The sequence below is a fragment of the Pinus tabuliformis genome, chromosome 7, assembly GCF_031772625.1.
Source record: "Pinus tabuliformis cultivar Carrire ecotype Pingquan chromosome 7, CPIR1, whole genome shotgun sequence".
Classification (NCBI taxonomy): Eukaryota; Viridiplantae; Streptophyta; class Pinopsida; order Pinales; family Pinaceae; genus Pinus; species Pinus tabuliformis.
The window spans coordinates 476,949,896-477,021,984 of record NC_142293.1 but is presented as its reverse complement, the minus strand read 5'-3'; the positions used below and the strand labels follow the sequence as shown (position 1 = coordinate 477,021,984).

Genomic DNA, 72,089 nt, shown 5'->3' with positions numbered 1-72,089 from the left:
GCTAGATGGAAATGGGTAGACCTTCGGCGAAAGGAGATCTTCACATTACTCTGTCAGAAAAATGGAATAATTAAATTGAGAGAGGCAGACCGTAGTCTTGAAAATTAATATTACTCTAACAGCGGGAAGCTATATAGAAATTGGGGGAGACCTTCCATGAAATTGGTGGAGACCTTGGGCGAAGGAAAACCTATACTTTATAGAGGGATGCTAGATGGAAATTGGTAGACCTTCGGCGAAACGAGATCTTCACATTACTGTGTCAGAAAAATGGAATAATTAAATTGAGAGAGGTAGACCGTAGTCTTGAAAATTAATTTTACTCTAACAGAGGGAAGCTAAATAGAAATTGGGGGAGACCTTCCATGAAATTGGTGGAGACCTTGGGCGAAGGAAAACCTATACTTTATCAGGGATGCTAGATGGAAACTGGTAGACCTTCGGCTAAAGGAGATTTTCACATTTTTCAGAATGAAAAAGCTTGAGGCGGAGTTGTTTATAATGTGATTTTTTAGAGATTCCGGTGATGGAATCCAGCGGAAAAAATTGAGGTTAAATCTTGATTTGTATTATTTAAAATGATTTTTTAACTGCATATTTGGATTCAACACACTGAAAAACCTTTGGGACGCTTTGATTGTGCAGAAACTAGCTATCAAACTTGCGATTCCAATAAATTGCTCCCGATTCCGGAAAAACCCACCAGAAAAGCTTCAAAAAGTCGCATTATAGACAACTGCTATTGAGACCATATAATAGAACAGATAGTACAAGTGCTTTTTTTGAAAAGCAGGAGGACAAACCTGGACACCCTGTGCATTAGGGGGAGAACACAAAGAGCAACTGACACACATATAACCAGATACAGTATATACATAAAGAAAAGCCTAAGATATACAACAGATTCCCAGAGAAAGACACCGGAAATATACAGCCAAGCCTGTACCTGAACATATGACAAAAGGATCATAAAAAAGACCAGTGCACCTTCAAAAAACAGAGCATCAAAAACCAGGGAAGGAGAAGTCCTAGATGGGGACAGATTCCCCATCACATATTACCTTCACCGACCATATTCCTGTTTGAGAAAGCAAACCTATCCTTTGAAAAGCAGTCAGCTTGCTGATTTTTTGACCTGTAGATGTGATGAATAGAGCACCCTTTATTCTCTCCATTTTTTTCCCAAAGAAACATAACTTTGTTCATCTAGCCTGAAAGATGAAGGTAGCGAATGCGGCACTTTTCCAAAACATGGTCAATCACTGTCTTTGAATCCCCATAGATTGAGACCAGGTGAATGTCCAGAAAGATAAAAAAGAGAGAAACCCCGCTAAAGCCATCGCCTCTACCATGCAATTTGATCCCTTACCACCGTTCCATGAAATGACATAATGAAAACCCTCATCCATGATAATATGGACCCCACAACCACAGGAGTTTACCTGAGCGGCACCATCAAAAAAAAGGCTATGCGGCACCATCAAAAAAGGCTATGGGATTCCGCAGGGACAAAGCTCCTTGTTCAATCCGCACGTCGTTTCTTTTTGAATTCTAGCAGGCAGGGAATCATAGAGAGAGGCAACATTTAAAGGAGATCTTCACATTACTGTGTCAGAAAAATGGAATAATTAAATTGAGAGAGGCAGACCGTAGTCTTGAAAATTAATTTTACTCTAACAGCGGGAAGCTAAATAGAAATTGGGGGAGACCTTCCATGAAATTGGTGGAGACCTTGGGCGAAGGAAAACCTATACTTTATCAGCGGGATTCTAGATGGAAATTGGTAGACCTTCGGCGAAAGGAGATCTTCACATTACTCTGTCAGAAAAATGGAATAATTAAATTGAGAGAGGCAGACCGTAGTCTTGAAAATTAATTTTACTCTAACAGCGGGAAGCTAAATAGAAATTGGGGGAGACTTTCCATGAAATTGGTGGAGACCTTGGGCGAAGGAAAACCACATGCTGTACTCTATCAGCGGGATGCTAGATTGAAATTGGTAGACCTTCGGCGAAAGATCTTCACATTACTCTGTCAGAAAAATGGAATAATTAAATTGAGAGAGGCATACCGTAGTCTTGAAAATTAATTTTACTCAGACAACGGGAAGCTAAATAGAAATTGGGGGATATTATTAGGTAAAATATTATACTTACTGGATATTGCAGCAGAGGTAAAATATTATACTTACTGGATATCCTACATGACACATACCTGTAACCATGAATATATGTATGGCTTTTATACTTGAATTGATTCCTATAGGTATATAATTTCTGGTGTCTACTTGCCCCACCTGTGCGAGGCTCACAGAACCGGAGACCGTGGGATGATAAGCGAGGTCACATCATTTGTTGCAGTGTACAGTCAAAATCATCTTGCAGAACTGATATCTTATTTATGCTATTATTGAATGAAGGGTCCAATCTGATTCATTGGAGATTCTTTTCCCAATATTAAACTTTACTGTAACTTTATTTGGAACAAGGGATTTAATTCGCAGCAGTAAGCGTTTTTCGCATCACTTTATAGTTTTATGGTATACTTTGGCACTTTGTGGAATTATGGATTTAATTCGCAGCGGTAAGTTTTTTTCGCATCACTTTATAGTTTTATGGTATACTTTGGCACTTTGTGGAATTATGAATATAAAGTTTTATGGTATACTTCGGCACTTTGTGGAAGTGTGAATATAACACATACATTTTGTGTATGATATTTTACTTTTATGAATTCTTCGTTCAAGCAGAGTTATTTCAAATTATTAATCATCTCTATATAGTAAAACTTACATGAAAGGGTTTTTTATTATATTCGTTCCATTGTCTACTTTAAAGTTTGTCTAATTATATCAATTATTTATTATATGATATAATTATATATTATATGATATTAATAAGCTACATTTATTTAGATCACCAAAATTGAAATGAAAATTATGAAAAAACTAATCATACACTATATTAATGAATTATATAATTTCATTTTTAAAAAGCTTAGAGCGTTTTTAATATCAGAAAAAAAAAAAAAAACAAAACAAAAAACAAAACAAAATTATAAAATAGTAAAAAATATAAAACCAAAAAATGAAAAAATAAAATAAATTTAAGAAATGAGCAAAGAAATTATATATATATATATATATATATATATATATATATATATATATATATAAATTTATCAAAATAATGAAATTATTTTTAAAAATTAAATAAATAAAAATCCATCCAAATAATTAATTCTTGTTATACTTGAAAAAAAGTATTCCCATCATTTAATTTTTAATTTACATAAACTTACAAGTATTAATAGTGTGCATGCATTACTATATCAAGAATAGCAAAATATATGTGATGAAACAATTAATGAATATATTGTAACATTAAAAAATTAGAAAAATACAAATTAATCCCATCGTCAAATTATATTATGTAGTGTGTTTTGCTGAGAGAGAACATCTAAAGAAATTTGATCCCTTAAATAATTGATAGATTCAATTTTAAGATGGATCGACACTAGTTAATAATAATATAAGTTTATATCATGCAAAATTTCATTCACCTTTACAATAGAATTTGGTATGAACAAACCAATGAATATAATACTACATTAAAATTTTTAAAAAATACAAGTCAATTACATCTTAGATGGCACTAAATTAAATTAAAAAAATAAATAAATCACATGCATAAATAGATATGTATGTGACAACATCTAAAAAATATTAAACCAATATTCATACATCTTAAACCTAGATATATCAAGCATTTAGAGGTATAGAGTTTGTTAGTGTGTAAATTTTATTAATATAAAGGAATTAATACATAACATGGAATTAAACGATAAAAAAAATTACATTTTAAAAAATTGATCTCTTTAGGTGCTCGATAGATTCAAGTTTGAGATGAATATGAGCTAGTTAATAACAATATAATTTCATATTATGCAAAACATTTCATACATTTACAATGTAGTATGAATAGAAGTTGTGAAGAAAAAACCAATGAACATATTATTGCATTAAAAAAAAATACAACTCAGCTCAATCTTAAACAATATTAAATTAAATTAAATTAAATTAAATAAATCAATAACTACATACAAACATATGTATGTGACAACATTTAAAAAAAAAATCATCTAAGATCCATCTTAAAACCAAATCTTTCAAGCATTTAGAGGTATAAAAGTTGTTAGTGTGTAAATATTTTAATATCAAGGAATTGATCCATAACATGGAAGTAAATGATAAAAAACTTACACATATAGATATTTTATCCTTTTCAATTTTTAATATTCAAATTTAATATGGATTTAAGCTAGCTAATAACAATGCATATGTCTTTTTAGTACACAAATTCATATCATGCAAAAACTCCCTCACCTTTACATGTATGCAAAGAAAATATCTATCATGAAGATTATTTTCCTCTCTTAGGAACACTCAATGTCCCTAAGCCCATCTTTTTTATGCAAAACCACCTAATAGTACCTAGAATACCATTTGGGGATCAAAGACCCCAAAGAAAGTGTTGGGTCCCTATAATACTAGTGATTACCCCATTACTATTGTAGTTGTATCCCTTATTAATATTGTTGTGCCCCTATTGTCCCCATATTGTTATTACTGTGCCCCATAGAATCCCTCTATTGTTATTTTTGTGGCTTTATATTATTATTGTTAGGTCGGCTGGGTTATATTGTGACTCCTTAGACTCCTATATATAGAAAGGAGGTTTTGTCATTTGAATCATCGAATAATTGTTCATTTATGTAATGTAAAGGAGGTTGCCCCCTCGAAGAGGTTGAATTCTAAGGCGTCGATCTATCTTTTCTATCTTTTTCTTGAGTTGGTTTCATAACATTTGGTATCAGAGCTTTGGATTCTAGGGTTTCGCTGCTCCAAACAGATCATCATGGCATTTTCACTATAACTTTTTTTTCTGCAACGTTTCAGAAGCTAAAAAAAAAACCCATTTGAGAAGAAATCATGCTGAATCTCGGGTCTGAATTTTAGAGTTTTTTGCGCTATATTTGTGGAGATATGATCTGAGGAAGTTGGTCATTTTGCTGACTCCTGAATTACATTCCAAACAGGTGACCTGGGGAAAATCGTCATAACTTTCTCTCTGAGCATCGGATTGAAATTTTGTAAGAAGGTCACTGTGGGAGATTTCCCATAACTCTTCCTTGGAGAATGCAATTTGGATCACACTGGTGGCATTGGAAAGAGGACACAAAGGGCTACTGCAGGTCGCAATTCCAGAACTAGATGATCCGAAAGTATAGAGATACATCAAAGGCAATATCGAGCTCCTACAAAGTGAAAAAAGGTGTGTAGATTTTTTAAAATTTTTGCTTAAGCTTGGTTTGAAAATTTATTTTGAAGGAATTCAAAGGCATAGTAGAGCATTATTATTGGTAACTGATGCCCCAAGGAAAGAAAATGCAAACACCTAGTAAGCAACCTGAAAGCTCTAGCATGACTCATGAAGAAAAGGAAGAAATGCTACATGATATATCAAAATTACAAGACCAAGTGCAACAAATGTCACTCTCACAAAAGCTAATAGAAGCTAAGATAAAGGGCATGGAAACTAAGATGGATGATTTGAAGATAGATTTGAAGACAGATTTGAAGAGAGACATGGCAGATTTGAAGACAGATTTGACAAATTTTCTACAAGAAATACTTACTAATGGTGAAAAGGTAGTAAAGGAAACTCATGATGCGAACAAAAGAAATGTTAATCATGATTTCATAGACTCTAATGTGGGATTGAAGACCCACCATATTCCAAAAATCGATATGAGGAAGTTTGATGGAAAGGATCCCACAACATGGATATTACAGATGGAGCAATTTTTCGATCTCAATAATGTGCAAAACATACAAAAGGTACGTATTGCAACTTTATATTTGGAACCAAATCAGTTTGTATGGTATCAATGGCTTTGCTCTCATAAACAAATTATCACTTGGGAAATTTTTACGGAAGAATTGACAGCACATTATGAGGATACAAAAAGCAACACTTTTTTTAGCCAATTGATAAGTCTCAAACAAAAGGGTTCAATAATGGAGCACATTGAGGAGTTCCAAAAATTGAACATAAGGGTAAAAAATATTCCATATGAGCATAGGATTGATGTGTTCATAGGGACTTTAAAGGATAATATCCAACATGATGTTCGCCTTTGGGAACCTGATTCATTAGAGAAGGCATTCAGGTTAGCAAGAAAAATGGAAAGCAAAATTATGGCAACCAGGAAGCATACCACTCACAACTATAAAGATGGAAGTGTTGTTGCCCCTAGTTTTCCACAACCTATAAGGTTGACGCCACAACAATTGGAAGAAAAAAGAGCAAAAGGGCTTTGTTACAGTTGTGATAGCAAATACACTAAAGGTCATAAGTGTGCTGAGAAGAAATTATTCTAAATAGATTGTGAAGAGGAAGAAGAAAAGGAGCAAGAAAGGTCAAAAGAAGAGGATATACTCCAGGAATAAAGCCTAGATAAAGAAGAAATGAATCCGACCATATCTTGTAATGCATTGGCGGGAATTACCACTCCTCAAACCATCAAGATAGAAGGACAAATCAAGAAGAAAAAGGTAATAGTGTTGATTGATTTAGGAAGTACCCACAATTTTATTCATTGTAAGGTAGCAAAAGAATTGAATTGCTTCTTATATCCAGCACCAGAGTGTCAAGTGATGGTTGCAAATGGAGGAACATTAAATTGCTCTGGAAAGTGCCATAATATTAAGCTATCCATGGGAGAATATGTATTGACTAGCCCAATGCTTTCCATTCCAATGGGAGGTGCTAATGTTGTACTAGGAGTCCAATGGCTACAATCCTTGGGTACAATAGCTTTTAATTTTCAAGAACTTTTCATGAAATTTTCTGTGGAAGGAAAGGAAGTTGAATTAAGGGGTATTGTAGGGAAACCGGGAAAGATAATCAGCTCTAACGGTATGACAAAGCTTCTAAAAAAGGAACAAAGAGGTGTAATTGCACAATTATGTTCTCTAGATGTTTCCACATTGGAATCACCTATTTCTCCAGATCTCCAAAAAGTCTTGGACAATCATTCCAAGGTATTTGAGACTCCCAAAGGTCTCCCACCTATTCGTGATCATGATCATGCTATTCATCTGATTCCAGGAAGTGTTCCTCCAAACATCAGGCCGTACAGATATCCCTATGCCCAAAAGAGTGAAATTGAACGTATGGTTGCAAAAATTCTAGAGGTTGGTATAATTCAATCGAGTCAAAGTTCTTTCTCTGCTCCAGTAGTATTGGTGCACAAGAAGGATGGATCATGGTGCATGTGTCCGGATTATAGGGAGCTCAACAAGCTCACTATTAAAGATAAGTTTCCCATTCCTGTCATTGATGAATTACTGGATGAATTGCATGGATCAATTTACTTCACCAAGTTGGATCTTCGTTCAGGATATCATCAAATCAGAATGAAGACTGAAGACATTCCGAAAACAACATTTAGAACTCATGAGGGTCATTATGAATCTTTGGTCATGCCTTTTGGCCTTACCAATGCACCTTCAACATTTCAAGGTTTGATGAATTCCATTTTCAAACCATTCCTTAGAAAATTTGTTTTAGTATTTTTTGATGATATACTAATCTACAGCAAGTCTTGGAAGGATCATGTTGAACATGTTGACAGGGTGCTACAACTATTCGAGGAGAAACAATTATATGCAAAAAGATCCAAATGTTTCTTTGGAGTACAAGAGGTGGAATATCTGGGTCATATTGTATCTCATGAAGGAGTTAAGGTAGACCCTAGCAAAATTAAAGCCATTAAGGAATGGAAAATCCCCACATCCATAAAGAATTTCCGAGGATTTCTCGGGTAGACAGGGTATTATCGCAAGTTTGTTAAGAATTATGGGAGAATAGCAGCACCTCTAACAACATTATTGAAAAAAGATGCATTTTCATGGACTCCAGAAGCAACAAAGGCCTTCGAACATCTTAAAGAGGCAATGTGCCAAGCACCGGTCTTAGCTACACTGGACTTCACAAAAACCTTTATTGTGGAATGTGATGCTTTAGGAAATGGAATTGGTGTTGTGTTAATGCAAGGTGAAAGACCCATTGCTTTTGAAAGTCGTCCAATCAAGGGAAATTTTTTACACAAAGCTATTTATGAGAAGGAAATGTTGGCAATACTCCATGCACTTAAGAAATGGTGACCCTACCTAATGGGAAGACACTTCAAGGTAAAAACGGATCATGATAGCCTTAAATACTTTCTAGAACAAATATTATCCTCTTAAGAGCAACAAAAGTGGGTCACAAAGATGTTGGGTTATGACTTTGAAATCATCTACAAGAAAGGGAAGCAAAATGTGGTGGCAGATGCACTCTCAAGAATGGATGAGGATGTGGAAGCATTGGTGTGCGCCATTTCTATTATCCAACTAAATTGGATAAACGAAGAAAGGGAGGAATGGAAGAATGACGAAGAAGTGTGGGCACTTATTCGAAAGTTACAACAAGATTCCAGTACGTCTGATACATTTAGCTGGCAAAATGATTCATTATGGTACAAAGATCGCTTATACCTCTGTAAGAATTCTCAGCTAAAACAAAAGATTCTTATGGAATTGCACACTTCTCCCTTAGGAGGGCACTCAGGATTTTTAAAAACTTACCACAGGGTTAAGAAGGAATTTTTTTGGGATGGCCTTAAATCATATATTCAAAAGTTTGTGGCGGAATGTTTGGTTTGTCAACAAAATAAAGTTGAAACAATTAAGACACCGGGTCTATTACAACCTTTATCCATTCCAAGCCAACGTTGGGAGGAGGTTTCAATGGATTTTATCACAGGTTTACCCAAGTCTGAGGGAAAGAGTGTCATCATGGTGGTAGTTGACAAGCTTACCAAGTATGCACACTTTTGTGCATTATCACCTCCATTTAAAGCCAGTACAATTTCTATTGCATTTATGGAAACAATTCAAAAGCTACATGGAAACTCAAAGATTATTGTAAGTGACAGAGATCCCATTTTCACTGGAAATTTTTGGATAGGATTATTTTCTTGTCTTGGTACTCAGTTAACTCATAGCTCATCTTATCATCCTCAATCTAATGGGAAAACTGAGATAGTAAACAAATGTTTGGAAGGATATCTTCGTTGCTTTGTATATGATAAACAGACACAATGGGTCAAATTGTTGCCTCTGGCTGAATGGTGGTATAACACTTCCTTCCATACAGCAACAAAAATGACCCCATTTATGGCACTTTATGGATATCAGCCACCATCCATTACATCATATTTAAGAGAAAATTCTAAGGTTCAAGCAGTGGAACATCACATTGAACATCAACAACAAGTCCTCCAACTCTTAAAGGACAACCTCGTGTTGGCACATAATAGAATGAAACAACAGGCGGATCAACATCACAGTGAAAGAAGTTTTGATGTAGGTGATTGGGTATTCCTATGGCTACAACCATATAAGCAAATGTCCCTCAAGCAAGCTAAGAAGGATAATAAATTATCACCAAAGTATTATGGTCTGTACAAGGTGTTGCAAAAGATTGGTACTATGGCATACAAATTGGAGCTTCCTGCAGCTTCTTGATTGCACCCAATTTTCCATGTTTCATGTTTAAAGAAGGTTATAGGCGACAAGCTCCCAGTTCAAACAATATTGCCAGAAATTGACAAGGAAGGAAAAATTATATTGGAACAGGAAGCAGTCACAGAAACAAGAACTTGACAGCTACGAAATCGATCAGTTTTGGAGTATCTTATCAAGTGGAAGAGCTTATCCGCTAAAGATTCCACATGGGAGGATAAGAATTTTATACAGAAGCATCCAGGACTACTCAAACGTTGAGGACAACACTTTTTTGAAGGAGAGGAGCATGTTGAGTCCCTATAATACTAGTGATTACCCCATTACTATTGTAGTTGTATCCCTTATTAATATTGCTATCGTCCTATTGTCCCCATATTGTTATTACTGTGCCCCATAGAATCCCTCTATTGTTATTTTTGTGGCTTTATATTATTATTGTTAGGTCGGCTGGGTTATATTGTGACTCCTTAGACTCCTATATATAGAAAGGAGGTTTTTCATTTGAATCATCAAAGAATTGTTCATTTATGTAATGTAAAGGAGGTTGCCCCCTCAAAGAGGCCGAATTCTAAGGCGTTGATATATCTTTTCTATCTTTTTCTTGAGTTGGTTTCATAACAAAAAAGGTATTATTCATGGTGGGATGCCTTATTCACAATGCTTAGGACCTAGAGGGTTCATTTTCGTATGTATGGCCCTTGTTTCTCTTTTTTACAATGGTTTACGCCCTAGAGTGATCTTTATTTCCAAAATCCAATTAATAGCAACCATATCCCATTCAAGGTTGAAAATCATGTAGAGAGGTCCTATGTGGTGTTTCAATGTATCTTCCTCCATGTTTGAGCCTAACAATATTCTTAAAATTCGAAAGGCCTTATTATACTTGTTGATGTAACATACTCAATAGGTTGTCATTTATTGAGGCTACTAGGTTCTTCTCGAAACCACAAAAATTATACTATTTTTTGCTTTGATACCGCTCTCTTATATATCCAACCACCCCAATGGCATGTTTTAGGTGGTGGGGTGCTCCAAGTTCCTCTCACAAACTTATAACTATTCTCTAATACCACTTTTTAATGTATCTAGTATACATACTACACCCACTACACTTTGATTTTAATTTTGATACAAATATGGTATGTACATAAACATGTACTTAGACTAATAGTTATGTTTGTACTAGAATTCAATTGTGCACAGAACAGACATTTCCTTCCAATATTTATTGAGGGATAATTTACTCTCTGTGATGTTCCCTGGTAATTGTAAATATTTAATTACTGCATTAAACAAATTAAACGTTACTATCTAACTTTATAAATTTATTACTTTGATTAAAGTTTTACATGAGGTAAATATCTTGACAATGACAATCATATGATCCTCACATGTGAGGTAGTTAGGATAGGTAGTTACCTATCCCTAACTACTTCCTTGAAGATTTGTTCTCAAGTAAAAAAAAATCAAGAGGGTATTGGTACCTGAGATGAAAGGAGGAAAAGAAAGAGCAAGGTTTCTGTGTTGAAGAGTCAGGCAGATTCCCAGAAAGCTAAGTCTGGTTAGGATCATATAGCTATGACAAATAAGACTAATAGTCTTGCAGGAAACATCCTGTGTGTGAGTAACAACTCGGGGGGAGACTTCGGCCTGAAGGCAAGTCTCAAGGTTGGGAGGAAAAATCTGATAACTCAGTTGTTTTGACTTCAAAAAATCGACTGTGGCTACATCTGGAGCTAGATAAGTATTCTAACTTTCTGTAATTATTTATGCTGTAATATTAGGGTTGCAAATAAAGTTGAGAAATGTTATTGCTTAGAGCAGTTAAATAGGATGACCTGTAGCAGCAATTTGTAACTGTGTTCTAGTACATACTGCAATTAAAATAAAAACTCTGCAAATTTGCAGCAAGAGTAGCAAAATTCTTAGAAGAATAAATCTTAAGCGATTACCATGCAAATTCCTTTGAGGGGAAATATAGAGATCAAAGAAGGAAATTTCCAGATAAAACTTAAACCTGTGAATGGTAGCATTACAATTCTGCAAAGAATTATCTTAATATGACTGAATATTCAAAATAATTTCTCTTCATTCTAGTATAATGTTGTAAATAATAAGAAACTGATATTTAAGGCCAAACCATTCTTATGCCCAATCCACATATTTGCTAAGGAAATTACCCTAAACAAAAGGAAAACGAGAAAATAATATATTACAATAACCAAATGTTAACAGGATGATGGCAGTCCACTGAGGAGAGAAATTTCAAATAAAATAAGAAACCCCGAATTAGTTATAGGTCTAGAGGACAAGGACCCTCCACTGGTTATAGCAAGTAAATACTATGATGCACAATAATGTTAGGATTCGGGTCGAAAACCCCTGTTAATTTCAAAAGTAACTACAAATAATATAGAACAAAATCAACAAGATATCAAACCATTTCTAGAAAAACGCCAAAACTGATATATTCATTACAATAAAAAAACAGTGAAGAACCATTGATAAACTAGAATTTGAAAAGAGAGAAAAACATAGTTCAATCCAAGGTATAAGACCCTCTTCATTTCTTTTACCATCCAGTAGCAGTATATTCAAACAAAATTACACAGTAAACTCATAAACCCTCTTAATAGGGACTCTCAGGATAAAACATTATATTAAGAATTGCCTCTTGCAGAGGGGCAGGACTAGCCGCATACCCGGAAAGCCAAATAAGAAGAAATGGCTTCGAGATTTAAAATTATAGACATTACAGCTTAAAGGCTTATGCACAAACTCTTATGGAAAGTAAATAAGAGAACCAGAGCGATAAACCCAGCTGGTTCATAACCTAAACTTCCAAAACCGTCGTCTGGTAGCATTTCAGAATAAGACCTTTCACATACCCGGAAAACCCAATAGGGTAAAACGATAAACCTTGACAAGATTCCAGAAGGTGTGCCTCGCATAACCCTCTTTGAGTATTGAGGACTCCAGAGAAACTTGTCATGCAAGAAAATAAACCATTGCATATATCCAACAAGTCTAAGAAATGATTAATGGTGTTTCAAATTAAACCTCAGGAAGACTACTGTACGTATCAGGGTCGAGAGTTTGAGACATTTCATCATATCAATGGAACGCTAGATGAATCGACCAACCACACCACCTGAGCAAGCATGTATCAGTCGAGGAGGGACGACTGTAACATCACAAGGGGGTAAGCAAACCATAAGTTTGGGCCGGACCATCAACTCTGCAAAGCTGATGAACCAAAACACCATACCATTCTACCTCATAGTCTAATCGACGAAAGAGATAAGGGTTTACACGTTGCCATTGGATGAACCAAGTCGCGGAGGACCATTGATGAGGGGAGGCTTTTGAGGAAGGATCGAGAGCTGGAGAATAGGCTGAAGACTCTAGAGATCTGCTCCCGTCGTCACTCAGAAGGCCAGATGCATTGTATTAGTGATTAACATTTCCATATGTAATATCACATAAATTAATCAATGAGTACAATGATAATGAATTCCGTCATTAATGAATATACTATAGAATATCACATATCCTCGGTAAAAGATTGATTAGTTCAATGCTTTAACTATACTGTTTTCATTATAGTTTATCGTTGAAATTTGGAGTTAATAAATTTTTATTATTATGTGAATTTATGGAGACATGACAAGTGGTATCAGAGCCTCAAGTTGAAAAATTGGGACGTCTAGAACAAATTATTAACAGTGTTGTGATGTGCACGGAGAAAGAGAAAGAAGTAAAGTACAACCAACATGAGGCGAACTAGACTTACTCCACATAGACCCATAACAGGAACATGACCAACATCCCTTCTAGAAGTCAATCCTGAGGTATGGGTGCAACTAGGAGAAGAGCCACGCAATACCAATGCTACTATTTTTGAAACAATACAAGAATTAGAGGACAAAATGGCTAGGCCGCAGGCAGATAATGAAAGACTAATGCAAGAACATGAGAAGATTATGAAGTGTTTGTCTGATAGATAGAATCAGCGGAAAACGATTCCCAGTCCCGAACATGGAAACATGACCAGAGAGCAGGAATTCAGAAATGGGAACTCAGAAAAGGAAGAAGGCGAATAGAATCGAGAGGAGGGAGCTGATAATGTATCAGATCACAGAAAGCAAAAATGATAGAAAATTGAGTTGCAGGGTGAGTTTTGAAAGATCAAACCTCCCCTCTTCGATGTTGAACAGGAAGAAGCTGTTGAAGCCTGGCTTATCAACATGAATAAGTACTTCTAGCTATATGAATATGACCATAATATGAAGGCCCACTTGTCCATTTATCAGTTGCAGGGAAATTCCACCTTGTGGTGGGAGGAGGTGAAGATGGTACGTGGGGTTAATGAGCAGAACGTGACCTGGGAAAATTTTCAAAGGTACTTCAAGGAAAAATACTTAACTGAAAGATTTTATGATGAGAAGGCGAAAGAGTTCCATGACCTGTGCTTGGGACAATTGTCCGTAGATGAATCTATAACAAAATTCACATCCTTGTTGCGATGTGTTCCCTACATACGGGAAGAGAAAGAAAAAGTGCAAAGGTTTATCAACAATTTGTCATTATTCATGAAGGAATATATCGAATTTGAAAACCAAAAGACCATGGATGAGGTTATACAAAAGGCTCGTATATACTATCAGCAAAACGGACCAAGGGGTGATGGAGGAAAGAGGTAGTGTGATAAAAAGGGAACAAGGTTTGTCTCTAGCAACAAGGGAAATAAGACTGATGTCAACAAAGGACCCCATAAAGGTCAGCCAAACAAGATTGTTAATAAAAATCAACCCAAATTCATAATCCTGGGTGAATGCAAAACAAATGAGCAATCTAGGAGAACAGAAGTGGAGGTAGAAGATAGACCGCCAGTACAGTGTTGGGGATGTGGAGGGCCACATTATGTCAAGAATTGTCCATACCATAAGGGAACAGATCAAGTGGCACAACTTTAGGAAGCATCAACTGTGGGTGAAGTAGCAAGGAGTATTCCTAAGATCAATGCAGCCCTTGAAGATCATCAGGCGAAATACCAACCAACAATGGTGGAATTCGAAGGTAAGATCTTCGACCAAACTGTGTCTATTTTAATTGATCCAGGAGCTACTTTGAGTTACATAAGTCCAAAAATGGTTGAGTAATGCCATTTGCAAACTATTAAATTTAAGAACCCTTGGCTAGTGAAACTTGCCACAGGGGAAAAATGAAGGGTGCTAGCAAAAGTCAGCAATTGCCCTCTGAAGCTAGCAGGTCAGCCTATTACGACAGATCTGAATGTCTTACCATAAGGGTCTTATGATGTCCTAATAGGCATGGACTAGTTAGAAAAACGTTGGTCTCTTATTAATTGTAAAGACAAAACTATTAGTTACATGGATGAAGAGAATTTGAAACAAGAAATTAAGGGTATACGAAGACCACTGAAAATAAGACCTGTAACAGCTTCTCAATTAGCAAAATGTGTTCGAAAAGGATGTTAGATTTATGCCATACAAGTGGGGTATATCAACTCAAGTGAAAAATCTGGAAGTTTAGAAAATATACCTGTAGTAAATAATTTTCCAAATGTATTTCCCGAGGAAATTCTGGGACTGCCTCCAAAGAGAAATATAGATTTTACTATTGAGCTGATCCTTGGAGCTACCTCGGTATCTCGAGCCCCTTATTTTTTTGGTATATTTTCTAATCAATTTTTCTTAAGTATTTGGTAGGGATTTATTAGTATAGAAACAAAAATAATTCCTCAAGTAAGAGATCTAAATCTAGAGGAAGATATAATCTCTAGGAAAATTTGTAAAGGTATGTTGGAGATGCAAAAAAGAAGACATAAAGAAAATGGTTTTATGATACTGATTATATAGAAGAAAAAACCTTTAGATGAAGTAGGGGATGTGTACTTGCCCTTTTCATGCACACATGTAGATCTTGAGGCATGGTTGGTTAACTCAATTGAATCTTCTCATATGACTCGTCGCAAGGAGTGATTTGTGCATATGAAAGGTACGATGGAAATGGAATTTTCCTAGGAAATTTATCGACAACCAAAAACATAAGACGAGGAAAATTCACATTGAATCTCATGGATGGAAGGATTAAAACACTCTTTTGTGTTCTACACATCACAGTATTGACCATATATTTGATTTCAATAATCAAGATGAGTGATGCAGGTGTAAAAACAATGTTTGAAAATAAAATGTATAGAATAGTTCAAGGAGCAATGGTATTACCAAGAGGAGTTAAGGTTTGAACTCTATATAAAATATTGAGAAGGACTATTAGTGATGGGTGAAAAAACCCCTTTGTTCCTCATAATGGAACTGAAGAAGGAAAAAACCCTATAGTATTTAGAAATAAGACTATGCTATGGAATAAAAAACTGGGACATACCAGAAAGAAGGGCCTTCAAGCACTACATGGGAAAGGTATGGTAGAATGTATGTATAATTACTCTCTATATTTTGATTTATATGAGCATTTCCTATACAAGAAACATAATTAGGTAATATTATCCTCTAGTAGTATGGCGAAAAAATAAATATTGTAGTGGATGCATAATGATGTGTTCGGAAATGTGTTGGTTCAATCACTAGGAAACTATAAGCATTGTGTCTCATTTATAGATGAATTCTCAAGAAATACGTAAATTTATTTTGTCAGGAATAAATCTGAAGTGTTTGAAAATTTAAAACTTTAAGGCTCTTGTGGATAATTAGACAAAGAGGAAACTAAAGGCAATGAGGATGGATAACAATGGAGAATTATTTGGGAATGAATTTGAGGAGTTCTAAAAGAAGTGTGATATAACAACACATAAGACTACTCCATATACACCTTAGAACAAGAATAAAATCTGTTTTGGGCCACAAATCGAATAAGCAGACTTCAGTGAATATTAAAGGATCTGTGGTTGATCTCTAGTCACTATTGAGGGTCGTGTTTGATCTGTGGAGGAGGCACAAACTTGAGGAACAAGTTTGGGTCTATTTGTGTATAGATTTGGTGGCATTTCCTATTTTGAGGGGTTGAGATACTCTATGTGCAATCCAAGGTAATTTTTGGCAGATTGGTATGATATTTGTGTGTGGGCATATCTCTAAAAGGAGTCACAGTCTTGTACAATAGTTAGATAGGAGGGTCATAGCCTTGTACCTCAGTTAGAAGGTGGTCTAAAGGCCTAAGCAATGGATGGAAAGACCTTAGATAGAAAAATATGGCAGCAATAGCACAAGGGAGAAATTTCACAGTATTTAGGAGGTTGTTAGAGCATTTTGGAGAGGGATAATAGGTTTTTGGAAGCCCTAAATAGGAGCAGAGGCTATAGAAAAGAGACACCAAACCTAAGGTATGTATTGATGATGTGTTTAAGGATGATTTGTTACTAGATTACTGAGTCTAGATTGGACATTTGTATTGGATGCTCATAGATTATTGGAGGGCAGTGTGAGAGTGGACCAAGTGTGGCCTAGAGTAACACCTTGATCAACTAAGGTGGCTACTAGAAGAAGCAGAATTGGAGTAGCATAAAAATCAACTTATGGAGGGTTGTAGAAGGTTGCTTCAATCCCTAATGAACAAGTCTCTTGAAGGACTAAGATATTATTAGAAGTGGCAGAAGAAGAGATCACAAATTTGATCAGCAAGGCGCAGTTTGTAGCCTTAGATTTGTCTTGTGGAGAAGGACATCTACAACAGAAGTTGGTTAGCTCTCCATGCCCTAAGTTCATTTCTAGAGAAGGAAATTTGATAGTGATAGAGGGAAGTCCCCCAGCCCTAAGTGTGTCTTCATCGGGAAACACAAAAAGGCACTAGTGGTGAGAAATTCCCAAAATAACTTAGGAGCAGCAGTGAGAAGTTGAGAGTTGTGAACAAATGGAGTTGTGAACAACTTGAGAGGAGTATCAATGTGTTGATGCATTGAAGGATTAAAAATCAAGTAGAGAGCATTTGGAGCTGAGTTCATTAACCTAATGGAGTTGGTTCATTGATAGAGGCAGATTAGAGTTGTTGCAGATCGAGATTTAAAGGACTAAGCAGATGTGTACAAGGTATGACTAAGGGAGTTGTGAGGAGTTGTACATCAGCTAGACTGTTAGAGTACTTTGTAAGGGTAGATTGGTTGTCAAAGGACTGACACCAAGCCCTAGTTGTTGTTTTCTTATATCAGTGGATGTATGAGGGCAATTATCATTGGCACATGAACCATAGACTATTGTATTATTAGTTTATTAATATAACAAAGTTGGATTGTAAAAAATTGTAAAAAGTTGTCTATATTTGTCCATGTGTTGATTTACTGTTGTATATTATTATACTATGCAAAGTAGCCTTGTTGTGATACTTGGATTGGTAACATCAATGATTTAAGATTCTATCCTGGACTCTAGTATCACGTAAAAACAACATAGTATCAGAGAGACTTTGAAGGGTCGGTGAATTAGAGTGTGCATTGTGAAGCAGCTCAAAGGGAGCTAGTTTATCTAAAGCATGGAGAAAAGGGTTCAAGTGAAGTCATGGAGATGTGGTCTTGAATAGCATGGAAGTGAGATTGACTGGGAGTTTTGGTGGATTAGTGGAGAACTTGGTGAAAAACAATTTTTTGTAGGGTAGGTGGTTGATCATGAACTTCCTATGACTTTACATGGATTTTTGGGAAAGCTCGAGGATTTATTTGACATGCATGATATTGGTTTGATTGAGATTGCTTCATGTGATGGAATGGAGATTGGCAGACTAGTTTCTTCATTAGATCGTGATGTTGCATATCTGAGAGTGGAGGGTGTGCACAGGTGGTGTTTGATCCAGGAGGATGAGTGCTAGTAGGATTAAGTTGGGTTGATGATGGAACATGTTCCACCGCAACTTAGACTAGCCTTGTAGGACAAGAGGTCAGTAGTAGATTAAGTCATTAGAGACCGTGTAAACTCAAAGGGAGTCTCGCTTTAGAGGGAGTAGCCCTATGGAAGTGTTTAGGTCTTTAGGTTAAGATGAGATGATGCAAAGGAACTATCGATATTACAAGGTTAATTCTACAAAGTATACTGCAGTGATGGATGCCATATGGGCTAGTGTCGTCGGTGATGAAGTTTATGGAGACTTCCTAGTGTTCGAGGTACCTCCCTTGCTAAGAGGAAGTGTTGATATTTGTAGCTTGAGAGGTACTCCAAACCCCAGGATAGTGGGTTTTGGAAGAACTGGCACACAGAAGTGACTTGTGGATAAAGAACCCAAGTCTGTGGGCTTTGTACCCAAGCTTATGGGTGTGAAACCACCAAGAGAAACCATGGTTTGACACAGGGAGGTGAAGGGGCAGCCATAGAGGAGATAGGGGCCACTTCAATCACTTAAAAAGGACGTATCCAAATGGGGTTGTGAATTTTTGTATGTGGTTGTGGGTTAATTTTTCAAGGAGAGCAGGTCGGCTAGGGCTAGATTAGCCCTCTTGATAGTTCATTGGGAACCACATGTTCACGGCGCTCCTAACGAAACTGTAAAGCTTTGAAATATTAGTATATACAAAGCCCTCATTAAAGAGAAGCAACAGTCATATATTAATAAGAGACAAGAGCATCTTATTCACCTTTCTAAAGTTGCACCCAAAAAAATGTGGCGGATGGTGCTTGTTTGTAAATCTAACGATAATCATTCGATCCCCTTAGAAAAGTGGGACATATTTCTTAAGACATTGTATGACTCCCCGGACACCATGGGGAACATCGTTAGCCCTCCTATTAAGGAAGATATCTTTTCTCTTGAGGACTCAAGAAAAGTGGGACATCTATCTTAAGACGTTGTATGACTCTCCGGACACCATGGGAAACATCGTTATCACTCCTTTTAAGGAAGATATCTTTCCTCTTGAGGACGTTGAGTCTGGGATTAATAATCTCGCTAGGGGGAAGCTAAAGACATTTAAGGATACCAAGGTGAGATCTTAAAGTTTGTAAGATCTATCCTCATTCCTCATCTCCACAAGCTTCTCAATTTGGTTGTAAAGCATGGCTTCCCTAAAACTTGGACATAAAGCCTTATTGTGCCTATGTTTAAAAATGGGGACAAAACCTTTCCCGCTAATTACATGACCATTATGATTAGCCACATCTTAGCTTAGATTTATGGTCTCATTTTGGAAAAGAAAATTAGCCATTGGCTTGAAAGGAACAATAAAAGAGCTAAAGGGAAAGTTGGGTTTAGGAGATACCACTCGACTATAGACCACCTCGTCACTCAGGATCATTGCTGAGGAATGTTGCAATAGTAAAGTTGATATATTTTGTTACTTTGTGGACTTTAGAAAATCCTTCGACACTGTTCCCCAATATAAGATTTGGAAAATACTTAATGAGATCATAATTATTCCTCCTAAGTTGAAGATTGTTATTATTCGCCTCTACGAGACAGTTGTTGCCAATATTAAAATCACCGAACTGTGGTATAAAGATATTAAATGAAATATCAGGGTTAAGCAAGGGTGCCCCCTTTCCCTACCTGTTTTTTTTATTTACGTCAATAGGTTAGAGGAGAGTTTGGAAATCAAGGGGTGCAAAGGAACTGAGCTTGCTAGTATTACCATCACTCTTCTCCTCTATGCCGATGATATCGTTCTTCTTGCTAGAAGCTATTAGGAACTAAACAAGAAACTTAAGACTCTTCATTACTATTTCTCTAAGATGGCTATGACGGTTAATACTGACTCTATTATATTACAATCATATGCAACGTTTAAAAGAAGTTGGTTTTATACGACCCAGAAAAATTGAGGAATAGTTGAATTCATCCAAGTGTAGAGCTAACCAAATCCCAAATGAAGATTGTGTGCCTGATGAAAAGAGTAACAAAAATTATTGGGTTCGTAGCCAAAATAAGAATACTCATGATATTTGGTACAATGTCATATATAAAGATTCCAATTTACACTTCTGTAATTGCAAGTGGGCCCTAAATGGAAATGTTTGTAAACATGTATTGAAAGTTGAGATGCTAGCAAGTAACATTAGTTTGGGTGAAAATGTATTGCCTAATGTCACTAAACCTACTACAGAAATTCCTAGAATTTTATTTGATTTGAATGAATCACCTATATTGGGCCCAAAAATCCAAACAAAGCTTCTACCATGCTTTGATTCTCCTCCCAATCTAAATTATCATAATGAAATAAGAATTGATGATTTAGATAATTTCTCATATAATGTTGAATCAACCAATGTACAAATAGATAGTGCATTATTTGAAGATGATGAGATGAAACGTGTTAATTCATCAACTCATGAGAAATTGAGATCCATAATACCTACAAATTTGGAACATGCATATGCATTAAACAACTTGGTAGCAAAGCATGTCAAGAATACAACAGAAGTTTTTTCAATACTATAACTCCATCCAAGATCACTACCAAGAAAAAACATACTTTCTTGAGCCCAGTCAATAAGAAAAGGCGTTGTGATCGCAAGTCAAAAGCAGGGAAAGCTAAACTACAATTTGAAAGGGTTGGACGAGTTCATGCAAAAGAAAAGAGCATGAATGAACAACTGGAGTTATCTTCTCAACAACAAATAAATGTGGACCACATGCCTGAGTTAGTACAACATTCTATTATACACAAAAATGGTATGGAAATATGATGTTATGAATTTTTTCATGTGAAATATGATATACTATCATTTGCAATGCCTAGGCATAACTATATGAACTTTTTTTGTTGTTATAGTTGGCGGGACAACTTGTCGACTCCAATTATTTAATGAGCATGTCGGTGAAAGAAACTATATCATTGGGAACACTTCTCCAATCAATACCATCCAAATCTCCTCCACGGGGGTGCTTCCCCATATTGTACAACCAATGGGGATGTATTGTTGGCCACACCCACCACCTTTTTCCTTCATAAATTCTCCCATGCCTATAACCGCCTCCCCAAAACCTTCCAATTCTCATCCCTACCCTTTAACCATCCACCCTTCTCATTGTTCCAATCATCCACCCTTAACATTCAAATTTCCCCGCCTAGGGTGATCCCTCGCCCTAGGGTTATTCCCACTATCGTACAACTGATGGGGATGTATCATCGCCCAAACCCACTAACTTTTTCCAATTTTTCTTCCACCATGCCTTTATCAATCACCCCTGAACCATGCCTATATCCATCACCAAGTGCTCCACCATCTACCTAGGAAGGGCAGTCTTCTCCATTGCCTTAGATCTTCATGGGGAGAATGAGTAGTTGATCAAAACTTATCATTAATTAGCGAAATTTGCTATATGCATTTTGGATTTTACAACTAATTGGTTATTGAATTTTTGCAGCAATACCAATTTGGAAATGCACTTGGGAGTGCCAAGAGTGGCGATGGTGACTTATACACCCAATTTCTAGATCAGTCATGAGGCCGCTTTTCCATAATGTCATTCATGGGCATGAACTTCCATTATCTATGTCGAGAATGAAGTTCCATTTTGTAGAAAAGAAAAATGTATAGCTAGACAAATTTGGAATACAAATACATGAATTTGAACTTGTGTGTATAACAATGTCTTCATTGACATGATGTGGATTTGATGTTATATTCTATCAATGTTACATTAGTTTTGATGAATGTAGTTAGAATGGATTTATTTGTTTCATTTACAAGTTATCAAGTTTGCAAGTTAAGTTACTTTTATATTTATATCTTACTCAATGTTGCATGCATGAACAAACATATCATTACCAAGGAACTTTGCTTAGTTATAATAATAGATGTATCATGTACATGAGGAGAGCATATATATATGGATTTAGATTTATTTTAATTTTTAATTTATGAAAAAGAAAACTAAAGTTGAACTTTTGAAAAAGAAAAGTACAGTATACATGCCTTTTAAGAAAATCTGCAAAAATAGATAAATATTTGAGCCTTTACCACTTCAATACTAACATTTAAAGATGAAAACTTTATTGATAAGTGATGTAGATTTGAGCCCCGGGACCTGATGGCTTCAATACATAATTCTTTCGAGTGGCCTGGCCTATTTTGGGTAAGGATATCTTGGAAGTGGTTGAAGAATCTCGACTATCTCATAAGGTACATCCCTCTCTAAACTCTACTTTTATAGCCCTGATTCCAAAAACAACTCATTTTGAAGACCCTCAGGGATTCATACCTATTTCTATATGTAATATCATATATAAAATTATCTCCACCATTATGGTCAATCGTCTTAAACCCTTTCTTCCTGCCCTGATTTCTCCTGAGCAAACCGGTTTTGTCCAAGGCCGCCAAATTATGGATGGCATTGTCACTACCCAGGAGGAAATTCACTCTCTCAAGAGCCTTAAATCAAAGGGTATGATGATAAAATTAGATTTATCCAAAGCCTATGATCACCTGAGTTGGTCCTTTTTTATGAACATAGTGAAAGCCTTTAGATTTGACCAACGATGGATCCAATGGATTTCTTCTCTCATTTCCTCCCTAGTATTATCGATCCTCATTGATGGCTCTCCCTCCCACACCTTCAATGCATCCAGAGGCCTCCATTAAGGTGACCCTATTTCACCCTTCCTCTTCATTTTGGGTGCGGAAGGGCCGGGAAGATATATAAAATTAGTTATTCAAGTTGGCCATTTAAAAGGAATTCATCTATGGGGCAATGATCTTCCCTTATCCCACCAACAATTTATGGATGATATAACGTTATTATGTCAAGTCTCCCTTTAGGAATCCAAGGCTCTAAAAACCATACTGCAAGACTTTATGCAAGATTCTAGTACTCAGATCGGTAATGAGAAATCCAATATCTTTTTCTTCAACACCCTGATTCCTTCCCAATATTTCATGGTTAGGATTCTGGGATTTCGCATTGGCTCCCTTCTGTCCAAATAACTCGGAATTCCCTTAGTGACTAACTTTCTTAGGACTTCCTGTTGGAAAACCATCATTGAGCGAATCCATTCTCGACTTCAAAACTGGTCTTTCTGATCCCTAAACATTGTTGGGAGGGTGGTTTTACTGAAGGTTGTGCTACAATCGATCCCAATATATCAACTCTCAGGTCTAGCTAATCCTAAAACTGCTTGCTCTGATATGAAAACTATCTTCAAAAACTTCCTATGGCAGGGGACTTAGGAAGCTAAAAATGGGCACTCCTTTCATGCAATCAGTTGACTAAACCTAAAATGGCAAGGGGGTTAGGTCTTCAAGATCCCTTTCTACTAAACCAAGTGATGGGAGTGGGGGGGGAACTCTCATGGCGATGGATTCAAGGTGTAACTGATCTTTGGAAGGTCATCTGGGGCCAGAAATATAACATGACTTCAACTATAGAGCAAAGACTGAGAATGCAGGGAGCTCCAAGAGGATCATCAATTTGGAACTTAGCTTCTGATAATAAAGAGTTAATTTGCAACCATACATTCTGGAAAATCAGAGATGGGAGGAGTGCTATATTCTGGCCAGATTCGTGGCAGCAATGGGAAAAATTATTGAGTTGCCAAGATTTTGCGAAGATCTTCCTTTTCACTAATAAACCCCACAATTTGATGGTTAATCAGTTTTGGGACCCGACCCCCAAGAATCAATGGAGAAAGTGGAAAATGAAACAAGACTGGAACAACCCTCTTGACTCAAATCAATGGGATGTGTTTGATTCTGAGTTTCACAATAGAAGAATTGCATCGTTAGAAGGACAAGACATTCTCAGGTGGGGCTATAAAACTAAAGGTATGTTCACCATAAAAGAAGCTTACCAACTGGCATCAAAGGAGCACCCAGATCAGTACAATCCGCTCTGGAGGAAAATATGGATGGGACAATTTTGGCCAAAAGTAATGTATTTACTGTGGCTAGTGTGCAGTGGCAAGATTCTCACCTAGGACAAATTACAGAAGAGAGAAATCCATGGGCCCTCTTTTTGCAATATGTGTGCCTCTCAGACTGAAACCATAGAGCATCTCCTGAATATATGCCCCTTTGTAGCCCAACTTTGGCAGAATATAAATACTCATTTTGGTCATCTAGACCGGGATAATACCAGTATCCAATCCACCATTGGGAGTTGGAGGAAAAAAATCTCTTCCAATCTGATGGTAAATCGAGCCTGGTGTCTATCTCTCGGCTTTCTTTTATGGGCAGTATGGAAGGAAATGAACATAAGGATTTTCAAGGACCAGAAACTGTCACACTTGGAAATCTGGAAAGGAATACTCCAAAATGTAAGGGAATCTATACTAGTAGAGAAATGGCATTCTGATGATTGGAAGGTCAACCCCCAAGAAGCACGAATATTGTCTACTCTCAACTTATCCCAGTAAATGCTTGCACCTTCATATTGGAACTTAAATTTGCCTCTCAGCCAATCTCCTTCTCGCTTGTCATGACCCATGAGGGTTTTCTCAAGATAAACTTTGATGGGGCATCCAAAGGTAACCCTAGGGATGCGGGTTTTGGAGGGGTTATCAGGGATTCGCGAGGCTAGGATGTTCAAATATAGGCTTCGGATTGTGGCATGGCAAGTAACAAAGAAGATGAATTCGATGTTGTTAAACATGGTTTCATAATAGCCAAAAGGGAAGGGTTGAGAAAAATGGTGGTGGAAGGTGACTCTTCTCTGGTCATTAGTACTATTAAAAAAATTAACCAGGTGTCCCAGTGGGAAAATATTAGTAAAAGTTGGAGGACCGCTCGCTTGATCCAGGATATCAGTGAACTTATTCAATATTTCGAATATATCATCCCCTCGCATGTCTCTCGCAATGGCAACAAAGCTACATATTTCTTAGCAAACTAGGGCTATCTTCAGTCGAGAGTGAATATAGATAAGCCTTGGATAAGGGAGATTTGGGGAAGAAGGAATGGAACAATTGACTCTGATTTCTAACCAGGACCTGGCTCTTAATCAGAACCCCTGATCGGGGTGTGAGACAGCTGAAGGCCTGCTTGGTCTTGATTGATATGATAGAGCTTTTATTGTTTTGGTATGGTGGGTAGTATCCCTCACACCCTCACACGCATATTCACTGTGATACTATGAAGCGTCGCAGATCTTGGCAAATCCACGACATGAAGGTTGGTAATCCTTGGCACTTATAGGTAGTGGGAGAAAAGGTTACGTTAAGACCATATATCTTGCGTATAAACCCAGGTCCTCAGTTTCTTAAGGAGCCTAAGTTTGTTGGTTACAGGTTCGCGACAATGGGAACACGAGAGGAGTACCCACCTGCTACATGTCTTTGCTTGAGGTTGGCATATAAAGTCTGGTTTGCCTATGTTGTCTTTACTCTTGGTCTCTGTACAGTGGCTTGGGTCATGAGCGCGGGAAAGTGGGAGAAGGGTGAAGAAAGGGGGCCCGACCTTGGTAGATATGGTGAAGTCTCAACCTCGCAATGGAGCCTCGGGTCAAGGTGGAAGAGGTAAAAGACACTAGGAAGATAAAGGAAAAGATGTAGATCCATCTTCCAATCAAACTGAGCGGTAGACGACTGCGCGACAAAGAACTGAACAACAGGAGACTGCACGACAGGTGACTGCATGGTAGATGACTGCATGGTAAGGGATTGCATGACAGGGGACTGCGCGACGGGGGATAGCGTGGCATGGGACTGCGTGGAAGATGGGTTGAAAAAAAATTATGAGAATCTTCAGGCCACGGTCAAGGCTTACTGCGAAAGGACCGCGACACAGGTGAAACAATTGATTGCGAACTGTGAGACAGAGTTCAATTTGCAAGCTAAGCTAAAAATTCCAGGCGAAGACTTGGGGGAAGTAATCACGGACCCTAGGTACACAAGTGACCATCTCACCTTGTTCATACAATCCATTCATCTTTACTAGTTAATGAAGTGCATAGTGGCCAAAGCAATGGCCGCGACCACCAACGGAGTGGTGCACAATGACGTCGAGTCGGGTCTACAAGACATTCAAAATGAGCTCAAGCTTATTCAACGTCAGTCGCAGAACTAGAACAACGCTCTGGACTGCATCAAGCGACATATCCCATGTTTGCCACAAACTGAATTACCAGGATCAAGTGCTAACGATCCTGGTCAGGTCGAATAGTTGGATGATTAGTGGATCGAAGTTATGACTGTTAATTTTAGATTTTTTTGGATGTTTATGTTGGGTAACATTTATGTTTTCAGTCTGATGTTTATTAGTTGGTTTCTAGATTATCGACCTTATAAGGCTTGGCTAAAAAGGCTCAAACTATTTATGTTTTGGATGGCTTATAATGCAATTCGGTGGCCAACAAATCTAGTTTCCCACTGGGTAGGTTGAGGTGACCGAACAACTCATATATTTGTAACCTACCTATTTATAGATGAATGAATGAAAGGTAATGCTAAACTTACAAAAAAAATACTAAAATATAAAATCAATTAATTTATATCAATATAAAAATATATTATATAATAACAATTTATTGTTTAATTTTTTTTAAAAATAGTAATATTCATGTTAAGAAAATGTATATAGCAATTATTTAGTTTAGTTCATTCAATTTTTATTTTTATTTTTTTTAATGCTATAAATTATTTTTTATATAAGAGGCATGTACTAAACAACAATGTTGCATATTATACTTGTTTATATTTTTATTGATAAAATTTACCAAATATTGCAACATTTTTTGTCCAATCATCCTATTGTAAATGGATGCCCATACAGTAGAAGATAATTCATAATTTTGAAAACTGATATTCATGTGACAAGATTGTGCATATTTTTTAATAACTTCTTTTACTTATTAGGTGTAAAATAGATTTTTACTTTTATTTATTATTATATAAATATAAATTTATTATTTACCTCATATATAAATATTATACTATTTCATATAAATTATGAAAAACTTAAAATATTTATTTCAAATTTATAAAATATTATCTAAATATACATATTTCATGTTACACAATTTTTAAAATTTTATTATTAGAAGATAATTCATAATTTTGGAAGTTTTAATTAATATTGATTATAAAAATAATTAATATAAATATTAAACATATATACAAACCCTTAAAAAAATGTTTCTTAAAAGTGACTTTTAAGATAAAATGTTTCTTTTGTCTTAAAAAAATGTCTTAAAAGTGCCCTTGGTGTAGTAGTGTCTTCACCTCCCATCTATATCTATATCTCCCTCTGCCTCTCCTTTGTCTCTTGATATGACCACCAAAGCATACACACTCTTTCTTCATATCTATTTATCTCTCCCTCCCTCTTCCTCTCTGTCTCCCTCTCTCCCCCTTCTATTTATCTTCCCTCCTGCTCTCCTCTCTCCCTCTCTCTCTCTGCCTTATCACTCCCTCTCTCTCTCTCCACCTTTCTCTGTATATGTCTTTCTTCTTACCCACCTCTCTCTCCCTTCCTCTCTCATGTCCTCTCTCTCTTCCTTTTTGTCCCTTTCTCTCCCACCTCACTCTATCTCCCCCCCCTTCTCTTTGCTCTCCAACTTTGTCACCATTTCCCTCTCTCTCCTCTCTCCTTCTCTTCGCCCTTACTTCCATATCTCCTTCTTTGTATCTCTAAGTCACCCAAAATATACACACTCTCTCTCCCTCTCTCCCTTGTCACTCCTCTCTCTCTCTCTCCACTTTTCTCTCTCAATGTATTTCTTCTTCATTCCCTCTCTCCCCCTCCAACTCGATCTCTTTGTCCTTCCCTCTCCCTTCCTCTCTCTCAAGTCCTCTCTCTGGTCCTTCCCCTATCTTCATTTCTCTCTTACCTCCCTCTCTCTCTCTCTCTCTCTCTCTCTCTCTCTCTCTCTCTCGGCCCTCCAACCTTGTCACTATCTCTCTCCCCCATTCATATTTGTGTCTCCCACACTCTCTCTCTTACCCTTTTCTCCATCTCTCACTCCTCCCATTCTCTCTCTCTTCAGTCCTCCTCTTCCCTCCCCTTCATTGTATCTCCTCCTCTTTCTTGTCACTCCCCCTATCTCTCATATATATATTATAATATAACAAATTAAATATTATATTAAATTTAATATTGCATTAATCGAAAGTTATTAAATTTAATAATATTAATATTAATATTATAATATCAATATTAGATTTAATGATGTTTTTTACATGGTATGATAGCAAAATTTATAATAAAAATACATCAAATTAGTATTTTCAAATATTACAACTTTGATGTGGAAATATTTATGTCTTAAACATTTTCATATATCCCTAGGATATGGATTTTCATTTTAAAGATTCATTTTACAAATGTTTAGTTAAAAGAAATATTAAAAGATTTTGGAGCAAGATTTTATATTCTTTGTGTTGAATTTACATTTTTCCTTTGATTTAAGAAATGGTATTGGTTTTAGTAAAGAGTAAAAATGTTTAAAATTTTCCGTGATTTGGAATTTTAATTTAGTAAAAAAAACTGTTAAAGGTAAATTTATGGTCCATTCAAATTCATGTATATGATAAAGGAACTATTAAACACATGAGGTAATTTACTATCCATTCAAATACATAGTTATATTTTAACAATTAATCTTAGTGTATTAATAAGATTAAAAAGATACATATAATTTAAGATTAACCGATATTAGCGAAAATTATTTTTATTATTTTCTTAGGATGTGACATACTTACACATAGAGTTGGAATTTGGATTCCTTTGTACCCATCACACAAATTTTTTTTAACTGTTTGTCAAGTTATGTTTAAAATTTTGTGTTTCTAGAGTGATGTTTTGATAAACCCTTCACCAATAAAGGTTTGAACAAAATATTACTCTTTAATAACACTATGATGTTAATTTTTTAAAAATATTTATCATAATAACAAAATGACCATAACACACAAATGACATATTGAATCATGAATTTTGGTTTGAAATTACATGGAACACTCACAATAAAATCTCCATAACCCCAAATTGGTTGTATGTGTTTGTTAGTACAACAACAATATTAGTATTACTCTCATGCATATATTTATCTTTTTGTAGGCATTTTCTTTTTTCAATGGTTATTTACCGAGAATTTGACCAAAACAAAAATCAATAGACCTCCCAATCATATTTTATTTTCAAACCAACTCTATGCATCACTATTGGGAAATATCAATCCATAAAAGGAAGATCCTCATTATTATAATTAATGGAGAAAGTTAGCCTTTTCCGCGTTTGGTTGTTTGTTGTTGTAGGATAGGATTGAGACCCTATGATTAGGTCTAAGATCCTAGCATTTAGGGAATGGTTCAAACCACCTTGTTTATGTGCTAGTTTATATGTAATAGGCCTTTGTGAGAAAGAATGTAGAGCATTCTACTAGTGGCAGTCTGTAGGTGCAGTCTCTCACCTAAGAGTTTCCCAATTTGATTAATAAAGTTGATTCTTTATTTTTTATCATGGTATCAGAGCTTAGGTTGGAACTCAAGGTCAAGGTCGAGTTTGTTGAATGATTTAGTGATCAAGCGTTGTGGGTGATCAAATGTGTTGATCATAGTTGGGATTGTTGGAGTTGCATCCCGCTATCTGATTCATTGTTTGGTGCCCATTGTGATTACCATGATTGATTTTAATTATCAGGGTGAGTGTTGTGATTACCCACTGATTCGCATTGACTAGTTGTGGAGTCTATCCTGCTACGGAAATTGTGGAATAGCTCGGTGATTTATTGATTCCCCGTATCAAAGTTAATGCAGCCGGAGACCAAGCAGTGAAGGTCGAGATTGCAGTTGGTGCATCCAAAGATCAAGTAGTGAAGGCCGAGATTGCATTTGGTGTATCTAGGGATCAAGCAATTTCCAGGATGGTCGAGCCTGTTTGCTCAGGGTACAAAAGATCATGGCTTAACAACATCCACGGGATCATCTTCCGATCCCAGAATCTCTGTGTGATCAGATCACAAGGCATTAGGGCGGGTTGAGCTGGTAGAGAAGAGGGAAGAGGAGAGAAATCCTCGTAGCAGAGCCTGCTATTTTGACCTTTGTTCCTCCATTTCCCCCAAGAAACCGGAACAACAAAATAAACATCCAGTGGTGGTGTTGACGTTGGTGTGGCATGGATGAGAGAATCGTGCTGCAGTGAGTGTGAGTGTGAAGGTTGAATTGTGGAGCTTTCCTAGTTCCGGTGAATTGTGGGCAAGGTCCGTTGACCTGAAAGCAACAGTGGCAGCGGAATAGATACTCGGAAGTGGTGGCATCTCTACTCTCAATAGATGCTCGAATAGATCTGTTTCACAGGGCTTTTAGAAACAACCATTGTTGACGACAAGGAGGAACCCACTAGAGAGGAGGCCGAAGTCATGAACGTGTGAGGGCGTTGCTTTGTGTGGAGAAGCCTGTGTTTAAGTAGGCTATACAGAAAGCAAGGTATTCAAAGGCCAGAGTGGCATTGCCAAGGTTGAAGGTCGGAGGGTGTTGCTGCTCCGTCGTACTCACTGTCTTGCAGCAAGGCCGAAGGTACGTAGCTCGATCTTGCATGGAGGTTGGGTTTGCATTGCTGGGAGCTTTCCTCACAAGCTTTTCCATGAATCCGGTTTGGTGGCACTGTGTTCGTGGAGACGAGATCCACTTGTCGTGGTCAAGGAGTTTGAACGATTGCCTGGTGGTCAGATCTACAACGACTGAGTTGAAGGTCGCGTGGTGGCAGCGTGAATCGGAGGTCGCGTGGAGCAAGATTTTGCGGATAAAGCATTGTTTTGGTTCCTCTGTCCAGCTAGGAACCTTCTCTTGTGGATTGATTGCATGGAGCATGTGAACACTACGTTTAACTGGTGTTGCTATTGGTTTGTGTAAATGTTAACATTGTTTATGAATTGGGAATTTCAATTTGACCTGTGCATGGGACAAAGTGTTGTTTGGATCCCTCATTGTTCGATCAACCAGGTGGCCCATCCTTATGTGGTTGGAGCGTGAGCGCTGTTGGAGCGAGTACTATTGGAAAGTGTATAGTAACATCTAGAGCTGGTCTGTAGTAGTGCAATGGGAAAAAAAGTGTTTCTGATCAAAGTGTTCTTGCACACTAGATGTTGGGGAGAAAATAGAAGGAGAAATGGGTCAACAGAGGACACTGAAAGAGTCTCGAAGAAAACTAAAGAGAAAGCATCAAGGGACAAATGCTATATATTGTTTTGTTGAATTTGTTGAAGAGTTTCCAGTCAACGTTGATGGACTTATAGCTAATCAAGTTAAGGATCATGATGTAGATCTAGAATTTAATGAAATCGTTAAGAGGTTAATGCCGGATCTACCCTCTTTTTTAGGTATGAATTATGAAAGCTGGGTAACTGAAATTAAAACAACATTATGGAAGGTAAATTTATTGAATTATGTTGAAGATGCTATCAATTTAAACTATGATGCGGAGATGCATCAACATTACGTCTTATAACATCCAGATTAGATGAAAACATCATGTTCAACATACTACCTGAATATGATAAGATTCAAAATGCAAAAGTTTTGTGGGATATTTTAGAAATGAAGTACAATTTGAATGAGTGCAAATATGATGAAGGTATTGCTCTTGAAAATGTTGATTGTGTTTTCAACCCCATAATTGATAGTGAAACTGAACATGTCAACACTGAAAATGCAATGATGGGTGATGAATGTGTGCCTATAATTGACATTAAAACATGTGATGATGAAGAAACAATCATTGTTGTAGAATCTATTTTTTTTTTTTAATGAAGAAAGCTTCCCTGATGTAGAGACCTATGAAGTCAAATTTGATGAGATTTATGTATCTCATGACGAGTGGATTAATCTGATGCATGAAAAGAATCTTATTGATGGGTTGTTGTTGAGTGAGAAGAAAAATCTATCTCCATATGTAAATCAAATGCAGGACAACATGTTTACAACAACATAATTGAGTAAAGAGGGTGAAGGCATGAATCAACAAACTATGTCAGCAGAGAGAGATGGAGAAATGAAAAATCTCTTGAAGGAGAAGGAAGACAAGATCTAATATGGCCCTCTTTATGAATCTAACATTGTTTTTAAGTGTGTAGATATTGGAATTCAAGAAGAAACAATTGAAAAGTCCTAAGAACCTGCAACATTGGATGTTAGCCTACAATCGAGATCAAGAAAGAGGAGGATAAGAGTTCAAGCATTTCGCCTTTGGGGTAGAAAATGTAAAAAGGAGGAGAAGCTCCATTACTACCTTATGGCAAGAAAAGTGAATATGAAACTTCATTGATGAATGAACAAGCATGGACTCTCAAACAAGAAGACAAAAATGAAAGCTCAGTTACCAAGTTTTTTATGTACTACTGTAAGCCTAGCTAAGACTAGACCAGTAGGCATATGCTATTTTTCCAAGCACCCTTTCTCCATTAAGGGGGAGTGTTAGAATTAATGGAGAAAGTTAGTCTCTTCCACATTTGGTTGTTTGTTGTTGTAGGATAGGATTGAGACCCTATGATTAGGTCTAAGATCCTATTATTTAGGGAGTGGTTCAAACCACCATGTTTATGTGCTAGTTTATATGTAATAAGCCTTTGTGAAAAAGAATGTAGAGAATTCTGTTAGTGGCAGTCTCCAGGTGTAGTCTCTCACCTGAGGGCTTCCCAGCTTGATTAATAAAGTTGATTCTTTATTTTTTATCACTCATCATCTCAATGAAATGTAATGTCTTTTTGAGGTTCATGTCAGGGAATGGCCTCTACAAAGGACACTCAAGGCCCTTCAAAATAAACACTCACTCTCAGACATCAGCGGGGCTACATACACGATGCTAAATACATCACTGTAAAGAAACCATATAGGTGTTTGTCCATTCCGTGCATCCTTTATTGGCCAAAATTACGAATATTAATGTGGGGCCATATATCAATGTGCTATCAATCCATGTGGGGCCGTATATCAATGTGCTATTAGTTATTAATTAAGGCTATGAATGTGCTATCAATCCATTAATGTGGGGCCGTATATGTTAACTTATGTGCTATTCATCCATGAATGAGTGAGACGCAAAATTACTCAGCGAATAACTCGTCGAGTCGTCACTACGGTCATTCACGGGCATCTTGGTTGCGGGGGCCACTACAGTTGCTGACGACAACTGTATGTCCCCACATCTATTTTCCATGTTTCATTCGATTGAATTCATACCACCCTCGCCATTGGGTATGATAGGTGACGCGCTCTAAGTGACATAAGATACGATTTAGAGATGGCGTCATTTGTCTTACATCATCGACATTTATGGACATGGCTTACCTATCACCATATCCAATTGGACAAACGAAGAATCTACGGAAAACACAACCCGCCACTTTCGGGGAGTATAATTGCCCTAATTATGAAGTAGAAGGAAAACAGTGGTGCTATAATATAATATGGGAAGGTGGTAGAATGGCATAACTTTTAAATAGAATCATTTACTACTGACCAGTGCCTTGGTAGGCAAGGAAACTTATTTGTTTGCTCAGCAGTCTATAAATGCCAATTACTCTTTGTAGCACGGAAGGGCAAGGCAAGCCGCTCAAGGATTGCGAGTGCATGTATACGTGGATTAGGCATTACCGTTGGATAGAGAAATGAAAACTTTCGAAATTTTTGGGAGGTGCAAGAAGGGAGTTACCAAGATCGAAGGGAGGGTTGTCCTTCGGAAAGCGTCTCTTCTGGATGTCAAGGATTTATCTGCCAGTGTTGGAGATCGTTTATTCGAATTGGTGGGACAGAAGGTGAATTTTCAGCTCGTCAGTTGCGACCATATAGATCAAGGTGAAATAATGAATTTGCATGATTATAGATTAATGTCGTCATGAATTCCTTGGCTTTGTTCTACAATCCATGTCAGTTATTCCTTGGCTTTGTTCTTATTATTATTAATACTGATGACCATACGAACTTCTTTATGTGATTACAGAGCTTTCCACCGTCAGGCCACCTGAACACACAAATCTATGGTTCCCAACAAAGTGCAATCACCGTTGAACATATTCTTAAAAGCCTAGATGGCATCTCGGTGGAGGAGGTATTTAGTTCCTTCAGTTAAATTTTTAATTGTTAAGCTCCATTAATTTTTTGCACAATTGCTGCCTACAATTATGGAATTTAAACTGCAGTCTTTCCTTAACTTATGGAAACCAACTGCATTAGTTTCCTTAAGTTAAGGAAATCAACTGCAGTTAATAAATTTATTGTTGGGAGCTACTGAAGTGGTCCATTACTCCCATCTGGAGTTCTCTGCCTTGATCTGTGGGACATCTGAAACATAGCTATCAGAAGCTTGATGGAAGCTTGGTTATAAATTCATCTGTTTGGTCCCCAAGCTTGCATCTCAATTTCCCTTCAATTTTTACACCATCTAGCTGAGAGAGCAGAGCTTGGAAGTGCCTTTAGATTTTCTGTATTCTTTTCTTTTGCTTGGATTGAAGCTGGAGCGTGGTTTTTCAGAAAGAAGTTGCATCAAGAGTTTCACCAATGGCTGGAGGTAATTCATATCCCTGGGCATTAAGTTTCAACGATTCTTTTTGTTATTCCGCATATAGAATCGCTGTTATAAAATTCTAGCATTTGGTATCGGAGCCTAGGTCATATCTCCATAGATAGAATTAAAAGATTGGTAAATGAAGGAATACTTAATACTCTAGATTTTACTGATTTTGAGACTTGTGTGGACTGCATAAAGGGAAAGCAGACCAACAAGTCAAAGAAAGGTGCCAATAGGAGTTCGGACATATTAGAGATCATACATACTGATATATGTAGTCCAGACATGGACTCACATGGTCAGAGATACTTCATCTCCTTTATAGATGATTATTCACGATATATGTATCTCTACATGCTTCATAAAAAGAGCGAAGCATTAGATGCCTTTAAGATCTTTAAGGCTGAAGTAGAGAAACGATGCGGCAAGCAAATTAAGATTGTGAGATCAGATGGAGGTGGAGAATATTATGGTAGATACACAGAAGATGGACAAGCACCTGAGCCATTTGCTAAATTTCTTCAAGAGCATGGGATCGTTGCCCAATACACCATGCCTGGTTCACCCGACCAGAATGGTGTAGCAGAAAGAAGAAATCGAACATTATTGGACATGGTGGGGAGTATGCTTAGCAGCTCCAATCTTCCTAAATCCTTGTGGACTGAAGCACTTAAGACGGTAGTGTATATATTAAACCGAGTTCCAACCAAGGCGGTTCCTAAAACGCCATTTGAATTATGAAAAGGTTGGAAACCGAGTTTGCGACATATGTGCGTTTGGGGATGCCCATCTGAAGTGAGAATTTATAATCCACAAGAGAAGAAGCTGGACCCAAGGACCATTAGTGGGTATTTCATTGGATATGCTGAAAGGTCTAAAGGTTACAGATTTTATTGTCCATCTCACAGCACTAGGATTGTGGAATCAAGAAATGCAAAGTTTCTTGAAAATGACTTGATCAGTGGGAGCGATCAAACCAGAAACATAGTTTCTGAGAAGGATCATTCAGAATCTCAACCTTCCACTTCAAGTGGTAGATTGGTTATTATTCATAGCACCCCTCAAGTACAAACTGGTGTTGAACAATCAAAGTCTGAAGTTTTTTTTTTAAGGTCGAAGCGTGAAACAACATTTTTTAAAATTCAAAAGGTCAAAGTGTGAATCAAGGCTATTAAAATATTAAAGTTGATAACGGGTTTGTAATTAAAGTTTTTTGTGGGGGAATTTTAAAGTGATTTTTTTTTTTGGGAATTTAAAAATGAAAATGTTTTTATTGGAAAGTGAATTAGAGTTTTAGGATTTATGCATGTGAAATTTGAATGCATTCAGTAAAATAAAAAATACCAAAACAGGCTCATGGTTTCAAATATGAATGCATTCGGCGCATATTCATAAAATTCCCCCTGTGAGCCCATTTGTAGTTGAATTACTGTTTTTTAATAAATGTGGCAATTCGGAGGATTTAATACGATGCGTTAGGGTTGAATTAACGTTTTTTTTTTTTTAATAAATGTGGCAATTCGTTTTGTTTGGCGCACATAACCGTTTGAGTGTTTAATTAATTTTTGGTGGATTTAATGCAATACGTTATGGTTGAATTAATGTTTGGTTGCACCGTATGTCATTTGAAATTCTGCTTGTTTCATTTTTACTGATGATAACAGAATGTGCATCTAACAGTGTAGATGTTGACATTATCGACCGATGTCAAAATACTCGTATTTTTGTATACCTGATTTGGATATATTTATTATGCTTTCTTATCACTTTGGAGATCATCAGCAATACGAATAAAATATGTGAAATTTTGATAAATAAAGAATTGAATTCCGAATCCGGATTAAGTTAACTGGTTTCGGGATTTGAATTTAATTTTAATTTTAATTTTATTTATCTTGTGAGCAAAATAGCTTGTTTGCTGGTCTACTTTTGTTTGTTTTATAAACTTAAGGACGGAGCCCGAAGTCCAGCCAGCTAGCCTTCGAACTGCATTTGCTATGCAAGTGCAAAGTATATCAACACTGCTTCAGTCAATCTCCAGGTTTTGTTTATAAAGTGAACAATCAATTAGCAGTGATTTACGGTAATGCTGACTGCTTTAACCTTAATTTTGATTTTGTGAAGAATTATTATAGTTATATGGAGTTTATTAAAATGTTATTTTGACTTACTCTTTTCAGTAAACATTATTTTTCCTCTCTGGTTAAGTTTTGTTTATGCAACAAAAATAATGTCTAGTAATCCATATAATTTTAATTAATTAGAGAATAGCCACAACATCTTTAATTAAATAAAATTATATATTTTGATTGGTTAGATCACATAAAGATTATTTAGACATTAAATTGCAATTAATTAGACTGAATATAATAAATTTTATCCCACAGGGATTTTTATTATATTTATGAAATTAATTAGGATAAAATTTCATAACCTACCCACAGGAGTTATGAGTTAATAAATTTATCATAAAGTTTTATTGAATCTGTTTGAATTGAAAATTTATCCCACAGGCAATTTTTTATGTCATTAGATTCAATTTTTGAGCATGATTTACATTGGTAAAACATGAAAGTTTATTAAGCCTCAATTTTAACATAAGCATGTGATTTTTTTTTTTTTAATGCAGTAGTACAACCTGCAAATTTCTCTGAAATTCGTTGTGACATTCCCGAACTTAAGGGAGATAACTATAAGGTTTGGAAGGAGAGGATTCTCCTTCATTTGGGGTGGATGGACATAGATAATGCTATTAGGAAAGATGAACCACCGACACTCACTAATACCAGCACTGCAGCGGACATCACGCTTTATGAACGATGGGAGCGATCCAATCGTCTAAGCATGATGTTCATTAAGACTAAAATTTCAGCTGGTATTCGTGGTTCCGTTGATCAGCATGAAAAGGTCCGAGACTTGTTGAAGGCCATTGATGATCAATTCGTCACTTCAGACAAGGCACTAGCAAGCACCCTAATCATGAAGTTTTCATCCCTAAGGCTCACCAGTGTGAAAGGTGTGCGCGAGCACATCATGCAGATGAGGGACACTGTGGCTCAATTGAAGAAACTCAAGGTTGATATATCGGAGTCCTTCCTAGTGCACTACATCTTGAACACCCTTCCGCACCAATATGGACCTTTCAAAATCTCATACAACACACATAAAGATAAATGGTCAATTAATGAACTCATGACCATGTGTGTTCAAGAGGAAGAGAGACTGGTGATGGAACTGGGAGAGAGTGCAATGCTGGCAACGCGTGGAAAGGGCAAATCTCAAGCCAATCGGAAAGGGAAAGGTAAAGTACCTCCCCAAGCCGATATCAAGAAGGTTTCCAAGTGTTTTTTCTGTAAAAAGAAGGGACACATGAAGAAGGAATGCGCCAAATTTCAGAAATGGCTTGCGGACAAAGGTAATTTAATCTCGTTTGTTTGTTATGAATCTAATATGGTTAACGTTAATATTAACACATGGTGGACTGATTCTGGATCAACAATTCACATTTCGAATTCCTTGCAGGGTTTGCAAAACCTAAGGAAGCCAGTGGGAAGTGAGCAAAGCATCTTATCAGGAAACAAGATGGGCTCGCATGTGGAAGCTATAGGAACATGTTATTTAACTTTAAGTAGTGGCTTTGTTTTAGAATTAGAAAAGACCTTTTATGTTCCAAGTTATTCTAGAAACTTGATTTCAGTTTCAAGGCTTGTACCTTTTGGATATTCCTTAAACTTTTCAGAAAAATCTTTCAGTCTATTCTATAAATCTGATTATGTTGGGAATGGTATTTTGTCTAACGGTCTTTACTGCATTAATTTACAAAACAATGTCACTTATGATTCAATGCATGTTCACACTGGCACTAAAAGATGTGTTATTAATGAAGATTCCTCTAAATTATGGCACCAGAGACTAGGTCATATCTCCATAGATAGAATTAAAAGATTGGTAAATGAAGGAATACTTAATACTCTAGATTTTACTGATTTTGAGACTTGTGTGGACTGCATAAAGGGAAAGCAGACCAACAAGTCAAAGAAAGGTGCCAATAGGAGTTCAAACATATTAGAGATCATATATACTGATATATGTATTCCAGACATGGACTCACATGGTCAGAGATACTTCATCTCCTTTATAGATGATTATTCACGATATATGTATCTCTACATGCTTCATAAAAAGAGCGAAGCATTAGATGCCTTTAAGATCTTTAAGGCTGAAGTAGAGAAACAATGCGGCAAGCAAATTAAGATCGTGAGATCAGATAGAGGTGGAGAATATTATGGTAGATACACAGAAGATGGACAAGCACCTGAGCCATTTGCTAAATTTCTTCAAGAGCATGGGATCGTTGCCCAATACACCATGCCTGGTTCACCCGACCAGAATGGTGTAGCAGAAAGAAGAAATCGAACATTATTGGACATGGTGCGGAGTATGCTTAGCAGCTCCAATCTTCCTAAATCCTTGTGGACTGAAGCACTTAAGATGGCAGTGTATATATTAAACCGAGTTCTAACCAAGGCGGTTCCTAAAATTCCATTTGAATTATGAAAAGGTTGGAAACCGAGTTTGCGACATATGTGCGTTTGGGGATGCCCGTCTGAAGTGAGAATTTATAATCCACAAGAGAAGAAGCTGGACCCAAGGACCATTAGTGGGTATTTCATTGGATATGCTGAAAGGTCTAAAGGTTACAAATTTTATTGTCCATCTCACAACACTAGGATTGTGGAATCAAGAAATGCAAAGTTTCTTGAAAATGACTTGATCAGTGGGAGCGATCAAACCAGAAACATAGTTTCTGAGAAGGATCATTCAGAATCTCAACCTTCCACTTCAAGTGATAGATTGGTTATTATTCATAGCACCCCTCAAGTACAAACTGGTGTTGAACAACCAATTGTTGAAGTTCCACAAGCTGCTGACAATATTCCAGTAGATCAAGGAGTTCAAGAGTTGCCAAGAACTTTTGAACAACAAGTTGAACCACATACTTCTCAGGAAGATGATGGTACAACATTAAGAAGATCTACTAGACCAAAGAGATCAACAATTCCTAATGATTATGTTGTGTATCTACAAGAATCTGACTACAACATTGGAGCCGAAAATGATCCCGAGTCATTTTCACAAGCCATGAGTTGCAAAGAATCAGAACTATGGTAGAATGCCATGAAGGAAGAGATGAATTCCATAAAGAGTAACGAAGTCTGGGATCTTATTGAGTTTCCTAATAGTGCAAAAGCCATTGGATGTAAATGGGTCTTTAAGACAAAGAAAGACTCATTGGGAAACATTGAGAGATACAAGGCAAGACTTGTTGCTAAGGGATTCACTCAGAAAGAAGGAATCGACTACACAGAGACCTTTTCTCCTGTATCTAAGAAATATTTCTTGCGCGTTATTATGGCATTAGTAGCCCATTTTGACTTAGAGTTGCAACAAATGTATGTGAAAACAACTTTTCTTAATGGAGATCTAGAGGAGGAGGTTTACATGAAACAACCTGAAGGATTCCCCTCTAGTGATGGTGAGCAATTGGTTTGCGAGCTCAAGAAGTCATTATATGGTTTAAAACAAGCATCCTGCCATTGGTATTTTAAATTCCATAATGTAATTTCTTCTTTTGGTTTTGTAGAAAACATTATGGATCAATGTATATACCTGAAAGTTAGTGGGAGTAAAATTTGTTTTCTTGTTTTATATGTGGATGACATTTTGCTGGCAACCAATGATAAGGGTTTGCTACATGAGGTAAAACAATTCCTCTCTAAAAATTTTGATATGAAGGATATGGGTGAGGGATATTATGCCATTGGCATTAAGATCCATAGAGACAGATTTCGAGGCATCTTGGGTCTGTCACAGGAAACCTATATTAATAAAATTTTAGAGAGATTTCGGATGAAGGATTGTTCACCAAGTGTAGTTCCCATTGTGAAGGGTGATAGGTTCAATTTGAACCAATGCCCGAAGAACAACTTTGAAAGGGAACAAATGAAGAACATTCCATATGCTTCCGCTGTCGGAAGCCTAATGTATGCTCAAGTCTGCACAAGACCTGACATTGCATTTGTTGTGGGAATGTTGGGACGATATCAGAGTGATCCAGGTTTAGACCACTGGAGAGCTGCAAAGAAAGTAATGAGGTACGTTCAAGGAACCAAAGACTACATGCTTATGTATAGACGGACGGACAACTTGGAAGTAATTGGCTACTCAGATTCTGACTTTTCTGGATGTGTTGATTCACGTAAATCAACATCAGGTTACATTTTTATGATGGCCGGTGGAGTTGTATCATGGAGAAGTTCCAATCAGACCTTGATTGCCACTTCCACTATGGAAGCCGAGTTCGTCTCCTGTTTTGAGGCTACTTTACATGGTGTATGGCTTAGGAGTTTCATTTCTGGGCTTAGAATTATGGATTCTATATCTAAGCCATTGAGAATATATTGTGATAATTCAACTGCTGTTTTTATGGCTAAAAACAACAAAAGTGGGAGTCGAAATAAACACATCGACATTAAGTATTTAGCTATAAGGGAACGTGTTAAAGAAAAGAAAGTGGTCATTGAGCACGTCAGCACTGAGTTGATGACCGCTGATCCTTTGACTAAGGGCATGCCACCGTTTAAATTCAAGGATCATGTAATCAATATGGGACTTGGTTCCATTATGTAGTTTCTCATTGTATGGACAATGTTATTTTAATGAAATTCTTAATTATTGTGATGTTTTTTCTCATATTTATGTGCACTTTAAGTTGATTTGAGAAAATTCGTTTAAGAAGGACCAAGAATAAACATAAGGTTTATTCATTAAGAAATTGTTGCCACATAAATTATAATAAGAATAAATGCATAGTAATACATGGAAGATAATACTCGTCATTAGAGGACTTATCGCCATGATTCATGTATCTATTACTTAATACAGATTATCAATGGGTTTTAAGTTGAGACATTAAGTTTGGAAGTATGGACCAAGTGGGAGAATGTTTAGCTCCATTAATTTTTTGCACAATTGATGCCTACAATTATGGAATTTAAACTGCAGTCTTTCCTTAACTTATGGAAACCAACTGCAGTAGTTTCCTTAAGTTAAGGAAATCAACTGCAGTTAATAAATTTATTGTTGGGAGCTACTGAAGTGGTCCATTACTCCCATCTGGAGTTCTCTACCTTGATCTGTGGGACATCTGACACATAGCTATCAGAAGCTTGATGGAAGCTTGGCTATAAATTCATCTGTTTGGTCCCCAAGCTTGCATCTCAATTTCCCATCAGTTTTTACACCATCTAGCTGAGAGAGTAGAGCTTGGAAGTGCCTTCAGATTTTCTGTATTCTTTTCTTTTGCTTGGATTAAAGCTGGAGCGTGGTTTTTCAGAAAGAAGTTGCGTCAAGAGTTTCACCAATGGCTGGAGGTAATTCATATCCCTGGGCATTAAGTTTCAACGATTCTTTCAGTGATTCCGCATATAGAATCGCTGTTATAAAATTCTAGCATTAATTAGATTTAATGGTTCGTTAATGACTATATACTAGTATTTTGAATATTCTTCCGCAATACGATAGACAGACAACCATTAAGCATGCATGTCCATATAGCAGGCTATTAAATCGAAGAGGCTCTTTATATTGGACTACTATGACGCTTACATGACCTACGTCGAGCTCGTGAACCAACTTCCTACCAGCAAAGCCTACGCTACCCGTTCACTTTTCTTCCTGGCCGACACCGGAACTCTAAAGCCTATGGCCATTGAGCTGTGTTTGCCTCCCACGTCAGTGGGCTTGGGTTCAAGACAAGTCTACACTCCTGACTATAGCGGTGAAGATGAAGGGTGGTTATGGCAACTAGCCAAAGCTCATGTGCGGACAAACGATTCCGGTTATCATCAGTTAGTTAGCCATTGGTAAGAGATAACAATATCATTTGTGTTTTTAAGTTTGAACTTGTTAGAAGATTACTAACCACCTTTATCATATTCACATTTGCAGTGCTTCGTCTACTTAGAAATTATTTATAAAGTTTTTCCTTTTCTTTCAAATGCAGGCTCAGGATTCATGCTGTGGTGGAGCCATTTATCATTGCTACCCATAGACATTTGAGCAAACTGCACCCACTTCACAAGTTGCTGATACCTCACTTTCGCAATACTATGGAGATCAATCGATCTGCTCGTCAGTCGTTGATAAATGCAGGAGGCATAATCGAGAAATGTTTTACGAGTGGTAAATATTCTATGGAAATTTCGGCCAAAACATACATGGATTGGAGGTTCAACGAGCAAGGACAACCAGCTGATCTCCTTAAAAGGTGATGTTATGACCATAACCATGTTGTAACTTTAATATAAAAAAGGAAATATTATAACCATGTTGTAACTTTTTGTGAGACTAATAGATGAATGCACTAATATAATAAGCGTTTTCCAGGGGTATGGCTGTGTCCGACCCAAGTAATAAAGCAAAAGGTGTGACGCTTGTGATAGAAGATTATCCGTATGCAGTGGACGGGCTTGAAATATGGGCGGCCTTGAAATGTTGGGTATCTGACTACACATCGCTGTATTACAAGGACGACCAAAGTGTAGAGAGCGATAGAGAAGTTCAAGCATGGTGGAAAGAGATCGTGGAAGTGGGTCACGGAGATAAGAAGGGTGCTGAGGGAGGATGGTACACGATGACGAGTGTGGAGGATGTGAAAGAAGGCATTACCACACTCATTTGGATCGCTTCTGCCCACCATGCAGCGGTTAATTTCGGGCAGTACGGCTATGCGGGATTCATGCCCAATCACCCCAGCACCACCCGGAAACTTATTCCAGAGAAAGGATCCACACAATACTTAGACTTCCTTCGTGACCCGGAAGCCTATTTCCTAAAAACTGTGTCCAATCCAAAGACCTGTGCCACTACCATGGCTGTCCTGGAGCTTCTGTCGAAGCATTCTACCGGCGAGGTATACTTGGGGCAGGGCTCCGCCTCCGATTGGACAGATGACTCTCGCGTTGAAACAACATTCCAACGCTTTCGCTCCAAGCTACTTGAGATAGAGCAGAATATCAAGATTAGGAACACAGATCAAAGGTTGAAAAACCGGCGCGGCCCCGCAGAGGTCCCCTACACGCTGTTATACCTGGGCACTTCCGATAATGGCGAGACAAGTGCTGGACTTACATTTCGAGGAATTCCCAACAGCGTCTCTATATAGTAGAGCATTCACTCCGTCTCTTAGTTCGTAGATATACAATATTCTTGTGCTACACTTTTATGTTTGAGTGAACTATATCCTTTAATAAAGTTATTAAGGTACTCGATATTCTGTCTTTATTTTAATATGTTTCGGTAAAATGACAAATTCGTTGCGTTTCATAATATACAGCTTATGTTCAAACTCTATTTTATTAATTTATTATTTTTTAAAGAATGGATGTATATCCTTTATTTTATTTTATTTACTAAAGGGTATTTTCAATCTTTATTTTATATTGCCCGAGTTTATTGTTTAGTTTTAATATGGTGAAAACATTCATAAAATTTTGTTATTAAATTGATAATTATAAATCAAATTTGATAGTAATAGGCCAATAATATTTTCGATTTGGTTAACTTTATTTTTTTATATTATTTTCTTTATTTTCATATTATATGGTTTTATATTTTCTATTAGTTTTTAGTTTTTAGTTAGCAGTAAGATTGAGTCTCTTTTCTTTCTTCTTTTTTTTTTCTTCTTCGAGTTTTAGCAAAGGAATTTTAGGTTTAAAGTATTTTTTTTGGATTTAGCTTTTATTAAATATTTTAGAATATTTTTAGTTGTAGTTAGAAATCAAAAATTGAGATTTGTGTCAAAAGTAACTATTTCATTTTTTTTTTTTAATTAAATTGATCAATTAAAAAAAATGTCATATGAAAATGAGCTATTTTTTTTGTGCATGTGGGATTAGTAAACCATGGTATTGGCCCATTGTATTACATCAAATCTCTTTACATGTTAATAATATCTATGATAAAGAAAGGGTGGATCTTCATGGCTAAAAATCTTGTTACATGTTTTTTTAAATGTATATATATGTTTAAATCATATATCAATTCTTTTTATAATTAATATAACAATTCTTTTTATAATTAATAGTAGCATTAATAATTTAAAATAAAGATATAATTTAGTTAATTTTTATAATTTATTTTAATCTTGGCAATGTGATATGTAGTTTTCTATTATGTGATTTCTACCGAAATGACTCTTATTAATGTAATATGGATCACACAAGCCTGCTTTAGCAACAATTTAATTTATATGATTGTATGCTAGTTAAATAAAATCTTTTACAACGCTTTGAATGGCATAGCATGCCATTTTATCTGGTTAAAAAATTAGATTTTAAAATATATGTTACAATATAATGCATACATAAGAATATTATTCATCATATATATAAGCATTATACATCCATTTTATTCAGATTTAGCAAACAACAGATATCAAATCTTTTGAACCTCCAAACCTTTACATTGAAAAACTTGAAAAATTGTTTGCACCTCAAGTTTTTTGATCCTTTTGCTAGATCCATAGTTAAGATGAATCTATCCTATAGACACACACAATGTGTAATTTTTATTGTTTAATTTGTACTTTTAAAGCATAAATGGATTTAATTCCTTCTAAATCCCTTTGACATAACTAAAAATGTAGAATAATGAGATTACTTGAAATATTTTAACCACAAGAATTTATTTCTTCCATTAACTTATATAATATATACACACGTTTTTTTAAGTATATATGATATATACATTGTTGGCATTAAAATATTATATTTATAAACTACAATATTCACATTAAAATTCTTTTTTAATTCACATATTTTTATATACACATTAGTATTAATTAAGTTTCTATATTGAAATATTTTATTTATAATTTACATTTATTATTTATTTATTTAATTTTTTCAAATGCTACATATCAACTTTATACTAAGAATGAAGTGAATTACACATCTCCCTCTTATAAGATATTAAACTTTTAATTACTTCTTTCCCTTTACAAATTGAAATATTTTATTATGGTTAACATGTATACGTATAACTATATAACTTTCTCTCTAGTTAGTACATATACATGAAATTAATCTTCAAATATATCAACTAACATGGATATTTAAATAGTCCATCTAAGTCTTATATTGAATATCCCACCCACCCTTTTGGAGTCTTCTAGATTGAATGGGAGGTGTTACTTTTAACTAACATAACCTCTATGGTCTCCTTATGAATATGGGGTTATAAAGATCCTCCTTTCTCAAAGTTAGTGAAATTAACTTTGGATAACACCATTGCGTTCAGCTCATTAAGAGATTTTCGACAATATAAATATTATCTCAATCGAATATCTGGATCAAAAGTTAAGCCCATTTAAAGTTTAGTCATTTAATTCCTGTCGCATAAGTAAGGACGACCTGCCACGTGGCACCCCCACCTCACCCAGGTGGTTCCACATCACACTTGAAACCAGCATGTCATGGTTGATTCAATGTAGCACATGCCACATCACCTAGTCTATGGGCCCCACGAGCCTAGCCTTTAGCATGTAAACCCAACATTTTATATTATATCCATTTTATAAGAATCGATGTTAAACCTCACACTACTTTCCCGCTCAACGCGACATAGGTTGCACACCTCTAAACACATTGGCATTCCACATTAAGTGTGAGGCCCTCCCTGCCTTCCAATGATTAACACAGGGGGTTGACACACTTTGTGGCTTACAGGACTAAACAACACACATATACCCCTTTTGAAGAAGATTGTGAAAGGGGGGAGATGTGCAAAAAAGTGCATGTCCATTTTCCTAAAGTATTAGAATACTTCTTGATGTTAGACATAAAACATGAATGGGAATCTTCCTATCCTTCGACACAAATATTTATGTCACACCTTCTATCGGGAAGGCCAAACGGAAAGGTCATGCCTTACTGAGATCATGGTGACGTCAACTTGCCATGTGGCATCCTCCAAAGGTGCCACGTATAATCTAAAACTAGCCCCCTTGGCCATCTAAAAAGGCCATTTTTTCATACCAAGTGTCATGTTATAAGCATGTCACATCAACAGTCTTTCCACATCATCGATCCACATCATCTAGCATTCCACGTGGCATCCACATACCCATACCTAGTATGCATAGCATCTTCCACCTCAGCTTAAGTCATGGGTCCCATCGGGTCCCAAACCTTCATGGAAATCAACAATTTTTCATTATACGAATTTTGGGTCAAGTTTGGGTTTCCTTATTCTCTTTCTATTCCTTTCTTTGTCTCCCAAGATATATATTTTCAATCCCTCCACTGCACCACATCGCCACCACACCAAAGCTCCAAGACATAGTCAAGGCATATAGAAAACGTGGCACAGTGCAAATTTGAACTTTCATGTTCGGTAATGGGAACATTCTCCTCTTGCGTTCTCCATCAACTCCTTGGTTATATCCATATATAAAACTCTTAACATTAGGTGTGGTGCAGATTAATTCTAATAACCATCATTAACGATTAATCATAATATTAGTGGTGAAGTGCATAGATTAAGTTAATGCCTCTACTCATTGTAAATTCTTCGAATGCTTTTTTTCATGCCAGGAGGTAACACCTCAAATGAACTATATTTATTCATTTAGATTGTTCATAGTTATATACACGAGGGAGTCACTCTTGGGTTTCCCCTCCTGATGACTATTCCTTTTCCATTATTTATTATTTACATTATTTACAACTGTTCACCCAATCCCCATGATTAGGTGTCAACATTCCCCCTCTTAATCTGAAGGGATGTTGGTGAGTCCAAGCATCGTTCTGAATCTTTCAAGCTTTTCTCTTCCAAGCACTTTGGTGAAGATGTTTGCAATCTTCTCATTAGTGGAACAATGGCATAGATGGATTTTCTTAGCCTCAACATGATCTCAAATCAAATGGTATTTTGTATTGATCTGCTTCGTTTGAACATGGAACTTTGGGTTCTTGGCCAAATTTATTGCAGAGGTGTTGTCAATCATCAGTGGAGTTGAATGTGATTGTTTTACCTGCAAATCTTCCAAAATTTTCCTGAGCCACACAATTTATTTTGTTGCCTCAGCTGTTGCCACATATTCTGCCTCTGTTGTGGAATATGCTGGAACTGATTGTTTGCGTGATCTCCATGAGACATCTCTTGATCCAAGATTCATAGCATAACCAGAAGTAGACACCCCAATTTCTTTGTCTCCATCGAAGTCTGAATCAGAGTATCCAATCAAGCTGAAGTCACCCACGTGTGTATACTTGAGTCCAAAGCCTTGAGATCCCTTCAAGTACTTTAGAACTCTTTCTGTAGCAAACCAATGTCCCTCACAAGGCTTTTGCATAAACTTGGAGAGGATTCCAACAACAAACAAAATGTCTGGTCTGGTAGTAGTTAGGTAGTTGAGACTCCCTACAAGTTGTCTATACTTTGTTGCATCCTCAAATTCTTTTCCTTTAGCGAATATGAGATTTAAGCTTTGTTCCATTAGAGTAGTTAGAGGATTGCACTCAACCATGCCAAACCTGTTCAACAGATCTCCAATGTACTTATTTTGAGAAAGGAACATAGATTTCGGATGTTGAGTTACTTCAATACCAAGAGAGTAATGAACATAACCCAAATCATTCATTTCAAAACATTTCCTCACTTCCTTCTTTATGGATGCAATGTAGCTCTCATTGTTCCCTATCATCAAAATATCATCTACATATACCACAAGATATACAATTGTTTTTCCAACTTTCTTGACAAATAAAGTTGTATCATCAAGATCATAATGTTTGAAATTGAGTTTCAAAAGATGCTATGAGATCTAATATAACTTGACCTGACCTCTTAGGTCCAGTTAAGGAAGTAGAGTCAACAAACTGAAACTTTACTCACCTTCCTCATGAGTGACAAGACACTCACGGGCCAGAGAACCACCCCAGGTGGCTAATCCTTGAGTTGAGTCTTTGTTTCACGAAGAAAACTCCCCAACTGCATGCTTGGAAAGGTAAGGTAGCAGTTGTGAGCCTATAACCACATGAATAATCTTACTTCCTAGTGATTCTAACCCCACATCTACAGTTTAGAGGGTGCAGTTCTGGATTTTGAGCCACCATCTTAGGCTAGCCTCTAGACCACTATCCATAGCTCAATGTGATTTTCCAAAATCATAAATTCAATAAGGACAAAGGTATTCATACAAAAATTGAACAAGAATCTAACGTAATGAGGCTTGACCATGACAATCATTTCATCAAACACATGGTAAACATTTAAGATACAGGTCATGAATGCCTATCTCATCATAGGAGTCTGAAACTTATCTGAGAATCACCAAGAAGGTTTAATTCCCTCTCAAAATAGTTGCAATAATACTTGTTATCCCACGCATTCATTAACCATCAAATACTTATCAAATCCTGAACAAAGACATAGTTAGAGCACATTATAGATCCATGCTCATAACCAACATATAACTAGATTCTTAAACATGAAAGAACAACTATCAAATCCACATAATAACAAGTACAAGTGCCCATGAATTACCATAGGAAAAATAGAACTTATTAACATATGGAAAATGTAGCCAAGTCAGGGACTTCCACGTGCCACTCGACCATAGATTGGGATGAACCAAATCTCTCCTTCAACCAATCACCCCCGTGCCATATTCCAAGAATGAATGTGGGATATCAAGAGATAAACAACTAGGGCTTCCCAGAGATTAAAATTTTAACAAGGGTCCAATCACTACAAAAAAAGCACCAATTAATAGAACTTTTAACAAATACACTTTTTCTTGTTCTCTTTTTAGTGGAGGTGAATAGACAAGGAAAAGTTTTTAGAAGAGTATTTTTTGAGCACATAAACCTGTAAAGTTTTGACAATCACATTTTCATAGCACCCCCCTCTCTTGATAGATATACATCCTCCCATGTTCAATTTTTGTAAAATACGTACATATTAAAATATACATGGTAAGGAAAACACATAATTTTGCTTGTTATTAAGTTCAACACGCATGTACATCATGTTACCAACCATGCTAGTTTTAGGGTTAATATGAAACCTAAATTTTGCTAAAATGACAATTTAAAAAGAGAAGGCACTAATATGTACAATACCATGCACACTACATTAGGCTAACATTTGATTAAAAAAATGTTAATGCACTAAATAAAATAGCTACATTGATTCAATTTATACAGTGTGTAGTGTAATAAGTTTTAAAAGGTTTTGCAATATGCACTAAACATATCATTCATCTAGTGTGATTTGTATAGACCATTGCATCAAGGTCCCATTAAATTATTTTATTTAAAAAATGGCTTTTGAAGTGTATTAAATATAGCTATACATCTATGCATAACACCAACATATGTAACAAGGCACATTAAAATATTTTATAAAGGAAAACATGTTAACAATGTTCCTCATACCTATCAATGTGCTAATGCATTGGAATATGAGGCACATTGGGATAGGGTAAAAAAAAGCACAAACCAAATTATTATTTCAATTTTCCTTTAGTACTTACACATGTTCAAGCTTCAATGCTCTCTGAAAATATAATAATGAAGGAGAAAACCATAACATAATCCTATAACATGATGTTAATAGATCCACAATGTCCATTTATTATAAGTTTAGTTTTTTAATTTTTAAAAGGTTCAGATACTATGCATTCAATCTTGTTAATATTACTGTATATCCCACGATCCAAAGAAATGGTAAAATATGTAAAATAAAATGTATACTTTTTCTTTAGATCCAATAATATGTATTAGATTATGTAAACCATAACATAAACCATATTAATTAATCAACTTTTGGTTTTTTATTTATGGTATTCAATAGTTTTGTTGTGTTAGTCATGTTATATGTCCCATAAGATCTCTTTAGTCATATCTCATATATATAAATTCTATGGCATGTCACCTCATTATTTTGAGTGTTCCATGCAATTTCAAACTAAGATTCAAGTTTTAATGAGTCCTTTGTGTGTTATGTTCATTTCGGTTTTTCCTTATGTTATATATGCGAAATTTGTTAACATAATTATGTTATTGAAGGGTAATTTTTTAATTAAAATTTTATTGGTGAAAGTTTAATTTATTATGATAACATCACTCTCGAAGGGAAAAATTTTAAACATAACGTTTTTTGACAGTAAGAGTAAGGACCTAAAACGTAAAAAAAATAATTGTATGAAAGGTAAAGGGGAAATCCAAATTCCAACCTTGGTGCAGAAAGACAGTTGTCGTCTGCGAGACTGTCCATACGCTTCCACTATTCAGAAAATGTTGTGTACAGGGAGTCTCCCATGTGCTTTGTGTGAATCTCCTAAGCAGGTCTGGTATTTCAATTCAAATTTATCTTACGTCTAACATGGAAATTCGATGACTATCATTTTTCTTGTCCTTTAAAATTTTAGATTCATCGTGAGAGGTAATGAGAGACATCGATAGGTGAGAGGTAATGAGAGACGTCGATAGGTGAGAGGTAATGAAAGAGAGGTAGGTATTAAGTTGGCTTGCAAAGTAGTTATACTGAGAAGAAGAATAATCTTTAACCACGTTAACTCTAGTTAACCTACCATGTTCAGATAATTTCACTATTCCAATTAATTTCAATTTGTAGTTACACTGAAAAGAAGAAGAATATTTAACCATGTTAACTCTAGTTAACCTACCATGTTCAGATAATGTCTCTATTCAAATTAATTTCTTTTTTTCTTTGGATATCTATACAAATCTCATTAACAAACAATGCAACTAAACAGATTGGTGATAATAAAATAGATGTTGCACCTAAATAGAGTGGGTGACAAGAAATAGATGTTGTTCCTATTGTTGACAAGAAAATAGATTCTAAACCTAAACATAGTGGGTGATATGAAATAGATGTTGTACCTGAACAGAGACGAGAAATAGAGGTCACAACTAAACATACATGATATTTTTTTTCCTGGTAAATCACTTCTTGGAATTTGTATCATTACAAAACTACAAAATTGTCTAACAGATTTAGTTACAATAAAAAAGATGATGCACCTACACAGGTTCGGTGACAAGAATGTTACAACTACAATTAAACATATTGTCCGAATTAGTTTAGAGTTTAAATCCCGCATTAAAAAATTGTAAAACTGTCTAAACTCTTTTTCAGCCTATAATAGAAATAGCACCATGTATGGCTTCTACAATGGCCACCGAGGACATTCTCGGAACCTATGGCCTTCGAACTGTGGAGGAAATTCCTGGAACGTATGGCCTCGGAATTGCCAGAGTCATCAAGGATAGATATGATTACTTCTTCAAAGAAGGTCCTGTTATCACTCAGAATTTTCTCTAGAAGTTATTAGAAGAAAGAAAATGATCGAGGTAACCACAAACTAACTTTTGGGCATAGGCTCTAGCCAACCCAAGTCCAAAGAGGGCTCTATCTATATGATTTAGCTTTGTTTGATGGGATTTTAGGCTAGTTCTTAGTGTTCGAGGGGCTTTTTGATTTGTATTGAAGATTGGGAGGTGGAAGTATTTAAACATATGGATAGGATGATGTCTCTAGTCCATTAGGCTATGGAGTCAACAAAAGAGCAGCAGGATTGGATCAACTCACTAAAGGGAATGTTGAAAGGGCAAGATAGCATAGTAGATTGCAGGTCTTTAGGCCAGAGGGGTGGAAAAGGTTTTAACCAGGATGAGAGAGAAATTAAGAATTCTTAGACTGGGATTGAAACGAGGAACAGAGGGTAATCGGAAACAAAGGGAAATTAAGAATCCTTTGCTATAGATTATAAAGAAACAACCTAGACTAAGGAGAGATTAAGAATCCCTTAACTTAGATTATCAGTAGAAAACATTTATTTTCCTATCTGTTATAAAAGAGTGTAATTAAACAAATTCTGATACAATACTCCAGTTATGGAATTCAGATTTAGATAAACATTATGGAAAAAACTTCAAGAAATAACAACAACGCGAGAAAATACTTGTCTGCACTTCACTGTACACATGAATCCTTTGAAATATCAGGTCTTTATTCATTAATCCAGCTTGCTAGCTCAGTTAATGTTCCAATGGCTTTACAATATTTCGATCAAGAAGTCTATAGAAATGTCTAAGAATCCACCCTACACACTTCGAATTGTGAAGTATTTATACTAAGGTTTTATTACAAATATCTCAAACTGACTTGAGATTTAATCTAGGAAATACAAATATCTTCTCACATGAAGATAGAGGCAACTAATGAATTTCTTTCATGCTGTCCCTTTTATTGTAGTATTACTGGCTGTTATAGTTTTTTTTTAGGTCTTTATGCTCTTTGTTGTTTGAATTATCACGCTGGAGGCTTTATTTACTTATGGCTTTCATCTGATACTCTCTAACTCTAATATTCTTTCACTATGATGAGATTTCTTTATCCTTCACTGTGTTTCTTCCTTTACTACACAATTTAACCTTTTACTATGTGTTTCAACAGTAAATTCTCTTGTTTTTAAGTGTATCAGCATCGGGAAGTGGATATTTGATCAAGTCTCTATATGTTTTATCTTTTGTCTTATAACTGCATCTTTGGTCTGGTTCCTCTGTTTTAACTGTCCATGTCTCTGTATAATTGTATCATTCTCGGTTCTGTGTATGATTGTCTTCATCTTTTGTCCCTTGTATAAGGGTCTTCTTCTTCTGAATATAGGTTTTTAATAGGTTTCTTGTCGAGTCTTGGAGTAAACAAGTTTTGTGACTAGTATCAGAACTGTTTATCCAAGCTTTAGTCTTTGGCTAATTATCTGCAAAATTCAATAATAATTGAGAAAACATTGGTCGGCTCGATAGGCACTTTATGTCTTCATTTGCACAAAGATGCCTGGGAAAGGGGTTGTGGAAGTGTTTTGGATGTGAATGGAGGTGGAATTGCATCACAGAGGTTCAGGGCGGTGTCGAAGAGTTTTATGGGTTTATATAGTTAAACGGGCGAAAGGCACGCAAACACGGTTTTTCAAGGTTTAAAGTCTAATGGGCGACTTTTCAAATATGGCGTGAAATTTCATATTTACGGAGGATAGGCGGTTTATCGCGTTGGCGGGGAAGCAGTTTTAAGGGTCGCTGGACCGCTTTAGTGGCGTGGGCAGTTTTTAAGAGGGGTCAATCGATCTACGTAGGAGCTTGACACGTAGCCATCGAGGGGTCCGGGAAAATCGCTTTATCGGGTGAGTAAAGGTAGTTTATCGGGCTCGGTCGATATGGTTTTGGTCCATTAGATTTGGGCGATTGTGATCTAACGACAATCGGGTAGGGGAAACACACGGGTTATAAAAGCTTAGGTTTAGGAGGGGCCTAGTGCTTTAATCTTCGACGAGATTGATTTATTTAGGAATTAATCATGGGTTTAAAATGATCGGGCCGAGCTTAATGAGGGACTTTAACTTTTTGGGTAAAAGTCGGGTGTCGGGTGAGGCCGATACGGTTGCGCGTCGTTGGATTTGAGCACGGACGATTGAATGGTGGTCAGATCGATGAAGAAGCACGGGTGAAATGTACAAAGGCTTAAGGGGGGGCCAAAGCTTTTAATCATAAGTAATTTGGGTTTATTTGGGATTAATGGGGAATTTATATGTTTTTTCGGGATAAGGGTTAAATATATTAGTTTCTATTTAAAATTAAGGGTTGGGGTATTCACATCGGGATTTAGTTTATATAAGGGAAAAGGGTTATAGGGGAGTTATATAATAAAATTAAAAATTAATATGAAAACGATGGGTGGAGTGGGTTTTTCCTTAGTAAAGAGGTAAAATGTAACATTTGTGTACTTAGCTTTATACTTAGGATAAAAGGTTTTTTGTGGGTTTTTGAGTGAAAATGGATTTACATGGGGGTTTTCACTTTTCCTAGGTAAACGGTGTTTAACCATAGGAAAAGGGGTTTTCTTAGGGTGATGAGGGGGAATGGTTTGTATGAAGGGGATTCTAGCACTTGTGTCCATAAGTCATTAAGCCAAGGGTCCGGTCCCTCCAAAAGTCAGAGAAATGCTCTGAGCCTCTTTGACTTGTAGGATTAAAAGTACTTAGAATATACTTGTAGATACGAAATTAGTAAGTGAAGGGGAAAACTGAATGAGGAGAAGTTAATCATATGAATTTGTAAACCTTTGTCTTTGCTTCAATAGTTGATCATACATGTTGAAAGATGTGGATAAGCATGATGCATGTGCTTTGATCCAATTAAATTTTTAGTTCAACAACCTTTCTTCTACTTACCCATTTCTTACCTCTAACTTATTTTCTTCATTTCTTTGGGTGCATTTAGGCTAGCAAACCCTTATTCATGTATTTTTCTTTTGAAAAGTAATCTATCTATTTCTAACCTTATATCATCCAAGGGCTCAGATTAAGCTTGTGAACTCCTTTATTTTTTCTACCTATCTAATGATTTGCCAAGATTAAACTGTTTGGTCAGTTTTTATTCTCTAACTAAAAATATAAAATTCAAAGCATGGAATAATCAATATTAAATAGTTTGATTATCATGGAATGTGGCATGAATAACAAGTTTCACACAATCATTATTATGCATAAAAGTAAATAGTAGTGGCATTTAGACTTGCACACTTTCACGGTCTCTTTGTTTTTGGGGTTCATATATTTTCATTTTTTTGACCTTTTCTTATTCTTTTGTCCTTTGATTTTTCTTTTAGGACATACCCTCTTTACATTTGCAGAAAGCAAAGGTATGTACAATATTACAAGGCTTAACCTTAGTCATTCAAAATTATGACTCCTATTGGTATAGGAACCTAACAGTGGCTCCACTTGGGGATGGCATTTTCTTGTGAAATGTCAAGAACTCTAGAGATCAGTGGCATTTGAATTGTTGTTGATGTTTCCCTGCAAAGTGTCCTTCTATGAATCTGCATTATTGATACCTATGATAGTGAATCTTTTGAAGCTTAGGGCCTTATTTTCGGGCTTCAACTTCAAAGATCACCATCCAATCAAAACTAGACTTTTTAAAATAGCATATATACAAATGAAAAATAGTAATTAGGTTCAAAGTAATGTTTTAGCTTTCGACCATTCACTGGCCCACCTTCTACATCTGTATCACCAATTTCTCTCGAGAAGAATGCATTATTTCCTCTATAAGCATAAATGACATAGGGACCTTTCCATAGAAATCAAATTTCCCATGTTTTCATTTATCTTCCCTCCTTGAGTCCCACATGAGAACTTTTTCACCAATGTAGAAATCTTCAACCTTGGTTCTCTTATAAAAAATCTTCTTAATATTTTCTTGCACAATTTGAGACTTGGCATAGACCTCTTCTCTTGTTTGTTGTAGATGAATAGTTTGGTTGATTTTTCTTTGGATACTATTTGGTTCAACCTATATTTTTTGAAGTAACTTCATTACTGGTACTCCCAAAGAGGATGGAAAGACAACTTCCATTCCATAAACTAGTTGATAGGGAGAAGTACCAATTGATTTCTTAGTAGTCAATCTGTCTGCCCATAAGGCATTGACTAGCTTTTTATTCCAAGTTTTCTTATTGTCCTCTAGTAACTTCTTGATGATGTTTACTAGGCTTTTGTTTGAGGATTCTTCTAATACATTACCCTAAGGGTAATATGTTGTGGAATGGCCAAGGGTGATATGGTATTTATTGCAGAAATCTATCATTCTTTTGGATTTAAAGGCTGCTACATTATCAATAATGAGCTTAGTTGGACACCCAAATCTTGATAGAATATTGGTTTTAAGGAAGGTTATGATAACAGTATATGTGGCTTGCCTTGAAGGTATGGCCTCTATCCATTTTGTAAAGTAGTCAGTAGTTGTGAGGATCCATTTGTGCTGGGCAGAGGAGGGTGGGTCAATTTCACCAATGAAGTCTAGACCCCATTGTTGAAAAGGTATTTCAACAGAGATTGGCTTGAGGGGTAATGGTAAGCGCTTTTTCTTCCCCTAAAAAAATTGACATTTGTGACAGGAGGACACATATTTTTTGACATCAGTAAACAAGGTAGGCCAGGAGAAACCATCTCTAAGGATTTTATCTACAATAGTTTTCCATTAAAGGTGTCCTCCACAGTCACCTGCATGAAACTCTCATAAAACTTTGTCAGATTATTCTTTTAATAAGAAATTGAGAAGAATGCTTTCATGGTCTCTCCAAACCAAAACATTGTCTAATATACAAAACCTTAAGGATTTCATATTTAAAAACCTGCTTTTAGTCCTAGATAATTCAAGAGGAGTTTGTAAATTTAGTAAAACAAAAATAATATCAGCATATCATGGTGATTCAAGAAAGGCCTGGCTGATTAATGGAGTCGCCATCTCCTGTTCATTATCTATTGTTGCAATAAAGTTTATATCCAATGCCTGACAGTTCGATTCAGCCATGAGCTTGGCTAAACCTTGGCCCTTGATTAACTTTGTAGTTTTAATTTCTATATCATACTCTAAAATGATAGCAATCCACTTCCCCTCTTTCCATCAGGACCATCCTGAGTTAGGATGTCTTTTACTACTGAATTGGGAGCGTAGGATACTATGTGAGAATATAAGATGTATACTCTAAAATCTTTAATGGCTTTAACCAAAGGCAAGGCCTATTTTCCCATTATATTGTATTTCAAGGGGGCATCTCTCAGGGCTTTGCTAAAGAAAGAAATGGGTTGTTCATAGCCCTGGTCATTTTTCTATAATAGGACAACAACTATTGTGTGCTCTAAAGCAAAGGAAAACAAAATGAAATCTCTATCAAATTTGGGACTGATTAGTATAGGTGTTTTAGTTAAGGCTAGTTTGATGTCTTCAAAGGATTTCTTAGCCTCAATGATCCATTTTATGGTGGAGTCTTTTTTCAACATATTGTTTAGTGATCTAATTAATTCTGCTAGGTTAGATATAAATCTTCTAAGAAAATTTATTTTTCCTAAGAAAACTTGTAATTCTCTAATGTTCCTCGGGTGTCTTATTTGTAAGATGGCTTCTATTATTACAGGGTATATTCTTATGCCATATTTCGAGATTATGTGACCTAACAAATTTTATTCTTCTAACCCAAACAAGGAGTTTTTGGGGTTGAAGGAGATTCCAAACTTCCCGCATTTAATAAAGACTTGCCTTAGATGATCTAAATGTTGATTGTCGGACTTATAGTAATATCATCTAGATATATCACAAGGAAATCATGAATTTCTTTAGCCAAGGCTATATCCATAGCCCTCTGGAAAGTGGCTCTTGCATTCATTAGCCCAAAAGGCACTTTCACATACATAAAAGTGCCGCAAGGAGTAGTAAAGGCAGTTTTGGGTTGGTCATCAGGATGAACTAAGATTTGATTATAACCAGAAAACCCATCCAACAATGAGATTCTGGTTGATCCAACTACTCTCTGTAAAATGCGATCCATTTTGGGGAGAGGGTAATTGTCTTTAAGTGACACTTTGTTGAGGTTTTTGAGATCCACACAGAGTCTAATCTCACCAGTTTTCTTTCTAGTTGGCACCAAGTTTGAGACCCAATCAGAAAATCTGATTGGTGCAATTATTTTAGCATCATACATCCTTTGAATTTCTTTTTCAATAGAAGGTAATAAGATAGGATTGATCCTTATTAGTTTTTTTTGAAAGGCTTTTGATTTTCTTTAATAGGAATTGTGTGCTGGATGATGTTGGTGTCATAGGATTTAAGGTCCTCGTAACTCCAAGCAAAAACATCGCTAAATTATTTCAACAACTCAATGTATTTCACTTTTTTAGTTGGAGGTAATGATTTTGAAAGTTTGATCAATTTAGGATTTTCATTTGTGCCTATATTACATTCCTCTATATCAAATCTTAATGGTTCCATTTTAGGTTTCCTAGGGACATCATTTGAATCAAATAAATCTTCCAGAGGGGTTAATCCCTTTGGTAAGAAGTTATCCTTGAGATTAATTACTTCAGTTTCTTCATTGATCATTTCATCAATCTCCATTAGCTCTAAGTTATCTACATCTGATTTGGTAAATTTAGTTGGGTTAAGTCTATCTATTTTATCATCTTCTATCTCATTTATTTCTATATTATCCTTAGTGTTAAGATCTATGGATGTATAAGTATCTATATTATTATTTTCAAACTCTTCTTTGAAAGTAAAAAAGTTATTTATCTGTTTATCATTAGAAAATATTTGCCAATTCTTCAAATTATTTGGAATTGCAGGTCTGTGCCTAACTTCAGCAGTGTACTGATAGTTAGGTTGGAAGGATAATTTACAAGTGCTGGCAAACATTGCTAAACTATGGGCTTGCATGTTATGTTTTCTAGGGATTACTGCAAGCTTTGTTTCTAGGAAAGTGTTAAGTATTTCTACAATAATATCTCTATAGCAACTTAATCTAGGGTCTTTAGTCATATATACAACATCAATTTGTTTTACAATTAGTTCATAGTCTCTCATAATAGAAACTCTTTTAGCTCCTAGATTCCTAACTAACTTAAGACCTAAAATTAATGCTTCATATTCAGCGATATTATTTGTACATTTAAAATTCAATCTATATGCATGGCCTTCTGAGTAATTGTTCTCCAAATGATATATCCACACTCCTTCTCCTACTCCTAACCTATTGACTGATCCATCAAATTCTAAATGCCATAATATATCGTGATCGTAATTTTCAGTATCTGGAGCAACAAAATTTTCATCATTCACAGCAATTAGACCTTCTTGTTCATTGAATAGCTCTATAGTATAATTAGTCTCATTTTGTGTAGAAACTGCAATTTCTTTTGGTTCTGTATCAATACTATCTAAAAGTGTTTCTTGTGTTTGATCAACATTATACAAGATAAAAGAATCAATATCTAAGTGTATGCAGTAGATGGGAAAGTTTAGAGGCCGATCCTGGCTACTTACCATATATTTAATTAGGGTTTCTCGATATAGTTTCTTAGGTTGTCCAAAAACATAGATTGTTTCATATGACATATCTAGTTGTAGAGATCCCTAAAGTTTGGCTCCCCATGATCTGGATAACAACATGCCATACTTTGGTGGGATGTCAGCAACTACAATGTCCATAAGAATACTTTTGGTAGGATATTGAACTAATGTAACACATAGGTCTTTAATTAATCCTAGACACTTTACTTGAGTAGAGTCAAATGAGAATAAGTCTTTGTAAGGCCTTGTAATGTCTAGGTTTAATTTCCCCATTACTAATTTGGACATTAAATTGTGAGAGGCCCAAGAATCCAACATTGCACTGAGTAGAATTTTGTCATGGGTACTAAGGCTTATGTAAAAAGGTGGAACTCCTCCTTCTAATGGTTTTTCGTTAACATCTAGACCAAATATAAGTCCTAGTTTGTCATTAAACAAGTTAACTGAATCCTCATTTTCAGCAATGTTTAAGGTCTGATTTATCTGTGATTTGTAAGGTTCATTCTTGATTAGTTCTACTAAAGGGAATGGAATCTTTAGCTTGCTATCTCTGCTCCAAAATTGAAAGGCAAAGAGGCTTTTTCTGTTCGAAGATTTGGAGTTTTAACAGCAGGGATTCGAGTAGGATTGTTTTCATTTTCTTTATTGGGGATCTCCTTATGTGGATTTCCAAGTGGAATTGAATTGGATGGTTGATTAGCATAAGATTGATCAGAGGTTATATCTAAAATTGTGGGGCTAGAAGGATTTAGGTTCTGCCTAGGGAGAATTTGGAGGATCTTTGAAACAGGGGCTTCTTTTACCTTCTTGGGTTGATTTTGTGTTGCTTTCTTTGTTTGGTTAGGGACATCTGCATTCCTTTTGCTTCTTAGATTATATTGCTTTTGGACTTCGAAAATAGCAGAGTCATATCCTTGTTTATAATCAAATGATTCACCAGACTGTACCTGTAATTGTTGCAGCATATACAATTCCTACTCATCTTGGGTTAGAAAAACAATGTCTTCATCATTCATTCCCATTAGGTTAATTTGTGTATCATGCTCTGGATTTTCTGGATGGGATGTTTCTACATAATTTTCTTGAAAAGGAGGCCTTATATTCTGATTTGGTCTATTTTTCCCTATGTTTTGGTTATTTCTGAAATTTGGGTTTCTAATTGGAGGTGCTTGTGGGTTATCCCATTGGGGTTTCCTTTCCATGTTACCTATTCTTTACATTAGTCTTTCCATGTTTTTGGCCAAGTTATCTATTTTAAGATTAGATGGTGAAGTTTCTTCTTTAGCAGTTCTCTTTTCATTTCTAACTCTAGCCCTTTTAGCTAGTGTTATGAAACCAGCTCACAAAAAGATAGAAAAGATAGATCAACGCCTTAGAATTAAGCCTCTTCGAGGGGGAAACCTCCTTTACATTACACAAATGAATGATTCCTTGATGTTTCAAATGACAAAACCTCCTTTCTATATATAGGAGTCTAAGGAGTCACAATATAACCCAGCTGACCTAACAATAATAATATAAAGGCACAAAAATAACAATAGTGGGATTCTATGGGGCACAGTAATAATAATATGGGGACAATAGGGGCACAACAATATTAATAAGGGATACAACTACAATAGTAATGGGGTAATCACTAGTATTATATGGACCTAACATGCCCCTCTCCTTCAAAAAAGTGTTGTCCTCAACGCTTGAGTAGTTCTGGATGCTTCTGTATAAAATTCTCATCCTCCCATGTGGAATCTTCAGTGGATAAGTTCTTCCACTTGATGAGATACTCTGAAATTGATTGATTTCGTAGTTGTCGAGTTCTTGTTTCTATGATTTCTTCCGGTTCCAATATAATTTTCCCTTCCTCGTCAAGTTCTAGCAATATTATTTGAACTGGGAGCTTGTTGCCTATAACCTTATTTAAACATGAAACATGGAAAATTGGGTGCACTCGAGAAGCTACAGGAATCTCCAATTTGTATGCCATAGTACCAATCTTTTGCAACACCTTGTACGGACCATAATACTTTGGTGATAGTTTGTTATCCTTCTTAGCTTGCTTGAGGGAAATTTTTTTATATTGTTGTAGCAGTAGGAATACCCAATCACCTACATCAAAACTTCTTTCACTGCGATGTTGATTTGCCTATTGTTTCATTCTATTTTGCGCCAACATGAGGTTATCCTTTGAGAGTTGGAGGACTCGTTGTTGATGCTCGATGTGATGTTCCACTGCTTGAACCTTAGAATTTTATTTTAAAAATGATGTGATGGATGGTGGCTGATATCCATAAAGTTCCATAAATGGGGTCATTTTTATTGCTGTATGGAAGGACGTGTTATACCACCATTCAGCGAGAGGCAATCATTTGACCCATTGTGTCTGTTTATCAGATACAAAGCAATGAAGATATCCTTCCAAACATTTGTTTACTATCTCAGCCCATCAGATTGAGGATGATAAGATGAGCTATGAGCTAACTGAGTACCAAGACAAGAAAATAATTCTGTCCAAAAATTTCCAGTGAAAATGGGATCTCTGTCACTTACAATAATCTTTCGGTTTCCATGTAGCTTTTGAATTGTTTCCATAAATGAAGTAGAAACTATACTAGCTTTAAATGGATGCGATAATGCACAAAAGTGTGCATACTTGGTAAGTTTGTCAACTACCACCATGATGACACTCTTTCCCTTAGACTTGGGTAAACCTGTGATAAAATCCACTGAAACCTTCTCCCAACGTTGACTTGGAATGGACAAAGGTTGTAATAGACCCAGGGTCTTAATTGTTTCAACTTTATTTTATTGGCAAACCAAACATTCCGCCACAAAATTTTGAATATCTGATTTAAGGCCATCCCAAAAAAATTCCTTCTTAACCTTTTGGTAAGTTTTTAAAAATCCTGAGTGCCCTCCTAAGGGAGAAGTGTGCAATTCCATACGAATCTTTTGCTTGAGTTGGGAATTCTTACAGAGGTATAAGCGATCTTTGTACCATAACAAATCATTTTTCCAGCTAAATGTATCAGATGTACTAGAATCTTGTTGTAACTTTCGAATAAGTGCCCACACTTCTTCATCATTCTTCCATTCCTCCCTTGCTTCGTTTATACAATCTAGTTGGATAATAGAAATGGCACACAACAATGCTTCCACATCCTCATCCTTTCTTGAGAGTGCATCTGCCACCACATTTTGCTTCCCTTTTTTGTAGATGATTTTAAAGTCATAACCCAACATCTTTGTGACCCACTTTTGTTGCTATCCAGAGGATAATCTTTGTTCTAAAAAGTATTTAAGGTTATCATGATCCGTTTTTACCTTGAAGTTTCTTCCCATTAGGTAGGGCCGCCATTTCTTAAGTGCATGTAGTATTGCCAACATTTCCTTCTCATAAATAGCTTTGTGTAAAAACTTTCCCTTGATTGGACGACTTTCAAAAGCAATGGGTCTTTCATCTTGCATTAAAAAAACACCAATTCAATTTCCTGAAGCATCACATTCCACAATAAAGGTTTTTGTGAAGTCTGGTGTAGCTAAGAATAGTGTGTGGCACATTGCCTCTTTAAGATGTTCGAAGGCCTTTGTTGCTTCTGGAGTCCATGAAAATGCATCTTTCTTCAATAATGTTGTTAGAGGTGCTGCTATTCTCACATAATTCTTAACAAAATTGCGATAATACCCTGTCAACCCGAGAAATCCTCGCATATGCTTTATGGATGTGGGGATTTTCCATTCCTTAATGGCTTTAATTTTGTTAGGGTCTACCTTAACTCCTTCATGAGATACAATATGACCCAGATATTTCACCTCTTGTACTCCAAAGAAACATTTGGATATTTTTGCATATTATTGTTTCTCCTCCAATAGTTGTAGCACCTTGTCAACATGTTCAACATGATCCTTCCAAGACTTGTTGTAGATTAGTATATCATAAAAAAATACTAACACAAATTTTCTAAGGAAGGGTTTGAAAATGGAATTCATCAAACCTTGAAATGTAGAAGGTGCATTGGTAAGGCCAAAAGGCATGACCAAAAATTCATAATGACCCTCATGAGTTCTAAATGTTGTTTTCAAAATGTCTTTAGTCTTCATTCTGATTTGATGATATCCTGAATGAAGATCCAACTTGGTGAAGTAAATTGATCCATGCAATTCATCCAGTAATTCATCAATGACAGGAATGGGAAACTTATCTTTAATAGTGAGCTTGTTGAGCTCCCTATAATCCGTACACATGCACCATGATCCTTCCTTCTTGTGCACCAATACTACTGGAGCAGAGAAATAACTTTGACTAGGTTGAATTATACTAGCCTCTAGCATTTTTGCAACCATATGTTCAATTTCACTCTTTTTGGCATAGGGATATCTGTACAGCCTGATGTTTGGAGTAACACTTCCTAGAATTAGATGAATAGCATGATCATGATCACGAATAGGTGGGAGACCTTTGGGAGTCTCAAATACCTTAAAATGATTGTCCAAGACTTTTTGGATATCTGGAGAAATAGATGATTTCGATGTGGAAACATCTAGCGAACATAATTGTGCGATTACGCCTCTTTGTTCCTTTTTTAGAAGCTTTGTCATACCGTTAGAGCTGATTATCTTTCCTGGTTTCCCTACAATACCCCTTAATTCAACTTCCTTTCCTTCCATAGAAAATTTCATGAAAAGTTATTGAAAATTAAAAGCTATTGTACCCAAGGATTGTAGCCATTGGACTCATAGTACAACATCAGCACCTCCCATTGGAATGGAAAGCATTGGGCTAGTCAATAGATATTTTCCCATGGATAACTTGATATTATGGCACTTCCCAGAGAAATTTATTGTTCCTCCATTTGCAACCATCACTTGACACTCTGGTGCTAGATATAGGAAGCAATTCAATTCTTTTGCTACCTTACAATGAATAAAATTGTGGGTACTTCCTGAATCAATCAACACTATTACCTTTTTCTTCTCGATTTGTCCTTCTATCTTGATGGTTTGAGGAGTGGTAATTCTAGCCAATGCATTACAAGATATGGTTGGATTCATTTCTTCTTTATCTAGGCTTTGTTCCTGGAGTATATCCTCTTCTTTTGACTTTTATTGCTCCTTTTCTTCTTCCTCTTCACAATCTATGTAGAATAATTTCTTCTTAGCACACTTATGACCTTTAGTGTATTTTCTATCACAACTGTAACAAAGCCCTTTTGCTCTTTTTCCTTCCAATTGTTGTGGTGTCAACCTTATAGGTTGTGGAAGACTAGGGGCAACAACGCTTCCATCTTTATAGTTGTGAGTGGTATGCTTCCTGGTTGCCATAATTTTGCTTTCCATTTTTATTGCTAACTTGAATGCCTTCTCTAATGAATCAGGTTCCCAAAGGTGAACATCATGTTGGATATTATCCTTTAAAGTCCCTATGAACACATCAATCTTATGCTCCTCTGGAATATTTTTTACCTTATGTTCAATTTTTGGAACTCCTCAATGTGCTCCATTATTGAACCCTTTTGTTTGAGACTTATCAATTGGTTAAAAAAAGTGTTGCTTTTTTTATCCTCATAATGTGCTATCAATTCTTCCGTAAAAATTTCCCAAGTGATAATTTGTTTACGAGAGCAAAGCCATTGATACCAAACAAACTGATTTGTTTCCAAATATAAAGTTGCAATACGTACCTTTTGTGTGTTTTGCACATTATTGAGATCGAAAAATTGCTCCATCTATAATATCCATGTGGCGGGATCCTTGCCATCAAACTTCCTCATATAGATTTTGGGAATATGGTGGGTCTTCAATCCAACATTAGAGTCTATGAAATCATGATTAACATTTCTTTTGTTCGCATCATGAGTTTCCTTTACTACCCTTTCACCATTAGTAAGTATTTCTTGTAGAAAATTTGTCAAATCTGTCTTCAAATCTGCCATGTTTGTCTTCAAATTTGTGTTCAAATCTATCTTCAAATTGTCCATCTTATCTTCCATGCAATTCATATTAGCTTCCACGCCATATATCTTAGCTTCTGTTAGCTTTTGTGAGAGTGACATTTGTTGCACTTGGTCTTATAATTTTGATATATCATGTAGCATTTCTTCCTCTTCTTCATGAGTCATGCTAGAGCTTTCAGGTTGCTTACTAGGTGTTTTCTTTTTCTTTCCTTGGGGCATCAGTTACTGATAATAGTGATCTACTATGCCCTTTGAATTCCTTCAAAATAATTTTTCAAACCAAGCTTAAGCAAGAATTTAAAAAATTCTACACACCTTTTTTCACTTTGTAGGAGCTCGTTATTGCCTCTGATGTATCTCTGTAATTCATATCATCCAGTTTTGAAATTGTGACCTACAGTATCACTCTGTGCCCTATTTCCAATGCCACCAGTCTGATCCAAATTGGATTCTCCAAGGAAGAGTTATGCCAAATCTCCCACAGTGACCTGATTATAGAATAGTTCAGTAGAGCAGGGAAAATTTTAAGAACCCCCCCTAAATTTATAAATATAATAAATGGGCGAATCTCCATGGTATATAGGAAAAATGGAAGGCGATTTTATCAATAATATAATATGTATATATAATTTTTTGGCGAATCTCTCACCAGGCATGGCGAATATTTTACTCAATTATAAAATCTTGTAAGATCTTGGCTAGTCTTTCACTAAATAATAAAACTTTGTAAAGTCCTAGTGAATCTTAGCATAGGTATAGGCTACATGCTGGTTTAATTCCCCCATTTAAATAGGCTACATTCCAGGTGAATACCATGGGTCAATACCATGTGCCATTTTGGTGAATAACATGGGTCAATACCATGTGCCATTTTTATTTTTATTAATTCTAATATTAGGGTTAATAATGGTTTTTTCCATGGTATTAATAACAATCTAGTCCATGGTATTTGTCCCATAGTATTTTGGCCATAGGTTTCACCTAAATATAACCCATTTTTTGAGTGTTCGTAAATATAAGGTGACTTATGGAGTAAATATAAAAAATGTTTTATTTGTTTACCATACCTCTCGTTTATTTATATTTTTATTAATTTACCATACCTCTTTTACAAATATGGTATTTGGCCCATAGGATTCACTTAAATAAAACCTCTTTCTTGAGCCTTCATAAATAGAACGAGGGTTATGGACTAAATATAAAAAGAGGTTTTATTTATTTACGATACGTCTAGTTTATTTATATTTTTATTTATTTACCATACCTTTTGAGTAAGTATAAAAAGACGTTTTATTTATTTACCATACCTCCACTTTACCTATATTTTTATTTGTTATGGAGTAAATATAAAAAATGTTTTATTTATTTACCATACTTTTTATTTATTTATATTTTTATTAATTTACCATACCTCTTTTATAAATATGGTATTTGGCCCATAGGATTCACTTAAATAAAACCTATTCTTGATAACGGGCGAATGGATTCACTTAAATAAAACCTATTCTTGAAAATGGGCGAATGGAAGGTTGTAAGTCCTAATTTCAAGGGCTAAATTTACCTTTTTTACCCTCTCCCTTAAAATAAGGTGGGCTATTTGAGGTGATTTGTAAAAATGTACTATGATACAAAATATTCGCCCACTAAAAATTTAAAACCCCTTAATTTCGCCAAAGGGCGAACATTCGCTCCTAAAATTATCCTTGCAGTAGAGCGAACTTGTACAATGTGCCACGTGTCCCTGTTTAGACCTTTGGATTTGAAAAATATACACAAGAAACTATAGTCTGTCCTCTTCCTGTACCTTCTTACGAAATTTCAATCCAATGCTCGGAGAGAAAGTTATGACGATTTTCCCCAGGTCACCTATTTGGAATGTAATTCAAGAGTCTGCAAAAAGACCAACTTCCTTAGATCATATCTCTGCAAATATGGCGTGAAAAACTCTGAAATTTGGATCCTAGGTTCAGTACAATTTCATTTCAAATGGGTTTTTTTTTTTCGCTTCTGAAACGTCGCAGAAAAAAGTTATATCGAAAATACCACGATGACCTATTTGGAGCACCGAAACCCTAGAATCCAAAGGCTCTGATAACAAATGTTATGAAACCAACTCACAAAAATATAGAAAAGATAGATCAATGCCTTAGAATTCAGTCTCTTCAAGGGGGCAACCTCCTTTACATTACACAAATGAATTATTCCTTGATGATTCAAATGAAAAAACCTCCTTTCTATATATAGGAGTCTAAGGAGTCACAATATAACCCAGCCGACCTAACAATAATAATATAAAGGCACAAAAATAACAATAGAGGGATTATATGGGGCACAATAATAACAATATGGGGGCAATAGGGGCACAAAAATATTAATAAGGGATACAACTACAATAGTAATGGGGTAATCACTAGTATTATAGGGACCTAACAACTAACAAATTAGCTTCTACACTAACAATGAAACTTTGCATTTCTTCTAATGTTGGGGGGTTTCTCTCCCTAAGCTGGTATGACATATCTGTATCAAAACCATCAGGGAACTTTATTAACGCTAAGTCAGGTGAAGGTCTAAGGTTAATTGGGATTTCATTATATATATTATTGAATCTAGTGCAGTAATCTTGAACAATTTCATTAGGTCCTCTCTATTCTCATATTCTGAAATGATTTGTAAAGGATTCTTTTTCTTTTCCCACCTATCAATAAAAAAACTTTGGAAAATTTCTAGGTTTGCTATGTGATTGGAAGGAAAGGCTTTAAACCACTTCTTGACATCACCCGTCAAAAATTGGGCAAAGAGTCTCATCTGGGCATCCGCTTCATCTAATTCATGTAGTTCAAAGAAGTCAGACATCTTGTTTACATGTTGCTGGGTAGTGTAGTGACCAATAGCATCAAACAAGGGAATCTTACTCTGATAATCCCCAGGCATAGCATGAAGTTGGGCTAGTAAAACAAGAGGAGCATATATGTTTGCCATTACTATTGGTTGGGAGGGGATAAGTTGTGGGGAAGATATACTTGGGATTAATGTAGTAGTGAATGAAGAACCAAGACTACTAGATGGTGAATGAATAATGATAGGTTGGTGAGGGAGTGAAGGTGTAAATGCTGGTGCATAATGAAATTCGGAAGGTACTGAAGTCGAAGGGAATAATGGTGAACTCAAAGTAGTGGAGAACTGTTCAGAAAACTGAGGGGTAGTAGTAGTATTAATGGATGATTGTGGAAATTTCAGAATGTACTCATCAATTGATCTATCGGCTTGTTGGACTTCAAGGTGTGCAATGAAGTCAAGATCTAGAACAGTTTCATATATTTCACTTTTAGACTTTGTTTTAAATAGTGAAAGACCGAATTTCTCATCAAAGGTCTTCTAAAAATAACCACTCATCAGGATATGAATTAGCTTTAACTAAAGGTGTTTGATTAACTGAACTTTCCTCTTTTTTAGATTTTCTTGAAATTAGGTTGGGATATCAACTACTAGGGGAGGGTAGGGATCTAGATTAGCCCTAGTAAAATGAGTCTTCCTAGAAGCCAGAATTTCAAATTTTTAATTGTTTTTGTGAGATTTTTCAATATAACTACTAACAAACGACTTTAAGAGGCTCAAAATATAGAATTATAATTTTCTTAAAGCTTTATTAGGACCGAGGAAAAAATGTTGGTTCCCCAGTGGAGTCGCCACTATGTTATCACTCAGAATTTTCTCTAGAAGTTATTAGAAGAAAGAAAATTACCGAGGTAACCACATACCAACTTTTGGGCATAGGCTCTAGCAAATCTAAGTCTAAAGAGGGCTCTCTCTATATGATTTAGCTTTGTTTGATGAGATTTTAGGCTAGTTCTTAGTGTTCGAGGGGGTTTTTGATTTGTGTTGAAGATTGGGTGGTGGAAGTCTTTAAACATATGGATAGGGTTATGTCTCTAGTCCATTGGGCTATGGAGTCAACAAAAGAGTAGCAGGACTGGATCAACTCACTAAAGGGAATGTTCAAAGGGCAAGATAATAGAGTAGAGTGCAAGTCTTTAGGCCAGAGGGGTGGAAAAGGTTTTAACTAGGGTGAGAGAGCAATTAATAATTCTCAAACCGGGATTGAAATGAGGAACAGAGGGTAATTGAAAAAAAGGGCAATTAAGAATCATTTGCTATAGTTTATAAAGAAACAACCTAGACTAAGGAGCAACTAAGAATTCCTTAACTTAGATTATCAGTAGAAAACATTTATTTGCCTAACTATTATAACAGAGTGTAATTAAACAAATTTTGATACAATACTCCAATTATGGCATTAGATTTAGATAAAAATTATGGAAAAAACCTTAAGAAATAACAACAACATGAGAAAATACTTGTCTGCATTTCACTCTACACATGAATCCTTTGAAATATCAGGTCTTTATTCATCAATCCAGCTTGCTGGCTCAGTCAATGCTCCAATGGCTTTACAGTCTTTCGATCAAGAAGTCTATAGAAATGTCTAAGAATCCACCCTACATACTTCGAATTGTGAAGTATTTATACTAATGTTTTATTACAAATATCTCAAATTGACTTGAGATTTAATCTAGGAAATACAGATATCTTCTCGTAGGAAGATAGACACAGCTAATAACTGCTTTCATGCTGTCCGTTTTATTGTGGTATTACTAGCTGTTATACTTTGTTTTTAGCTCTTTATGCTCTTTACTGTTTGAATTATCATGCTGGAGGCTTTATTTACTTCTCGCTTTCATCTGATACTCTCTGACTCTAATACTCTTTCAATGTGATGACATGTCTTTATCCTTCATTGTGTTTCTTCCTTTACTGCACAATTTGACCTTTTACTGTGTGTTTCAACAATAAATTTTCTTGTTTTTATGTGTATCAACATCGGGAAGTGAATATTTGATCAAGTCTCTGTATGTTTCATCTTTTGTCTTCTAACTTCATCTTTGGTCTAGTTCCCCTGTTTTAACTGTCCATGTCTCTGTATAATTGTCTTCTTCTCGGTTCTATGTATGACTGTCTTGATCTTTTGTCCCTTGTATAAGGGTCTTCTTCTTCTGAGTATAGGTTTTTAATAGGTTCCTTGTCGAGTCTTAGAGTAAACAGGTTCTACGACTAGTATCAGAAATGTTTATCTAAGATTTGGTCTTTGGCTAACTATTTGCAAAATTCAATAATAATTGAGAAAACATCGGTCGGCTCGATAGGCACTTGATGGCTTTATTTGCACAGGGATGCCTGGGAAAGGGGTCATGGCAATGTTTTGGATGTGAATGGAGGGGAATTGCATCGCAGAGGTTTAGGGTGGCATTGAAGGGTGTTATGGGTTTATACAGTTAAACGGGCCAAAGGCATACAAACACGGGTTTTCAAGGTTTAAAGTCTAACGAGCATCTTTTCAAATATGGCACAAAATTTCATATTTACAGAGGATAGGCGGTTTATCAAGTTGGTGGGGAGGCAGTTTTAAGGGTTGTCGCACCGCTTTAGTGGCGTGGGTGGTTTTTAGGAGGGGTCACTCGATCTACATAGGAGCCTGACAGGTAGCCATCAGGGAGGCTATCGGGCTTGGCCGATATGGATGTGGTCCATTAGATCTGGGCGATCGTGATTTGACGGCAATCGGGTAGGGGAAACACGCGGGTTATAAAAGCTTGGGTTTAGGAGGGGCCTAATGCTTTAATCTTCGGTGGGATTGATTTATTTAGGAATTAATCATGGGTTTAAAATGATCGGGCCGAGCTTAATGAGGGATTTTAACTCTTTGGGTAAAAGTCAGGCATTGGGTGAGGCCGATACAGCAGCGTGTCGTTGGATTTGAGCGCGGATGATCGGACGGTGGTTGGGTCGATGAAGAAGCACAGGTGAAATGTATAGAGGCTTAAGGGGGGCCCGAAGCTTTTAATCAGAAGTAATTTGGGTTTATTTGGGGTTAATGGGGAATTTATCTGTTTTGTCAGGATAAGGGGTAAATGTATTAGTTTTTATTTAAAATTAAGGGTTGGTGTATTTACATAGGGATTCAGTTTATATACGGGAAAACAGTTATAGGGGATTTATATAATAAAATGAAAAGTTAATATGAAAGCGATGGGCGGAGTGGGTTTTT

General features: G+C 36.0%; 1 protein-coding gene across 1 annotated transcript; it reads left to right on the top strand.

Annotated features, from left to right (window-relative positions):
* The first annotated feature begins 34,132 nt into the window (after positions 1–34,132).
* Positions 34,133–44,257, top strand: LOC149248038 (linoleate 9S-lipoxygenase 1-like). The gene is made up of 5 exons (XM_089447151.1): positions 34,133–34,279; positions 34,465–34,572; positions 42,652–42,956; positions 43,097–43,360; positions 43,480–44,257. Exons 1-5 carry the CDS (start codon positions 34,133–34,135, stop codon positions 44,255–44,257), a joined length of 1,602 nt encoding a protein of 533 aa, XP_089303277.1.
* The last annotated feature ends 27,832 nt before the right edge of the window (positions 44,258–72,089 follow it).

Excerpts from the sequence above, each read along its gene's own strand:
- LOC149248038 (XM_089447151.1), top strand. The coding sequence starts at position 34,133 with ATGAAAACTTTCGAAATTTTTGGGAGGTGCAAGAAGGGAGTTACCAAG. Across the intron at positions 34,573-42,651 it reads ATGGCATCTCGGTGGAGGAG|GCTATTAAATCGAAGAGGCT; the intron begins GTATTTAGTTCC and ends TCCATATAGCAG. Across the intron at positions 42,957-43,096 it reads CATCAGTTAGTTAGCCATTG|GCTCAGGATTCATGCTGTGG; the intron begins GTAAGAGATAAC and ends TTTCAAATGCAG.